The sequence below is a fragment of the Alexandromys fortis genome, unplaced genomic scaffold (assembly GCF_014885135.2).
Source record: "Alexandromys fortis isolate MF-2015 unplaced genomic scaffold, M_Fortis_MF-2015_v1.1 scaffold_251, whole genome shotgun sequence".
NCBI lineage: Eukaryota > Metazoa > Chordata > Mammalia > Rodentia > Cricetidae > Alexandromys > Alexandromys fortis.
Window position 1 is genome coordinate 283,741 of NW_026068176.1, and position 58,310 is coordinate 342,050.

The following is a 58,310-nucleotide window of genomic DNA, read 5'->3' on the forward strand; positions in this document are numbered from 1 at the left end:
AAAAGAGAGCATCTTCAACAAATTGTGCTGGCAAAACTGGATGTCAATCTGTAGAAGAATGAAAATAGATCCATATCTATCACCATGTACAAAACTCAAGTGCAAGTGGATTAAAGACCTCAATATCAGTCTGAACACATTGAACCTGATAGAAGAGAAAGTGGGAAGTACTCTACAAGTGGGCACAGGAGACCACTTCCTAAGTATAACCCCAGCAGCACAGACAGTAAGGGCCTCATTGAATAAATGGGACCTCCTGAGACTGAGAAGCTTCTGTAAAGCAAAGGACACTGTTGCTGAGACAGAAAGGCAACCCACTGACTGGGAGAAAATCTTCACCAACCCCGCAACTAAGATTTTTTAAAAATGTATTTATATAAAAGTCTTAATGCAATTAGAGTCATATGGATCATCATTGATTATTACACACTAAAGTGTTGACAAAGAAGTGCTCAAAATTGGAGAAGAGTTCAGAGTTTAGTAAGTACTTCACATCATGATATGTGTATATAATGACAATAGGCTTCAAAGGACATGTTGAGGCAAATTCATAGGATTTTTCAAGTCAACAGAGAGATCTGGTCTCAAGAGTTTGCTCGTCTCACCTCTAATGCTCTGGTCACTTACGATGCTGGTATGCTTTTGTGAGTGCTGAGATAACGCAGTTCAGCACAGTTGTAGCCGACTTTTACCATTTTTACTTAGAGAACTCTGCTACTTGAAAGAAGTGACTCTAATCTATACTTTCCTGTACAGAAGAAGAGAAAATTGTGAGAACATATCGTCTGGAAATTCAGATTATTAGTAAAATGCTTGCCTAGCATGTCTGGGGCCACAGGTTGAATTTTCAATAACAAAACAAAGCAAAATAAAACAACAGCAGCAACACAATAAAAAAAAACATGTTTCCAGACATCCTGGGGTACAAGATAATTTATCTTTTTTTAAAAAAAAATCTATCAAGACAATATAACTACAACCGTAACAACAGACTTCTAACATATGTGAAATCAAAACTAATCAAAATGAAGAGAGAAGTAGACATCAGAGCATAATAGTCAAACATTTCAATACCTTCTTTTCAGGATTAGATGAAACAAGTAAGTGAAAGATTATTAAAACATACTCCTAAAACTTTCAGTGGCTTAAAAGGAAATCACAGTGGAAATTAAAAGCTTTCTAATATTAGTGAAAGATAAAGGAACAAAGCAAATCTTCTCAGATTCAGTTAACTGTAATTAGAAATACACACCTGTAAATGTCTACATTGATGAGAAGGCTAAAGTCGCAACTTCTTGTTAGACTGCATGGGTAGCCTATTCCTGGCCTTACTTTAAGCCCCCCTAACACCAAAATAAAGGATGTTGGGATGTCAGTTCGATAATTTGAATTCAGAAACTAGAAAACTAAGAGCATATAAAACACATAAGAAACAAAAATAATAAAAGACCAGAGCTCCCAATAGATCAGCCCTACTGTCTCAGTGGGTGGGTGCACCCCTCGTGGTCCTGACTTACTTGCTCATGTTCTCCCTCCTTCTGCTCCTCATTGGGACCTTGGGAGCTCAGTCCGATGTGGGTCTCTGTCTCTATCTCCATCCATCGCCAGATGAAGTTTCTATGGTGATATGCAAGATATTCATCAGTATGGCTATAGGATAAGGTCATTTCAGGTTCCCTATCCTCAGCTGCCCAAGGAACTAACTGGGGACATCGCCTTGGGCTCCTGGGAGCCACTCTAGGTTCAAGTCTCTTGCCAACCCTAAGGTGGCTCCCTTAACTAAGAATTGTGCTTCCTTGCTCCCCTATCCAACCTTCCTTTCTCCCAATCATCCCGTTTCCCCAAGTTCCCCCATTCTCCCCTTCTTACTTTTCTCTCCCCATCTGCCCTTACCCCCGTCCCACCCCACCCCCAAGTTCCCAATTTTTTGCCCGGCAATCTTGTCTACTTCCGATATCCAGGATAATAACTATATGTTTTTTTTTTTTTTGGGTTCACCTTCTTATTTAGCTTCTTTAGGATCACAGATTATAGACTCAATGACCATTATTTGTGGCTAGAAACCAATTATGAGTGAGTACATCCCATATTCCTCTTTTTGGGTCTGGAATACCTCACTCAGGATAGTGTTTTCTATTTCCATCCATTTGCATGCAAAATTTGAGAAGTCATTGTTTTTTTACCGCTGAGTAGTACTCTAATGTGTATATATTCCACACTTTCTTCATCCATTCTTCTATTGAAGGACATCTAGGTTGTTTCCAGGTTCTGGCTATAACAAATAATGCTGCTATGAACATAGTTGAACAAATGCTTTTGAGCTGGACTGTGACTGAAAAAGCATGGGGTAAAACCGGACTCTTTGAACATGGCAGACAATGAGGGCTGATGAGAAGCCAAAGACAATGGCACTGGGTTTTGATCCTACTTCATGTTCTGGCTTTGTGGGAGCCTAGCCAGTTTGGATGTTCACCTTCCTAGACCTGGATGGAGGTGGGAGGACCTTGGATTTCCACAGGGCAGGGAACCCTGACTGCTCTTCGGACTGGAGAGGGAGGGGGAGAGGAGTGGGGGGAGATGGAGAAGATTGGGAAGTGGGGGAGGGAAAAGGGAGGCTGGGAGGAGGCGGGAATCTCTTTTTTTTTTTTTTCAATAAAAAAAGGCTAGAAAAATACCACCGAAATAAATGAAATAAAAACAATAACAAGAAACAATTAAACTTAAGTTGTTTCTTAGAAAAGATAGATGAATAAAACTGATGCTACTTTCAGTAGCTAAGACAAAAAGAAAAGGTATAATTATATTAACTATAATTATATAGTTATATAATTAGATAATTATAGTATCTAGCATGAACACAACATTGCTACAAACCTTGGAAAAATAAGACACTATGAAAAACTACTGTAAAAATTTAGAAAAAAAACAAAAACAGATAAAGTGGGGGAAAGTTCTAGAAAATAAAAATCATAAAAAGTTAATGAATTAGTAGGAAATAATAATGTAAGAAGTGATAAAATAACATACACACAAAAGCTTAGATTTAAGTGTTTTAAATTGAATTTTTCTTCAAATATTTAAAAAGAAATAACATTCTTAACTAATAATATATAATAGGAGGAACATTTTCCAACTCACTCTGTGAAGGCTGCATAATTATAATATAATGTATGTAATATAATAAAATGTCACAGCCAACAGAGTAAGATACAAGTCAGTGCCCATCATAAATTCAGATAAAAATTAATAAAAACTTTCTCATAAAATCTGCTAATAAAATAACATATCACCATTTACAAGGTATAATACATGTGGTATTACTTGAGAAATGGAATAGAAGATCATATTAAGCTATGAAAATAAGTCAATGTAGCATCTCACATTAGAATAAAAGAAAAAACTTTGTCATATGAAAAGTCATGTAAAAAGGGTTTAACAACCCTTTCAAGCTTTGTAAGTAATTGTAATCAAGAATCAATTTGTAGAAAGAACTTCTTTAATCCAAAACAGGTGGTCTATGAAATATAATTCTTACAGGCAGAAGAAGGAAGCCACCAACCTTCATGACTTCTCACCAATATTTTAGTCAGGTAAAGAAAGCCCAGCAATCCTGACTTTAACTTAAATCATCTACAAAGTAATTATGTGCTCAGGGCTTGGAAAGCTTTATAATGCTAGAAAATTGGAATGCTTAGGAAGTTGATCATGTACAGAACTCTTTCCAAATATCCATATGATTTTGTCATAAATTGATATGTTGTTAATCAAGTTAATGTGTAAATTCAAGTTATGCTATAACTATACAGTCATTAAAATATTCTCAGCATCATTAGTCATTAGGAAAATGTTAATGACAGGTGTAATGTGATACTTTAATATGGCATTCCAATCAGAATGATCGAACTAAACAAGATGGGCAAAACCAACTGCTGACAAGGATTGAAGAAATTGAAATTTATGTAATTTGCATGTACTGGAAGGCAATGAAATTAGTGTGGTCATTTTGAAAACTACTTTATTGTTTCTCAAATGGTCAAGAATACACTTCTTGTGCTACTCGGAAATAATATCCCTAGATATATATCCAAGACAATTGACAGATATATTAACAAAATAACTTGTACATGAATATTTTCAACAACATTATTCACAGTAGCTGAAAAGTAGAAAACCATCTATACATTTACTACTGAATAAGGAAATAGATGTAATATATCCATATAATAGAGCACTTTACAGCCATAACAACAATATACTGGCATGGTACAGAATCTAGTCACAGCATAATGGACTGCATCATCCCGCTTATAATGTACAAACTTATTAAATCCATAGGAAAAAAGAATTGGTAGTTTGAGTGATGATTGGTACTTGATTCCTACATGGGCAATGAAATGTCATTATAACCTAGTGACAGCTGAGTAGTACTCCATTGTGTGAAAGTATCACATTTTCTTTGTCTATTCTTCAGTTGAGGGGCATCAAGGATGTTTCTAGGTTCTGGCTATTATAAATAATGCTGCTATGAACATAGTTGAATAGATGTCCTTGTGGTATGGATCTGCATCTTTTGGGTATAGACCCAGCAGTGATATTGCTGGGTCTTGAGGAAGGTTGATTCCAAATTTTCTGATAAATGCCATACTGATGTCCAAAGTGGCTGTACAAGTTTGCACTCCCCCCAGCAATGGAGGAGTGTTCCCCTTACTCCACATCCTCTCCAGCATATGCTGTCACCAGTGTTTTTGATCTTAGCCATTCTGACAGGTGTAAGATGGTATCTCAGAGTCATTTTGATTTGCATTTCCCTGATGGCGAAGGATGTTAGGTAGTTCCTTAAGTGCCTTTCAGTCATTAGAGATTCATCTGTTGAGAATTCTCTGTTTCGATCTTCACTCTCTCCACTAGATTCTTAGCTGGGATCATCCTTGTGGTTTCCTGGGAGTTTCCTTAAGGCCTGTTTTCCCGGGAAAACAGTGGTTCCCTAAATTCATAAATGGAATTAAAGCTACTTAAGGTAGGTGGTAGTCATCATGACTGTGAGTAAAACTGGACTGAGGATCACCTAGGAGATGCACTTCTAGGTGTTTTAGATGAGAGTGTTTTCAGTGAGGTTTAACTAAGGCAGAGAGATGGATGGAAACAGCCCATTGGCTGGACACTGTACTGAATAAAAAGAGCAAGGCAAACTGAGCATCAGCATTAATCTCTCTCTGAAATCTGACTTTTGATGCAAAAGACCAGCAAGCTCACTCTTCAGCTGCCAGGCATTCCTCACATGATGAACTGTATTCTCTTTTAACTTCACCCAAAATGAACTGTTACCCTCTCATGTTGGTTCATTTTAAATATTTTGATGACAGCAACAATAAAACCAACTATTTTAAGGTATATAACTTTATAGATGTATTTTGTGATATGCTACTTTTAATTTAATGATCTAAAATTGAAGAATAGTTCTCAAAAATATATACATACGTTTTTATTGATAAATACTACCAAGTGTCTAAAAAATCAACATAAATTTTAATTTTAAAACCATTTCTTCTACTTTTATTGAAAATGGATATTTTCATTAAATATATTGATTATGATTTTCACTTCCCCAACTCCTCTGAGATCCTTCCCATCTCTTCTCCCAGGAAAAACCATACCCTTTCTGTCTCTCCTTAGAAAACAAACAGGCATGTAAAGAACAATAATAAAATGAAATAAAAGATAAAACAAATACAAGCCAAATAGGACAAAATAACAAATGGGAAAAAAGAGCCAAAGAAGAAGCACAAGAAACATATATAGACACAGAGACATATGCACAACATACACACATTCATACATACAGGAATCCCATGAAAACACAAAGCCAGAAGCCAGATTACGTATGCAAAGTACCTTTAAGATAAAAAAATATGTCCTGATAAAATATCATGAGACCAAGAACCTGCAAAGATGCCACTGAGTTTTTTTTATTTGTGTGTGTGTGTGTGTGTGTGTGTGTGTGTGTGTTGGCCATCTACTCCTAGATATGGAGCCTACCCTTAAGAGTGTCCACACAAATTTTCTACAGTTTGCCACAAGACAGAAGATGAATATTTCTCAATTCACTTCATAAAGGTAGATTTTTCCTGATACTAAAACAAGACAATGATAATACAAACAATTTGAACTATATGACTTGATATTATTTGTTTAAAGTCACAAGGAAATGATATAAATCATATCAATTTTATACAAAATTAATAAGTGAGATAATGTGGACTTTATTCCACATAGGATAGGCCAGCTCAAAATTTCAAAATCAACTAACATATCTATGCATACAAAAAAGTGAAGAAGAGAAACCATCTGATCATAAGGATTGACACAGAAAAACTGTTTCAAAATCTAAAATAATTTTATAAGTTTTCATAAATTTTGAAAGAGTGACTCTAATATTGGAAAAATAAAATATCTACAAAAGAACCAGGAAGTAAACAACATAGAAATACCAATACTTTAGGAGTTAATAGTTTGAATTTAAGCAGGTTAAATTAGCCAATTGAAATACACAATTAGAGAATAGTTTGAAGACTTTTAGAACATAAAAAAATATATTTGAAAAGATGAATCTAAAAATATAGTGTTAGTTGCTCTGGTTTGATCATTTGACATCCCAAATATGCATCAAAAAAGAATATTGTGCACTATATATGAAAACAAATGCTACATAGTAACAATTTTGAAAAATATATGGCTGAATAAGCAAAATAAGATTCAAGTATATGCTACCTACAAGGAACTCACTTCACCAAATTAGACATGAATAGATTGAAATGGATGGATGGGAAAAGATAGTCCTTACAAATAAAAGCAAAAAGAAAGCAGAACTATTTAGGAATAAAATATATTTTAAGTTAATATATATTATATACATATATGTGTGTATATGTATATATATATATTAGAGAGAGAGAGAAAGAGAGACAAATAGACAGACAGACGAGCAGGCAGACAGACAAACAGAGAGAGACAATGCCACTATGTAAGTGGGATCAATATAACAAAACTTTAAGTCATAAATGCATATCTCCCATCCCCAGAGCCTCTACATACATATAGTAGACATCAACAAATCTAGATGGAGAGAGAAACAAAAACAGTTCTAGTAAGTGACTTTACCATCCTACTTTCAGCAACGGATACTTCAAACAGAAAAACCACATAAAAAACATTATATTTAAAGTAAATTTAAAATTAGATCAAATAGAAACTTACATTCTGCCTGACAGTTAAAAAATTGTATTCTTCTTTTTTATGTTCAATAATTTTATGGAAGTTCATTAAGTTCCATAATTCACAATTTTCCTGTCATGGGAAATTATGTCCCTGGAAAACCTGTTATTTTATGCAAAAGATTAGATTCAGCTATAAAAAAAGAAAAATTTTATGGATGAGTATTAAAGGCTTAGAACATATGCTTAAGAAGATGAAAGGGACCATAGACAGATGGTGGTAGTATTTGCTTCTGGGTAATTGTTTTCTTTTATTGAAAATAGGGTTTTTTTTTCCCATGTAATATATCCTAATTGCAGTTTCCCCTCCCTCTACTCCTCCCAGTTTCTCACTGCTTCTTCTCCCATCTGGATCCACCCCTTCTTGTTTCATTGGAAAACAGGCAGTGGCTGCACAAGCCTTTAATCCCAGTACTTGAGAGGCAGAGGCAGGTGGATCTTTGTGCGTTCAAGGCCAGCCTGGTCTTCTGAGCGAGGTCCAGGACAGCCAGGACTGTTACGCAGAGAAATCCTGTCTCGAAAAACAAACAAACAAAAAATAAAAAAAAATAAAAAAACAGGCCTCTAAAGACTAATGATAAAACAAAACATAAGATAAAACTAAAACAAACTGAAATAGGACAAAACAAACAGAAGGAAAAGAACCCATGAAAAGACACAAGGAACAGACGCAGAGACCCCTTGTTTTTCACACTCAGGAATCCCATTAAAAACACAAAATTAGAAGCCATAATATATATGCAAAGGACATGTAGGGTAAATAGAAAAGAGAGGAGATAAAGTTAAAATTAAAAATTAAAAAAATTAAAATAAAAAAAGAAGAAAAACAGCAAAAGCCCTGACATGACCTCATGACACAATGTCCAAAGATTCTGTCGAGTTTCTTTTCTGTGGGCCATCTACTGCTGGCACATTCTTCTTAACAGCAAGTCACGACATTATTTAAGACAGATAATACATCAAGTTCAAAAATAATTTTTCAAAACTGTTTGTGTATGAGCATGTGTGTACATGTGTGTGTATGTGTGTGATACTAGCTGTCTCCCTCCATCCCTCTCTATCACACACGTGATAGAGAAAGAGGATCTCAGTGAATCTGGAGCTTCTTGATTGGTTTGGTTGCCTGACTAGTTAGACATTGGGATCTCCTTGCCTCTGTCTTCCCTGCACTGGGACTGCAGGTGTATGTTGTTGTGCCTAGCTTTTCTAAAGTGGGTGCTGCCGTGGATCCAAACTCAAGTAATTTTGCTTACTTGGTGGATACTTTACTGACTGAGCCACATCCCTTGCCTCCCATAATGTTTAAACATAACACCAACTCACTCACAAATTCTTCAGTCTACATTGGTGATCTGCCTGCGAGGTGCGCTAGTGCAGAAGAGGCACAACGCTTGTGGGACTAACCAACCAAGCAGAATCTGATTGGATTTAAGCCCCCTCTGTGAAATGGAACCCTTTCTCAACACTGCTTAGGTAGCCACAACCAGAGACTAGATGGGCCCTGGACCTGGGGGGAAACCAAATACTACAGTTCTTGTAGCAACATTCTTCAACACTCATAGATGAGCGTCTTGCTCAGCCATCATCAGAGAAGCTTCCTCCTACAGTGAATAAGAATAAATACAGAGACCCACAGCAGTACAATTCGGAGAGAGAGAGAGAGAGAGAGAGAGAGAGAGAGAGAGAGAGAGAGAGAGAGAGAGATCTTCGAACACTCAGCCCTAAATGGGTTGCCCCCATCAAATCCCTCCCCTCAGGATTCAGGGAATTCTGTGAAAGAAGAGGCACAAAGGTTCTAAGTGTAAAAGGGAATGGAATTCCCCAAGAAAACAAGGCCTTCTAAGCACATCTGAACCTATGCAAGTATTAACTCACAGAGACTACGACAGCATGCACAGGGCCTACATGGGTCAGTGCCAGATAAAGTCACAGCCCTGAGACAAGTAGACCCAAACCCCATCCCTAAACCAGAAACTATCTCAGAAGTTACAAACCACTCTTGAGGTCAGGTCCCATGCCCAGCAGTAGAAGGCCAATACAAAACAAACTCAATTGCTTCTTCGGAGGTTCTTTGTCTTATAATATTTTGTCAGAACACTTTGTGTGTATGCTATGGCTTCTGTTTGGGGTTTTATGAGATTCCCATGTGTATGAACAAGTGCGATTTTCTGTGTCTATATGTGTTTCTTGTGCTTTTTCTTTAGCTTTTATCTTGTTTGTTTATTTTATTCTATTTGGTTTGTTTTGTCTTATCCTTCTAATTTTATTATTATTTTATATGCCTGTTTGTTTTCTAAGGAGAGACAGAAAGGGTATGGATTTGGGTGGAAGGGTAGGTAGGGATGATCTCAGAGGAGTTAGGGGAGGGGAAACAGTAATCAGAATATATTGTATGAAAAGGTGTATTTTCAATAAAAGAAAAATCAATAAAAAACAAAAATTATAATGAGAAACTTATAGCTCAACTATAATTGTTGAAAATTTATAATAAAATGAATAAAATCCTATGTATATACATACCAACAAGACTTACTCAAGAAATATTTGAAAATATACCAACACTAATAATGAGATTAAAGCAGCTTTTAAACATTCTTTCATCAAAGAAAAGCCCAGAAATGGCAGCCACACTGTTGAATTCTACAAAAAATTAAGAATAATTAATATTTCTTTTTAAGCTACGGAAACAAATCTAAACTAAACTAAAGAACATGTAAAGGAAGTGAATCTTTCAAATCCAAAGTAAGACCAGCCAGCAACCCACATACCTAAGTCAGAAAAGCAACAAATAGAAAAGGAAAAGTGCAAATCAGTATGTGTGTGTGTGTGCACGTGTGTGTGCATGTGTATGTGCAAAACCTTCCATGAAAACACTAGTATATCATTTCAAGAAGAATATTAAAAGAATCTGCTGGCATAATCTAGTAGAATTCATCCTATAGATGTGAGTGCAGTTTAACATACTTAAATCAATAAACAAAATAGGTCAAATTAACAAAAGGAAGGAAAGGGAGTTCTTGATAGAATGACTTTCAGCAACTCGATATCTCTATGACAAAGACTCAATGAATCAGAAAAAAATCAACATCATAACGGGAGTGAATTTCATACTAAATGTGGGGAAAGATAAAAGATTTTCATTTAAGATAGGGACAAATCCAGGGTACTTAATTTATCACAGCCATTTAACATATAACCAAAATTCTTAGTCAGAATTATGACAAAAGAAATTTAAACTATTTAAATTGGAAAATAAAAAGTCAAATTTGTCACAGTCCAGGTTCATGAAGATTAATGCAATGCCTCTTGAAATTCTAATTATTTTTAGGATAAATAGTATTCTTTTCTGTGTACATATACCCTATCATCTCTAGAAATTCATCTGTTGATGAACAATTTGATTTCATATTTGTCTAACTGTGCGCAGTGCTGAATAACTGAGAAGTTGCAGATGTTGATCAATATTAACTTAGTAGTCTTACACAGAGAAAATCCTAAAAACCACCTAAAAATCTGTAAGAACTTAGGAACATATACTGTGAAGTTGAAAGATACAAAAACCATGTATGCACATAGCTTTCCATGTGTCAATGAGAAACTTTGCGAACTAAATCATAAACTCATTTTCATTTACAATAACTACAGAGCCAGTAAGATGCCTTATGTGTTCAGTCTCAGCACTTAAAAGACTGAGGTATGACCAGTTCAAGACCAGACTGAGCTACATAATGAGTTTCAGGCAGCCTAGGCTAAAGAGTGAGACCTTGTCTGGAAAAAGGCCAAAAAAAGGCTTAGAAAAAGCTTTACCAAAGAAATGAAAGACTTCTTTAATGAAAACAATAAAACATTGATGGGATAAAATTGAAGATGATACAAACAAATAGAAAATATCCCCTGAGCATGGATTGTTAGAGTTAATATCACTAAAATGTCTATACTGCCTGGAAAATATTAAATGAGAGAATACATGCAAATAAAGAAAAATAATATGTTAGAGTTTTAAAAGTTATTCTCATAATATGAAGAATGAAAATACACTTACCAGTGACTGGTAAGTCAGGAGGTTTCAAAGGACCAGGACAGGGGTGTCAATGTATACAAAGCTTCGCTTAGGTAGACTAAGTCTTGATGCTCTCTATAATGAACCATGACTCCAATTAACAATAATGAACCACACCCAAAATAGATAGGAGAGATTTGAAATCTTCTTTCTCCCCAAGAAATGGAGAAATATTTAAGGTGATAGATAGGGAAATTAACCCGATGTGGTATACAACCATCATAACAGCACAGTGCCTTAAACAAGTCCAGTTACATGCATCAAAAGCAGAACAAAAAATCAAAAAAGGGAAAAAACAAAATATACTTTCCAATGAATTAGGAAAATATTGGTAAAAGTCATATAAAACCTCTTAGAAAGGCCAGAACTAACCAAATCAGGTAGTTACAGTGAGAGAGGTTTACCAGATTTTGGTATTTACTCCTAGTTTGGGGGACCTTATGTGTGAGAATCATCATTAACATTGTATGACCTCACCTACATAAAACTGTCTAGCATGTGAAGATGCTCACAGTCTGTAAGTCAAACTACAAACTATTTGTGATTCTTCACCATTTTGCTTTTGTCTTTTGTGGTTTTTCAAGTTTCAGTATATAGAATTATGTGTGTGTGTAGTTGAAAAAATAAATTCTACTAAAAACCATCCCATTTCTCCTTCATTCATGGTTTAGTAGGAAAGGTACGTATAGTAATAAACTGAAGTTGTGTGTGTGTGTGCGCGCACGCGCATGTGTGTGTGGTCTCAGGCACTTGTTAGCATAAGTTGGGGTGACTATTCTCACTACCCCTGTAAAACTCAGGGCTCACGGCAACTGCTTTGCTTCCTCACACCTGTTGAAATTGATTGCAACATTTGTGTGCAAATACCAGATTAATCTCCCTTTTATTCTTATACGTATGGAACTTGGGCCCACAGATCCTCTTCTGATGTGACTGCATCCAATTTTTCCTCACTAGTTACAGAGAGAGAAACACTGTGACAGGTCACAAAGTGGTGACCATTTGGCCAAACAGTTCTCTCTCTGTCTACTATAAGGAATTAAAGACAAGTCAGCCCTGATTTGCAAAATGCAACTCTTAGTCATATGAACACTCTTTGGCCTGTGCATGACTTCCTTTAATTAAATGAAAATACCATTTGTGTGATTGCAATGCAAAGTTTTTTAATTTCAACATTGATTTTTGTTGCTTTTTTAAAAGCAAGATCTATAAGTAGCATTGTGTGTGTGTTGTTGCTATGACAACATTCTCTCCAAAAATTTATAAAATTCAGCAAGAAAGAAGACTAGCGAGTTTAATTGGTTAGAAGGTCACAAAATCTTTGTTATAAATGAAATATGAAAATTCCAGGTAAAATATAAATAAAAGTTAAGTACTAAAGCACTACCTTAACAAATGACCATAAGAAGGAAAGACTAAATTATATATCTAATAAAAACATAGACATCAAATTTTATCTAACACAAACTCATAATTTTATTTCTTTTCATATCAGTAAGTTGTTAATTACACATTTTATAACTAAAATATTACATTATATCACCATGTGCATAAGAATGTGATATAAATCAAAGTCAAAATTCTTTTATGTTTAACAATAACAACAAAATAATATTTGACTACAGTGTTTAATGGTATACATTTTATTATATTTTCAGAATTTTCTATTATGTTTAACTTTAATGATTGTAGCTCTTTTAAGCAGTTACAAATTAGCCAATAAACATGTGTAGGCATTTGAACTTAATACAAAGACACTATAACATTTTCCTGTACATCTGCTCACTGTAATGCATGTTTACATATTAATGTGCAGGACAAATTTGTAAACATGAACATTTGAAACCTTGAGAGGAAATGATACTCGCTTGTTTACTCTCAATATTTTATTGAAACAACATGTCAAATTTGGCCAGTTCCACATGTGTAAATAGTTTTAATATGGGATATGTTTCAAATGTTCTGTGTTACCTATTCATTCTGTTTTATGTTGTCATTTAAACCATGTTTATTTATATAAATGTAACACAAAATAACATTTAATCGCAGATCAAATCTAAAGAGATTAAATGTATATCAAGGTAGTTATATCAAAGCAACTACCACCAGTGCCCAAACTATCTATACAATTGCTTTGTTTTTAACTGTTCCAATAGTCATGTTAAGTTCAAATGAAATACACTGGTAAACTGTTGCTGTATACTAGGAGTTATTGATTGTTATTTTGGCTGGTTGAATATTTTTCACCACAAAGTCAACATAACTTTAAATTAAAATAAGAAATTGTGCATATGCCCTGTCAATTCAATTATCAAAGTGTAGCATATGCAATTAAACATTTCTAAATATATTTAAATATATCTCCACTTAAGCATACATAATTAATAACATATGTAAGTATCTAATGAGTAGATTTTCTATACAGCATCTCTTTAAGACTGAGAGAAAAAACACAGTGTAAATCATTTTAAGGAAAGCTAAATATCTCATTGGAGATTATACACATACACACACATGGGTTAAGTGCATAAATACACATACTAGAGTGACATCTTTAATTTATAAAACCATATCCATACAATAAAAACTTGTTAGTGAGATTAAATAAGGAGGCAAAAATGTAAAAAATGCTCCTACTTTATACGTATATATATATATATATATATATTTACAGTTCTATTACTTGAAACGTACTAAATTAGTTATTAGCATGCATATGAACTTTCACAAAATAGATTTTAGTATTTAAACAACACATTTATTTCAGCTACATTCTGGCTACCTGCTTTGTGTGCCTTCATTTTCCCTAAGGTGCAAGAATAGAAATGGTTAGGAGGACTTAAAGAAAAGCTTCCATCATGTCCAGTGCAGATGCTTGTCGTCATGCATTGTTGGCACCCTTATGCTGTCAGCACATGAGATGCTGATGGGTCAAAGACTGATTCTTCCTTGAGTCATCACTTGCCGAGACTAATAGTTGGTTTCTTTGCCTCACAGGAGAATGAAATCATGTTCATTCCCAGACCATATGGAGAACTCATGCCTTGAAAGCAGTGTGAAACATCTCTTGATACAGCTTGGGAGTTTTGAAGAAGCCTCTTCATTCTCAAAGCACACTAAATAGAAGTAATGGCATTAGTTAACTTGAAGATTCTAAAAGAATGTCACTTAAAATGCTATAAAGTTAAAGTTACAAAAGTATAATATCCATAGAGTTTAGGCACCCAACAGTGAAAAGAAATAGTAAAGATATTGATGTTATAAATCATGTTAACTAAAGTTTTCTATTAATATTTAAAAGATAATAGTTAATATAATATAGCAAACTGTCACTTAGAACTTCAACCAAGTTCCACTTTTGTCATTGATTTAAGCTTGACTATTCCACAAAATATTCTCCTGACCAGGGAATGTGACTACAGGTTTAAGCTTGACAGAGGATACTAGGATAAAATAGCATTCCATTATTTCCTGACTCAATGTGCAAATTTTACAAAATTGATGCAAGGATTATTTTCTCTAGATTTAGTTGGGAAAGTTACATACCAGGTCAAGTTAAAATCAGATATTGAAATATAATCTGTTGTTTTCTTTTAAAAGAGGAGAGGGGTGCATAATGTGTGTATGTGTATGTATGTATGTATGTATGCATGCATGTTCAAACCAGGTGGAGACAGAAGTTTTAATTACTAGAAGTTGGAACTTATGCAGTATCATGTGACCACTTTTATTTGCTAACAGCTTCTCACTCTGTCTATCCAGATGCTTTTGAAAGTTTTTAAAAGCAAGGCAGTTAAATGTGAACAGATAGATTTTTGTTGTTGTTCTGTAACTATAGTTACAATATATCAACTTTCATAAATTCTGTATCATCCATTTAGGAGCTGATAGCAAGGGCATTAAGCATTAAACATTAAACATTTATATGCAGAAGCTTGACACATTAACAGATTTCTGTAGATGAACAGTTTATTTCAAGGGAAAGGGCTACTTGATGGAGCTTTCTTCCAAGTCAAATTTTCTATGAAGACTTTCCCTCATTTACTATAAGTAAAAGTGTGAAGGCACAATTTATGAATTTTTAATGAAATAACATAAGATAAATACCAAACACTAGCATTTAAAATTTTCCCTCTATTAAGTATTGATGGTGTAATTGCATATGCTTATATTTATGACTGCAACACATAAAAAGTCTGACATTTAAAGAATTCGTATATATACCCTGGAATAGTTATTAAATTATTGTATTCCCTTATATAGTAATTAAAGAACAACTCAGAGATTGTCAGTTAAATAACGTTTTGTTGTCACTTAATGAAGAAACCACATATAAGCTATCAAATAGTATCATTATAATTTGATAAATCAGTTACATTAAATCCATAATTTATTTTACTAAAGTTTGCCTACAGAGTTCCTATTGTAGATTAAGCATAAAGGTGTACTTGTTTCTTTAATCCCTTCCTTAATAAACTTGTATAGGACATGTTTCATGCCTCAGAGACTTTTACAATAGATACCCCATTACAGTAAATTGCAAATAATATGTTCTCTTCATTAGACTTTGCAACCATATACTGTTCTATCTATATTTCTGGAAGCCAGGGGCAAATACTATATAGGAAGGTATATTTATAAGGAATATTTAGGAGGGAATAAATATTTTGGTCAATATGATAATAAGTATATCATATTCCTGCTGTGTTTTAGAAAAACAAGGAAAGGTGTTGGCAGGTTGGTTAGTTATAGGAAAAGTCAAGTCATATTGCTGTAATTAAAGGACCTTGGCTTAATAAAATGAATGCAACTATTGCTGTAAATGCTAACATCTCATTGATTTTCGAAAGCTAAAATGAAGTTTTCTTTTTACTTTTATCCATCTCATTTACCATGGCTAGCACACAAGATGTGAAAATGAGAAATAATTCTACCAATGTAATGCTACTTTCATATCTATGGACAAATCTGTTCCCTCACCTTTTTTTTGAGGACAAAAAATTTTTGTTTTAATATGTAGAATAAATAGACTTTTTAGAGGAATACATTACCATACTTCATATGTAAAACATCCAAAAATAAAAGAAAACAAGGATTGAAGTTATTTGGAATGCTTTACGTATCATTTGATCTTTGCATCCCCTTCAGCATTAAATATTATTCAGGCTACACAGATTAGTTGAAAACAATACTTGGAAACTTGTGGTCCCTGTCTACACCTTAAGACTGCAATTATGATTTCTTTCATCAACAAAATACAAATCAAACAAATGATTCAGTTGTTTACCACAATATCTTGGTATATATTTATAGTGTAGCCAGCCTTCATAGATAAGACGGAAATACTTTTATTGTTTTTACACAAATTATATCCATCTTGATTTTGTTTTCGTTAATAGGTAAAACACAGATGAATGGCGTGTTCACAATGTTGTGACTGGAGATAATCTCCTGTCATTAATTATCACTGATGGCTTATCTCATCAAATAATATTTATTAAGTAACTTACTTGAGAACCAAGGCTATTATAATGTCATATTCTTACAGGTCATAGATGGCGTTATAGAAAGATTCTTGTAAACATTTGTTAAGTTACTTCAAATGCAAAATAAACAAGGCTGTTCATTTAGGAAGTTTTAAGAGACATTGCCCTTTCTTTAATTAAAAATAAAGAAAATAGGTGCTTACATGTGAATGTCTTAAAATGAAATCGTTGTCCCATTAAAGGCATTGGTTGACTGCTGGATACCAATGTGAATGATCACATCTGCCTTCTGCAAAAGAAATCTGGCTGTTGTCATTTTCACTGAGATGTTTGGTAGCATTTTCGAGTCTAGATGTCATGGATAAGTTGTACCTATAACAACCATGGGAAGGATGGAAAGGGCAACTGAGTGTTTCTTGGGCAATGAGGTTTGGTTGGAAAATGTTTCCAGGATTCTGTAATCCATATAACATTAGATTGGCAGAATGAGATGCTTGTAGACACTGCCCATTGCCGTCTTCATGTAAGCCATTGTTTGAATTGATGATGCCCCTGGAGGATACCATGGGCACTTCCATCATGAATCGGGGTAAAGACTGAGAACTGTTGAAGCTTGGTAGCCTTTCAGGAGTAGGTAAGGCGAAAGGTTGTGGTCGCCAAAAATTAGTTGAACAAATCTTGTAGCAGAAGGGGAGGTTTATATTTTGCAGGTATGTGTCTGAATAGGTCATTCCAAAGGAGCTCGGGGGTATGTGAAGTGAAGGTGTAGGTGGAGAACAAGAAGGAGAAAGTAAGGTGTTCAAAGGAGAGGGAGCTCCTCCACTAGAGGTCACTGGAGATGAGCCACTGCTTCCACCTGTGAAAGACAAGTCAGTCAGTGAATAATGAACCTGATTTTCCTGATGAACCAGTAATCATATCTATTTATTGCCCTCTCTGCTCCATTCTTGGAGTGGTTTTCTTTGCATGTTCATGGTTCTTTCAGCTTGGGAAAAATATTTTTGTTCCTTCGACTGACTCTGAATACGGTTGCTCCATTGCTGGCAGTCCTGCTACTGCAACATACTACAATGCATCACACACTGAGCATTGGCTCTGCTCCAGGCCTTGACATTTTACCCAACAGTTAAAGAAGCCCCATATGTAACTCAACCAATAACATATTATGAACAAAAATTATCCTTTTGTTTTTTAAAACTGCAAATTAAACAAAATAATTTGTTGTTTGGGATTTTGCAGATCTTTTCCGTGTAAAAATCAAGTAAATATGAAAATAATTTTATTGATAAAAAATTAATGATCATTAACACTTTGTCTTATGTGAAAATCATAGATTTTGAGATTTCCCTGTTTCTTTTCTATCAAGAATTGAAGGCGGTGTTTCAAATTTAGAAACATCAAGGTGAGAAGGAAAATGTTTACTCTATGACATCCAAAGTCTTTTATTGTTTAACACAGTGGTCCTCAAGCTGTGAGTAGTGCCCATTTGGTAGAAACTTATCAGATATTTACATTATGATTCACAGCAGTCACAGAGTTACAGTGATGAAGTGGCAATGAAATAATTTTATGGTTGGGGGGGGTCACCACAGCATGAGGAACTGTATTAAAGGATTGAACATTAGGAAGGTTAAGAACCACTGGTTTAACAGATAATAAAATTAGGAGTACAAGACAACCTAGCCTTTGAGCTTTATTTTTATAAATGTTTTAATTCAATCAATTATGTTTGACCATACTTGATGAATTTGGGAGATTTTATTGATAATTTTGATATTTTTCTTGGGTGTATATAAAGATAAATACACACTAATATTTTATCAGCAGAGTGACAAATATCTGTAATAAAACAATCAGAAGTTATTTTTTAAATGATTGTTCTTCTCCCATATGAATGCACTCTTCACACTGTAAATGATGAAATTAACTATTTTAAGTGATCAATGAATGGTCACTTTTGTCCTTTTTCAAATTAGGTTATTTGGATATTTTAAATGCATGTCGCCTATTGTTGTCAGTTGAATTATTCTAGTAAAACAACTGTTCATAATCTTCTATAATGCCTTAAAGCACATCATTTCAACAAATGATTATACTTCATTTCTTCACATTGCAATTACTTGTTATGGCACCATGTAAAACTTAAGTGTAATGTTGATGTCTTGCTCCATAAAAGTAATGATAAGGAAGTGTCCAAAGACAAGCACCTTTAAAGGGGTAAAGAAGAATGGAAAAAGTTTTATGTTGTTCATAAATAAAATATTCTATTTATAGTTCGATATTTCAGAAATAAAGGTATGGATTATTTCACTGAAGCACATGCATAATGCAACTATGATGATGATGATGCATTCATCAGGCAATGTACTACCTGAGAAGAAACACATTACAAATATTTTTAATGACTTATGGCAATTAAATAGGTTGTGATGCACAAGGGCAAGAGCTGTATGGTTTCACTCATATGTGAACTATAAAAGGTGGCCTTAGGACAACTGAGAACATAATAATGGCTACCAGATACTGAAAGAAATGGGGGTTGACTAGGGCTGGAGAAATGCCAAATCAGTGGCTTCCAAGTTATAGTGAGACACAAGCAAGAAGTTCATCTGTAGTACTGTAGGGAGACTATAGTTACCAATAATATGTTATACTTTTGAAAACACTACAGTAGACTTTGAAAGTTTTCATATATAAAGGTAACAAACGCTTGAGGAGATAAACGCAACTGAGTGAGTGTAAACTTTTTTAATGCATACATGAATAAAAACATCACATGGTACATTATGGATACACTCAATTTTATGTATAAGTAAAAGAGTATTTAAAAATATTTTTAAAAGTAGACAAATTGCCCCACATCCATGCTATATTTAGTTCATTTTGTGGTTTTGCATGCTGACAGTTCCTTTCTTGGTTTATTAATCATAATTTCTTAATTACTACTTTCTGTTTGTAGTATTCATCTTTTAATTTCTGTTTCCCTTCAAGTAGTACTATACCACACCCTGTATAAGAATTTGTAATCTTATACTTGCATTTATTTCTTCCCAGCGCCTCTACCATGCTCATTATCACTTTACATTACACTCTATAAATTCTACAATATGATGTTACCTTGTATTGTATGTTCAGTGACTTTTTAAATAATGTGAAAATAAGAGGAACGCATACATGACAATAAAGTAGATGTGAGAATTTAGGGTTCTCTTTCATACTTTTTTATATTTACTTCTCATGCAATAAGAAGGTAAACTAGAACTAAAAAAAGGTTAAAAATGAAATCATTCAGTATATGATAAAGATAAACAAAAAATAACCTATACAGCTAATATATTTTTAAATTAGGCCACAAATGGGCCGGAGGCACAATAGATTCTTTACATAAAAGAATGAGATACTGTGAAATCCATGCATGACATCATGATAAGAGAGGAAGATAATTCAATAAGCTGATAAGCAATATATCCAAGAGCAACATAACTTTATTATCTCCTGTAGGTGTCAGTTTTTCTGTTTGTCCTTCTTACTTCCCCACAGAGTAAATACATATTGGTTGTGAACACATATATTTTTAGCATACACATATCTCTTTGTGTAGTATTCGGTACAAGAATTTGACTGCTATTACTGCATTAATATGTAAAAATAAAGCCAAAAGTTAACGGTTTCCTTACTTTGTGTGTCTGCAACAAAGGATTTAAAATCCACAGTGAAAGAAGGCCTCCATGGGTAAGTCTCTAAAAACCCATCCAGTACACCCCTAAAAAAAAGATAGTTATTTTCAACAACTCCAGAAAACACTTAGTGAATATAATGATTCATATAAACCTGTCCTTTTTTGTGAGCAATCATCTGAACTATTATTTTCACTCATAGCTAGGATCTGAGTACATTTCTGTAAATTCCACAAGTCTATACTACACAATATCTTAACCCTGGCCAGGAGGTACAGTAGAAAAAGTCATGGCTTGGGATCTACACACACAGTTTCTTTTCCTCCCACCTACTATCCATAAAGGTGGAAGCTTCTGAGTGTCTCCTCCACGGTTATCTTATCTATAATACTCAACACTCATCCACAGTTATATTATCTATAATACTCATTAAAGAGCTACTCTGTATGACTGCAATTCTACTTACCTATGATTTCTAGTAGTTATTTAAGAGGCTACACAATTATTAAATTAGAATGCTGTTTTACATACCTGTTTCTCCCAGGATCTCTAAATCCTTTGGCAAAAGGATTCCTGTCTATTTTCAGTTTGGTAATCTATGAATTCAAAAGAAAGACATAGAGAAAAGTCCAGTCTATGTTCGCAACAACAATGCTGCCATTATAATGTGGAAATAAATGCGAGCAGACAGCTAAGTCAAATTTAAGATGATTGTCTCCTTTGCCTACTGGTTCCTTCTGCTATGATCTCCCCTTTAACAAAAGAACCATACAACTTTCTATCAAATGTCACTTGATAATGAAGTAAAACCACGACTTTTTCCCCCTCTACTGTTTAAAACATAAACCATACGATGCTGTCCCATATTCTATCCCAATATACCACTGGGGCCACTCCCACTTCCCGGATTCTCGACTGCTTTACCTGCTGGTTTTGGTAAGCTGTCACAGTAGTGAATTCAGTTTCTCTAAAGGAGAATGTTTTGACTCTTTCAGTAGGAAGGGACTGAATCAAGGACAGGTCAATCCCGCTGTCCTGCTCCATCACATGCACACGGGGTTTGTACTTATGCATGGACTGCAAAATAATCTAAGAAAGAAATGGTTAGGTGCCATCTGAAACACCCACTTCTCCCCAACATCACCCCCTGTTTATGATAACCCCCAATGAAGACATACCAGCCAAAAAACCTAGATGACAGTATTCAGGAAGGCTCAGATCACCACAAATCAGGACTTTGTTGAGAGTTTTGATCCCCTCCTGGCTGAAGGCTTTCCAGAGGAAGGCACCACAGCAATACTGACACCATGTAGCCAATTTCATAGCCAGATTGGGGCCTTTCCTGCTTCCAAATGCGGATGACCATGTGATTTGGACATGTCATGAGGACCTGATCATCTGATATAAATTCTCTGGGCAGTAACTGATGGTCCCAAATGTGCCCAGAAACCTGTTATTTTCCACCTCCTAATCCTGGTAGTTTCCTTCTCTCCTTTTGTGACTGGCACAAGACTAGGTTGGCAGGGCCCAGGCAGAAGTGTACCTAGGGAGAAGCCTCAAGATCCAGGAAACCTGAAAATAAGCAGGAACTGACTCCCATGGCAGCAAGTTGTGGACATTTACAGTCTGGATTCTCATTTGCTGCCTTGCATCCTCCCACCAAACCATATCAAAGACACCCCTGAAACCAATGTTTGAACTCCAGGAAAGGCGAAAGACCTCAGTGTTGCTGGGGAAGGGATGACTGACAGTCCTATGAAGTGTTCCCTCCCTCTCTCAACTATAGGACACTCTCTGTAGCTTAAACTGGTCTCTTCTTTGGGTTGTTTGGGCCCTGGAGCTCCCTGCAGTCATTTCCAGAGTCCAGCACTCTTTGGTGGCAGAGCTTCATGAGCCCTTTGTGATCTCTGACATTTAAATCCAGGAGCTTGGTTCCCAAAACATTCAACACTTACAAAGAAGAATGACCTTTAGAGTACTACCTCTGGCCAGAGGCTTGGCACCTACCTCCTCCAGGAGAAAGATTGTGCTCACTTACATGGCCCTTGTCATCCGTCTCATTGTTGGTAAGTTTCACTCGATCAAAGGAGATGATTTGCCGCATCCAGGTTTCGCCGGAGCAAGGGGAGTCCGGGTGGATGTAGAATCTGGGAGTGATGCCCGAATGGTCTGTATTCCCAGCTACCATCCACTGTGAGCTGTGATACACGTACCTGAGGGAATAAAAAACAGCAGGGTGTGGCTTCAGGCTCAGCCAGCACAAAGTCAAGGGATTAGAGGCTTCACCAAAGATTAAAACGTTTATTCCAAAGACTAGCAATTAAACAGAAGATCCAACTTCATCTTCAAAGGCAACAAACAAACAAACAGTAAACAAGCATCTGCCACCAAATGCAATGAAGTGTCCGGGTGAGCATGGGATATCTGAGTCTGCTATTTCCTCACAGAAAGTGGAACAGAAATCAGTTTGATTCATTTTCCCCACTGCAGCGATGCCTAAAAAAAATCCACAAATGACAAGCAAGAACTACGGTGAACAAAACAGAGCTTAATAGTTTCAGTGAAAGCCCTTTCTTGCTAGGAACGACTGCACACCAGAAAATTCCAAAGGAACTCCTCCCCGCGCTGCCTCCCGGCTGGCTGGTTTTCCAAACTGTTTCCGATTTCAAACCGACGTTTTACTCATCATCACCCCCCCCCCCCCAAACAGCCTCAGTGCAACGAAAAAAGCAAGCAGCTGCGTCTCTGTCTAGCCCGGTTGAAGAGGTTCCAACCACTAGTGAGCTGTACTTTCTTGCCTTGGGAAGCAGCTATAGGACTTGATCTGTTCTTTCCTAGCAGGCACCATAGACACCCCAGGGTTGCCTGCACTCGCTGGCTTAGGACTGCTTTCTCAGCACCCTCCCCTTAACTTCCAGAGCTCCCAGTAAAAGCAGGGCAGTGCTTCTGGGCTTCTAGCTCAAAAGATTCTTATCTTAAGAATAATTTGTGCGCCTTTAGCACAGCCTTCTCCAGGTCTTTTAGGGAAAAGAAAGAATAAAAGAATCCTGACACTGTCTGAATCTGGCTATTCCTTCAGGCATACATCTTAAAAAGGGACACCATATGGGCAAAACAACAGCCCTGACCCTAAGACCCTGCCACTAGATTTGGGCAAATCATGACATCATTTGTGAACCTGCCCAGATTACAGCCTATTCCCAGAGACCACCTGAAGCCTAAGGCATGTCTCTCTAATTTTTTTCAAACTTCTTGCCTGAGGATGCCAAGCACCCACACTTTACTCATCTAAGGCACAAACAGTGGGTAGGCTTAGGGTGAAATAAGGAGTCCTTTGACACCAACTTCCATGAAGAGGGAGTAGGAAAGACCTACTCTTCCTTCACCTGAACTCAGATTCAAATGAGAAAATCCAGCTCTCTGAGTCCAAGGATGAGCAATCCTATCTCCTCACCAGGCATACTTTTGTTCAATTCCTGCTGTCAGGTGTCAGGCTGAAGTACTGATGTTTTGAACCTGTGTCTTCATCCTGTTTGGACCATATCTACCAAGTTACCTATATCGTTTGGAATCCACTGGTACCACATCCAAAATCACATAGTATTGCTTGGCTGGATCCATCCCTTTCACCTTGATCCGAACAGAAGGAAACATACGCCTGTGGGGGAAAAATATAGGGGTCTGAATGGGAAATAGAACCTGATGTAGGAGATATTAGAGATACTTTGAAGGAAGATGCTGTGCCCTTTCCATGACATGTTCAGAAAGTAGCATTTGTTACATAAGAGAAAGATGGTTGATTTAAAAGTCCAAGATTTCCCAGTGATGCAGACTGTCTTAATGAAAAGCCCTCATCTATGACCTCCCACGTGGCATTTAAAATCATAAGAGAGCAAGTAGGACAGGGAAAGCTTCTCTCCTTTCCTGTACTTTTAGTAGAAGAAGGATATGTGAGGTAGATTTGCAAGTGTTGAAACTGGGAAGACTAGTTAGGAGACTGTCCCACACCAGATGGAAAGGGCACTTTCCAGTGATCTGAGCCAGGGATGGTGTGCTGGAGGACAGTGGATGGGGAACTGTCTGCTGCTATTTGCTCGGCTTGAACTGAGCGGCTCTGAGCGGCTGGCTACAGCGGTAAGAAGTTGGAGACATATCTGACCCTTGCCTGTCTGTGCAAGTCTAGATTTTTGCATACAGTGCAAAGGCAGGAGTTGAAAGAGTGAGTCCTTGGAGTAAGGATGTATCAGAAAATATGAATAGAGGATTTAATGCAACTAGGTACTTCCCAGAGCAACAGACTGAGTAGTCTGTGGCTTTCTAAAGTCTGCCAAAGAGTGGGGAGAGGGAGGAGTTTCACGTTACAAAACTGGATTCTCCTCCTTAAGTGCCTACTGTGTGTGATTCGGCAAAATCATTGCCCCAGGCGAACCTGCCGGCCTTGGTAATGATCATCTCAGTCCCGATGTCGTGGAATCTTTTCCATAGATCAGATCCCTGAAGCTCCACTTGGATAATATTTTTTTCTTGCACACTTTCCTGGCCGTTGCCCTCGCCACCAGAGCAGTCGGATAAAGCAGATTTTGAAGATTCCGCCTTGCGTCGCTTTTCTGCCAGACAAGGAGTTTGAGAGTTTGGCAGGCTGCACACATCCTTTTGTTAGGAGACTATCATTGAACTGATAGACCTTGTCCTTCCCCCCAGAAACTCCAGAGTCTGATGCATAAGTTTCCCCCTCAAAGCCCTTTGTGGTTTCTGAATAGAGAGGGGGCCCAATTTCCATCCCACGAAAAGTGGGACCCTTAAAATTCTCTCACCCCTAACCTTCCATGAGCTGAATCCTAAGCTAGATATTTTTGGGAATTTGGGGAACACCCTGCTTCCTACTGAGAGGAACAGCCAGGTCTGGCTCTTAGGATGTTGTAAGGGTGTGTGACTCATTCCTCTAAAAGTAAGCAGGGACCCTCCTTTTCATTGCAAACAAACCAGGGCATTTCCAGTGCGATTTAGACGCTCTAAAATTTGTACTCAAGTCCGGTGGCTAACGGTGTTCCGCAATCCACAACCTGACCTGCAGGGCTGACCCACGACATCCTTGCCACAGCGCAGTGAACCAAACGAAGAAGATCCAATCCAGCCAGCGCGGGTGAAGCGCTCCGGTGAAGCGCACGGGGTGACCGGGCTGCTTCAGTGTACTCACCCGGCTGCTCACAGTCCCCAGAAGCGGTGCTGGGTACCTCCTCCTCTTTCTGTACGCACTGTTCATTCCGCAGCTCAGGCTGCATCTCCTCTCTTGAGTCTTGAGATTTTCTTTTGCTGGGTCTCCCCATCAAGGCCTCCACCGAGAAGGCGTGCGCTCGAGAGCTCAGAGCCATCCCTGGAGGGGAAGAAGTGATTGTGCGCTGCAAAGTTTCAACCTGAGCTGGGGAAGGAGGGAGGGGGAGAGGGAGGGCGTAGAAGAGAGGCAAGGGAGGAAAAGCTCACAGAAAAGAAGTCTTACATCTGAAAACCAATTTTTGGATCCGCACTATAACAGAAAAAAAAATCCCCCTCTGTTATGAATATATTTTTATTTAATTAGACAAAATAAAAGAGAAGGAAGATTAAATGAGTCAAAATCCTACGAGGTGTCGTCTTTCTTCCTTTTTAGTTTCCCTCCCTCTCAGTGGACGTGTGTGTACCATCAGTCCTCAAATCCTTGATTTTGGGACCTGCCAGATCCCAGAATTTGGCAAATGCTGACCCATTAGGGAACAGACCTGCCACCAATGGCGGCTCAAGCGATTGGGAGATACTGTTGCATCCAACTGAGTGAATACCCAGCCGGTCACAACCTCCACTGTTTGTTTTGGAAGCTGTTGAAACGTTAAAAAAAAAAAAAAAAGCGCTGTGAGTGACACTTTAGAGTCTGGTAGGGGGGAGAGACTGGGGGTTGGTCAGAATGGGGCTCCATATAGGCGGGAGGAAAGAAGAGAAGGAGACACAAGGTTACTGTTTTACATTAAATTGTAAAATGCTAAGACATGTGAAATAATTGCCCACGAGGGGCCACTTTTCCAAGAAAGAGCAAATATTACTTAACCAGACTCAGATAAATATATCTAGGATTTTTTTTTTTTTTTTTTTTTTTTTTTTTGCCCTCCTGTGACACCACTGGAAACACAGAAGAGAGTGCAAGCTTTCTTAGCTATGTAGTTAGAGCCTTCAACTGGCAGTGTAGGTAGATGTGCCCACAGAACCTCTTTTTATTAGTGTGGGGGGAGGGGCTCAAGAATATCCCAAACACCACAATCAAAGATTAGAGCCAATCTGTGTCTTCTAGTCCTACCTCTGTAGGACCTACATACCCTCCCCCCACACTCTCTTCAATTTCTCACAATCTGGAAACAGTGTAAGGACTAGAGAGTTACCATCAGCACATGGAGTCTTTGCTCCCAACAATGTGGTGAAAAATAAAGTGCTGAACTATTAAGAAATTGGTTTTAGTGCCTTCTGAAATATCTTCCTGAGTTGGGTTTTGCTTTTCCTTAAAGTGAATAACAACACTGTTTGTGTCCAGAAGAGACTATCAGTATCATTTCCAAGGAATACTTTTGCCTACAAATGTGACATGTTTGCTTTTGTGGCTGTCACTTGGTCACACACTCACTTTTCAACAGAAGTAGGAAATGAGGCACTCTTGGAAACTTGCAAACCAAATTTAATCTGGTGACATTTGTACATTTTAGGAAATTTTCTTCTGTTCTCCTTTGATATATTTAGTCGAAAGTCTTTCAAAGTCAACTTAAATCTAGTAACAATAGGATGGAATTAGAATTAACTTATAATATCCCAATAATCAATTTAAGAATGAAAGGCCTTCACAGAATTTCAATTTCTTTTTTTTAATTTTATTTATTTATTTTATTATTATTATTAATTATTTATTAAAGATTTCTGCCTCCTCCCCGCCACCGCCTCCCCTTTCCCTTCCCCTCCCCCAGTCAAGTCCCCCTCCCTCGTCAGCCCAAAGAGCAATCAGGATTTCAATTTCAACTGTTGAACTGCAAGCGTAGATTTTCCATGAAATAATTGTTAAAGTATTGGTGGGTTATTCAGTCACGGGGAGGACAGCTTTAGGTTAAAGTATTTTTAATAATGTTGGATGTCATGGAAAAGACTTTTTTGTAGTTTGAATGCTGCTGAATGGTGTGATCCAATATAGAGCTTGGAAGATGTTACCTTTATCCTAAGGATACAGAGTAAAGTTGATAAGGCAAGGAGAATTTCAGTGTACAAAGCACTTAGATTGAAAAGATACAGGGTTGGATATAATCTTTGCCACAACTCATGGACATTTCTTTCATCTATCAAAATTCAGAAGTAGACTATTTGTTATTCATTCTTCCTCATATGTACCATTATATGTTCTTATCTAAAAGGCACAGTTCAGAAACAGAAAAGTCAAGAGTTTATTGATTTATTGGTTAATATAAGTCTACTAACAACCGCATAGCATTTGTATTATAGTCTCCCCTTCTGAGAATTTTCCTGCTTTGGAACCTGACTCATTTTATTCACATTGCCTTGTATAGCAAGGGGAAACTTTGCTTAGCAGAGGTTTTGAAGAGATCTCTATAAAAGTTAGGTAAAGGATGTTTGTTACAATGTCACCTCTAGTATTTCACACTGTCTACCATGATATGATTTTCTTTAACCAAGGAAATAGCATATCTTGGCATATAAATTCCTATATTACAAGAAATGTCTTCCTTAATATTTATTATACGCATGCAGTTTAGTCATCCAGAACTTTCTTATTCATGTAACCTATACCCTTCCTATTCCCATTTTAGTAATTATCTGATGATATTACACTGAGGGAAAAAATGTAGCTCCTTTCTTGCTCAAGTTTGCTGGGCTAAAGTGCAAGTAATTCTTGTTACCTTGTATTTACAAAGATCATGCATGTCAGGACCAGCTTTGCAATCTGCTCAGTTGCTCACGATCAGAGCTGCTGGGTACTGGAGGGCATGAAGGAAAATTCATTATGTATGCCCTATCTATACCCAGAAGTCTCCTTTCTGTAGACTCGAGGTTTAATTCGGAAACACATAAGGGTTCTGCAGTACTTACTAAAACTTTGATACCAAGCTTACATATGGAGATATTTTAACTTCCACTCTCCACTTGGAGATAATTATTTCAAATATATGTGCAATATATATGTCTGTCTGTGTATTTTCATACAAATACTATATAATAAAATTAGAAATTGGAGCCTGACTGGACACCCAATGCTATTCATTAGGAGGAGCAGAAGTAACTTCATGATGGAGATTGTTTCCTTCAATTCTTTCTCTCCCTTGATTTCCACTCCACAAGATTATGATGTTTTTATTAAAGCATTGCAGAATAAGAATCAGAAACAAGTTCTTCATGATTTTTTTTAGATCTAGAATAAGCTCTAATGAAAGAACAGCTAAGAAGTGTCAGATATGGGCTGCATCCTCAGATCATTTGAGTACCCAAATTTAACATTTCTTGAACTTGCTCAGGTACATGAAACAGGAAATGATCCCTGTTTGCTTAAGTGAGTTTCGGAATGAATTTTCATTACTTATAGACAGAAGAAATCCTGAAGAAAATACATTCACGTTGACAAGGTTTTGGGAAGACCACCTTGCTACCTTCCTTTTTCTTCTTCTACAAAAAAAAAAAAAAAACTGTTTTATGGATAAGGAAATCTTGAGCTATTGACTCTCTGGTGCAGTAGGAAGTCTTACAGCCAATGGTTACCTGCCCACTGGGGCGTGGCCTCTTAAACTATATAAACTGATGTAGAGCATGCATCTGCTCTCTTTCCAGTTGCTGGATTCGGTTTCTGTTCTCCGTTCAAGCAGAGGATTCTGATTTGTGAGTTTACCCCTATAAATAACCATCTACTTCTCAATTCTGAGATAGTGTGGGATTTCTTTTAAGTGTCCATCCACATTCTGAGGATTGCAAACCTCCAGTACAAACTAGAATCGTAGATGAGTAATCTGAGTTCCTACATTATCTCCCAGGCACACGATAATGAACAGGGGTAGAGCTAAAGCATTAAGAAGACAGACTTTGGGTTCACATTGATTTAATTCAAATCCTGACTGTATTACCTTTTGAATGGCATTCAGAAATCGTTTTGTTGGCATTAAACTAATTTCCCCTTATTATTTCTACCTATAATATTGTCATCATAGACCATGATTCTATAAGGGAATAGATCTATCAAAACATCAAGTAAAATAATTTCTACAAGCAATTTAGCACAATGCCTAAATCAGGGTTCATAGCTGTGTTCACAGTTAAAGAGATAAGAAAATTTAATTTCAAGAACGTGTTAATAGTTGTATCAGCTATACATCTGTAAATTGAGTCCACATCTTAGAAGAACATTCAGGCCAATGTTAAAACCCCAACTTTTGTTTAAATCTTACATCAGATTCAAAAGGTCAAATTGTTAGGACTAATTGCTCTTAAATTGTGAACTTTTAAAATAATTAAAATCAATGAACGAAACCAAAATGTTGCATTTGGGTTTCAAAAATCCATGAAAATATGTCCAGTAGAACACATAATTTGACTTTATTAGCTTTGCTTTTATAACAATATTTTTGGTATTGTATCAGTGCAATGAAAGTGTATATTCTCACATAATTAGATGGATTTGTAAATGATAAGCCAGTAACATAGAACTGTGTTCTTACTCCAGGGAGCTGAGGAAATTGCCCTAACAAATATTAAATAAATTCTCACAGTGGATCCTTCAGTCTCTGGTTTGCATTAATTTGGTATGATCTCTCAAGAACTTCTGTGAGCATATTATCTAACAATTGATTTAGGCTAGGTTATGAGTTATGCATGGAAAACATTGTCACCATTGTTCCTAGAGAGAGTTAGAGAAAAAAGAGAGAAGAGATAAATTCTTATCTTTACTAGTTGTGTTCTTCTCAAGGAAACTTAACTGAAGGAAAAGTTATTTTGCTAAATGTAATTATGTTTATTACTTCAGTATCAAATACTGAGGGTCTTCTTATGATAACAGAACATCAGTCTTAGGCTCATTATATTTCTTATTCTCAAAGTCATATAAATCTTTTTACACTTACCTCAGGACTCAAACTTACTAGATTTGTCTGTTTCTTGTTAGCAATTTTGGCCTCAGAACTCTAAGGATAATTTTGTCCTTGAATAATTTCGGACAAAGTCAATGGATAAGAGAAAAGAAGAAAAGGAGTGCAAGGTGGTCCTATGATATAGTGACGTGAGTAGTGGCAAGAATATGTATCAACTTCTTCAGGAGTAGGCATGGTGTACATAATTAATATTGCTGTGTCTTACATCTTTCAATCTTCACTCATGAAAACATCAAGCTTCAATAAAACCTACACTTTTTAAAAAAGTTACCACTCTGTTGCTCTATTGGCACTATTACAGTAATATGTACTGATGGTGTATATGTTTCAAAACATCATTTTGTATTCCACAAATATATAAAACTATTTTATTATTACAATATTAAAGTGTGAAGTGAAAGCTCAGTTCTTAATATGTGCAGGGCCCTGTGTTCAATCCACATTTCCTAAGTAAACAAACCAACAAACAAAATTACAAGAGTACAATAAGTATGACCAGCATAGGTCACTTGACAAGCAATATACCAAGTTTATTCCATTAATAAATTATTGGAAAATACTTTGAAGAATCATTTCATTTCTCTAAAGCTATGGGAAAATGTGCTTTTATAATTCTGATCCACGTACCTTTTCAACATTTTTTTGTTGAAATGTTTTCATATAAAACATGATTTTATATGCAAGCAACAGCGCCCAAACCCTGACTCTAAGTCAGTGGCTCATGTTCCTCTAACTTTGTCTAATCTAAACATCCATGAACCTGACCTGCCCCAAAGAAGAAAAGCTTCACACCATAGGCTGTAGTCCACCAAATCTTAGGCCTTTGTCATCTCTACAACTCTCCTTGGGCATTCTAGTATATTCTCACTCCTTAATTTATTACTCTGCTTCACCATGCTCAGGGCAAGTGAATAAATTGTAAATGGATTGCCTCTGTATCTCAATGATGATCTTTATTATATCAGGGATCAGCAGTATCTAGCACCTACAAAGGATGAAGTGTTTCGTCTAAGTCTTTCAAAATATTAAATATAGGTAGACATCTACAGTGGCTATGCTTAACGCCAGAGTTATGCTTACTTTTATCTGTTGTCTTTCTTTACTAGGATTTTACCCAACTAGAAAAAAAGTTGTTCCTGCTTGAAGTAAATGTTCATCAAGTCAGAAAATCCTAGGTACCAAAAATACCAATAATAAAGTAATAAAGGGAAATATGGAGACCTGTATTAGAGGAACCGCTGAAATGAGCATGAACATACTCTTTGGACTTACCATATTTAAATTCCTACATAAGAAGAGGAAGGAAGAACAAAACTGATAGCTATGTGTGCTAGCAAATAGAATGCAGCATTGAGATCTTTGTGCTACAATATATGCCCTGAAAACACTCAGATTATTGCTGACTTAGAACAGTTTTTAAAAATTACATTAGTAAATCATCTCAGTAAAACGACTGCCACTTCTCCAATCTCTGCCTTTGTGTCTCCAGCCTTTGTGACTCACATTGCCAAAAAGGTTGATAGTTAGTTGGAACATTTGATTATTTATTTTATGATAGTGCATCCATGATTGTTTAAATCATGTTTGCATATTGCTCATGATGATTTTTAATTTTTCAGTTCAGTAATGCAAGTGATACTTAGGTAAACAGTTGGATTACAGGATTCAAATACACTAGTATTTTAGTAAACATTAAAGCAATTGGTATCAATATTCAAAACTGAGTTCAGATAGTGCTTCTAATCTATTTTATCACATGGACACAGATTTTGAAACTGTCAATCTGAATTAATGGCTGCTCAATATTTCATATCTTGCCTGCCAAACGTCCTTTTTCCTTGTATATTTTATTTTCCCCTCTTATTGAAATTAATTCTTTTCTCTTGCAATATATCCTAATTACAGTTTCCCCGCCCTCTATTCCTCCCCATTCCTCTTCCACCCCTCCCATCCAGAGCCACTTTCTTTCTGTCTATCATTAGAAACGAATAGGTTTCTAAGATGTAAAAACAAAACATAACAAAATAAATTAGAATAAGATGAGACAAAAAAACACCACATTCAAGTGGGACAAGGCAAACCAACAGAAGGAAAAAAGTCCAAGAGAAGGCACAAGAATCAGAGACCTAGGAGTCCCATAAAATACTAAACTGAAAATTATAAATATACCTTGGAACAAACAACTCTAAATGGGATATCTCTATCAAATCCCTCCCTTCAGAGCTCAGGGAATCCCATATAGCAGGAAGCAGAAAGAGTGTAAGAGCCAGAGGGAATGGAGGAAGCCAGGAGATCAAGTATACCTAAGTCAACTGAACAAAACTCTTATGTTTTCACAGAGACTGAAGCAGCAAGCACAAGACTCACATGAGTCTGCACCAGGTCCTCTGTGTATATATCATGGCTGTTAAATTTTCAGTAATTTTCATTGACAAGCATATATATTTTCATTTCCTCCTTGTTTAATAGCCATCTTTTTGACATCCCCCATTGTCTCTTTAACTAGAGGTTTTTTTTTAAAAAAAAAAGATTTAGTAATGTTGTTTTTAGCTATATGAACGTGTGTATATCTGTGTGTGGATACCTGCACGTGAGTGCAGGTACCTGTGATGTCCAGAAGAGGAGGATGAATCCCATAGGGCTGGAGTCTCAGGCGATTGGGCGGTGCCTCAGGTGGCTGTGGGGGAATAGAATTCAGGCCCCTGGAAGAACAATAGTTGCTCTTAACTGCTGAGCCACTCCTCTAGCCCTGACTAGAGTATTTCTTTATGTACTCATTCACCTTTACTTGTTTTGACAGAAGGCAAAATTCTGAATAGTTATTTGAGTTTGTGTCTGTGTATTCTGTGAAAATTCTGTGAAAATCTGTAAGAAGATTTTTAGCCATAATTATGAGGACATCTATAAAGTGATACAAACATTTTCTACAGGAATGATTTTTTTCTTGACAGAAGTTCTATCTACCTTTCATCATTATTTTGTTTTGGATTTATAAAAATTTTAAAGTCACTTTATAATAAAAATTTTAAATTGTATTTATTTATGCCTTTTATGTATGGGTGTTCTGCCTGCATGTATGCTTACAGGCCAGAAGAGGGCACCAGATCTCATTATTGATGGTTGTGAACCACCTTGTGGTTGCTGGGAATTGAACTCAGAATCTCTGGAAGAACAGTTAGTGCTCTTAATTACTGAGTCATCTCTCTAGGCTCTAAATGAAACTTTTGTTTTAGTGTGATGTGTTTATCTGATGCACATTTGCTATCTTTTGTGGGAAATGTACTGATGAATTCAAGTCGCTACAGTAGAGGGAACATGAGGTACTGTCACAGGCTTGAGAGAAATGTTTGAAGACTTACAGTTTATCTCAAGTCTTCCAGAAGCAAGAAAGCAACCTTAAGGATGCAGTATCTGCTGACAGAAAGCTCAGTGGGCCTCTACTTCCCTTCTTTGTCCCTCATCTACCTCTTGTGCTTCTGTATCTTTGCTTTTCTTTATCTCACTCTTGTGTTCCTTCCTAAAGGTTTCTGCTTCATGTTTCTTTATGTCTCTTCATTTCTGGCTTTCGCTTTCTTCTTTTTCCTTTGTATTGTCCTCTTTTTATCTCTCTCTCCCTTCTAGTATATTTTATTTTTCATTTTTCCACATTCTTTTTTTTCTGTCATTTCTATGCAACCTTTGCTCTTTCAGTAACAAGCAGAAGATCTGAGAATGAAGGAATGCATTATGTCCGATCTACAATAACCTCTGTAATGTCCTTTCACTATCAAGTATTTTCTATATTGTCTTTTACTAATCTAAATAAAAATGTATATGACATGTATTCTTGTGTAGGGAAGATGGATATGTATGTGTGGCTGTGTGTGTTACAACTGCTGTATCTGAACTCAAAGTCTCTTGAGAGAAAACACGAACAAATAAAAGATGCTTTGACAAACACTGACGAACTCTGCTGCCCTCTGTGGACACAAGTGAGTCTAAAGGGGCTCAGGGAAAAAAAAAAACCTGCAACCTTCTGGTTCAGCGAGCCAGGGCTCCTCAGCTTGTGAAGAAGGAATAACTGCACACAAACTTCAGCCAGGGTCACCTCTCAGTATCAAGTATTCAGATAACAGTCTTTCATGTTAGCCATAGTTCTCACTCTTCAGTCAGGTACAAGAATCCCTTCTTACACCCAGGCTCCCAAAACTTACCTTGGCATTCCTAACTTAAGGGAAGCATAACCTCCTCTGCTCCAGCGCCTTCTGTCTCAGCCCAGAGGTAGAATTTTGCTGGTCCTTTGAAGATTCCCTCAACAGACAAGCTACTTCTAGTCTTCATTCATTTCGAGGAGCACTCATTCCACTTCAAAAGACAGGCCAGTTGTTCTCAACCTTTCCAGTGCTGTGACACTTTATACAGTTCCTCATGTGCTGACCCCCCACCATAAGATTATTTCGTTCTTACTTCATAACTGTAATTTTGCTCCTGTTGTGAATCACAGTGTAATATTTTTAAAGGTACAATGTTACCAAAGGGCTGGTGACCCACAGACTGAGAACCACTGCTGTAGGAGGTAGTGATTTCAGGATCTCTATGACACCATCAAGTCTGACTGTAGACGAATCCTCCTAATCTGAAAGACTTGACTAATGATATCTAAGAGGGATGATGGAGCCTATAAAGAAAACTTTCAGAAGATACCCAAAGAAAAGCAACAGCCTAGCGAGAAAGGCGAGGGAATTTACCTGGCAGGCAAGAAGCAGTGGTATGTCTCTGGGTGCCCATGGTGGTGATGCCAGACGAGTCTCAGGCTGAGTTCTTCCACTTCAAAGATACCCAGGCTAGCTCTTCTGTGAGCCCAGTGGTCACTCTGCCTAGGGTCCAGGCACAAGTGAACTGCACAAGAGAACTTGCAGATATTTCCAGAAGTGGGAGGAGCAAAACTTGTTACTTCCTAGAACTGACCCTGCTGGCACCTTCGTTCACGCAATTTCAACCGGCTTTGACTCAAGGTCAGTCATGAAAGAACAATGATATGATTTCAGCCTTCAGGGCCACGAGGGTTCTGGGAGGACACGTCTCTCTGTGTCTGCCCTTGCATCTTTGCCTGGCTGCATCCTTCTCTCAGCTTTAGGCCGGCATACTTAGAGGGGAATGCAAGGGGGAGTGGGAGTAGTGCCTCCCAAGGACTGAACAACAAGAATAAGATGTGGCTTAGCTTTAAAGTGCAATGCTTTCCTTTTTATCCTAAACATGTGCAGTTACAGTTGAAAATCTCTTTCAAGCCCCTATAACTGCGGTTTAGCAGGTTGGTAGGTGAGACCCCACTCCAGACATACTCTCTTCCTTGTTGTTTAGCAAGCTAGCAACTTAATCACAGTGAGCCAAAGGTGACCTGGTGGGGCCTGTGACCTGGAAAGTGTGTTTGCTCTTAATGTCTGTTCCATCTTCCGGTCCCCAGAACCCACACATCTAAACCTTAAGTCTCTCTTTCAATATATCTCAGCATGTTTCATTTTATTCCCGGTCAGATTTATCACCTCAGGACAGCTAAGAGAGAATCGTAAAGGACTATGGCTTGCAACTGAGTGACCCAAAGTGACTTCAAATATTTATCCTTTAGTTGGAAAGGCTCCCCAAGAAATCAGATTCTTGCTTAGTGTAGGCTAATGGGAACACACTTGAGTTCTCTTCTATGTTTTATACTACTAAAGCAGCACATTTTCAAGGAAGGAGGACAATTTCTGTCATTGGTCATTTGGCTGCAGCACAGTTGCATCCCCGACAGAGTAAAAGGAAGGAGCAAGTGACCAAAGAGGGCTATTCGTAGCTTCACCAAAATTAGACACCGAACTGTTAGGGTGAGAGGCATGAAAGGTCTGTAAATGGATGCCTGAATTCTTGACATTTCCAATTCGGTAAGTATCCATCAAATCTAAGATGTGTCTGAGCTCTTTCCTCTGACAATAGTCAATATCTAAAGAGGAATATAACACCTTTTAAAGTAGTTTTTTCTGATATCTATTTCTCTTTTCCTCAAGGAGAGTATAAGGGGAACTTTGCTTCCTGTTTGACTTCTGTAAGGTTTTTTTTTTCAGTTTTAAGATAAAACATCACTGTAATAAAGAAGTTTCAGCCATATTTATAGGGAACTCAGAAACAAGATTTTTGAGTACTTCGACAATTCCTAAAATGATGTGTGTGTGTGTTGTGGAGTGGAGTTTGTGAGTATGTAAGAGCAAGAGCTAGAGGGTGCAATGGATAAAGGAATAACACACCTACCTATCCTAGAGATGACGTGCATTTTGAGATATGGACAAATCTGTTTCTGGTCCTTGTTTCATGTCGGGAAATGTGTTTCCTGTCGTAATTGGAGCTATTCGCTTTTGGTGATATTTAAAACGAGACCAGCTGAGTGGAGCCAATGTTTGGTTAACCATGAAGGAAATGGCTCTTGATCAGGCAGGCAATTATCAACCAGATCTGATCACTTCCCAAGCAAAATAAAGAAAATTTTAACTATTTTTCTGCGAGATTGCACATGAAAATTATTATGAATGAAACAGTCTCTCTTTCTCTTCCTTTCTCTGTCTCTGTCTCTTTCTCTCTCTCTCTTCCTCTCTCTCTGTCTCTGTCTCTTTCTCTTTTCCTCTCTCTGTCTCTCTCTCTTTTCCTCTCTCTGTCTCTGTCTCTCTTCCTCTGTCTCTGTCTCTGTTTGTCAGTTTGTCTGTCTGTCTGTCTGTCTCTCTCTGTCTCTCTCTGTCTCTGTCTGTCTGTCTCTCTCTCTCTCTCTCTCTCTCTCTCTCTGTCTCTCTCGTGTGTGTGTGTGTGTGTGTGTGTGTGTGTGTGTGTGTGTGTGTGTGAGCAACAAGCACTGGGGAAAGGATGAGAGTGAGTCTCATCACAGAGTAAAGGCCCATTCTGGGAGCTTTTAAATGTCTCTTCAGTGGGCATTCAGGAGGATGGCTTTGAACAAATAGGTGCTGGTGGTGGATGACCCCCACCCCGCTCAATGGAGCTGAAGAGGCTAATGTCTACACTGGAGTAACACAAAAGAACTGGGACTTCTTCCCTCTGATATCCTTTTGAGTTCAAAGTCCTCCTTTTCAGTTCTTCACAGTCAGGTAGTGGCAGATTATTCACCTTTGGCCTTTAGGGTGTCGTGTTCGGAGTGAGCTGTGATGTACAACAGAATGTGGTGGGTGAAAAGCTTGCCAGACCCTGCTTCAGCACACCTCTGGGCACATAAAGCACTAGGTATATGTGATGAGAGTAGGCAATGCCAGGAAGGTACAACCGACTCCTGATGGCTCCTACCAAAAGTATTTGGAAAAGACGTTCAAACTGTGAGAAGAGCTTGGTTTTCCACACAAAATCTAGGTCACTTTGATAGCATTCTGAAAAGACATCAGGCTCAGATGTGTGACTCCCAGCAATAACCAACAAGTAGTGTATCTGAAGCTTGGAACAAGTTGCTTTTTATATGCACTGTGCTAAATCTCATAGTGGCAAGGATGATTTAAGGAACTTCATGCCCCATTATGCAGATAACATAATCAAGGCTCACAGATAGCATATTAATGGTAGTGAGCTAGCAATATCTAGACTTACATGACCTTTGGGAAAATTAGAAAACAAAGGATTAGAAAACTTAGAGATTAAAAAGTGTGGAATTTGTCCTCATTCTAGAGCTCCCTTCGGCCTTATGTCCTTGCAGGGACTCATAGAAAAAGAAACTGGGCAGGATTTGTGCCTTCAGAGCTGAAACCTCGCTTAGCAGGCAGGAAACAAGTTGGTTTCCATGATCTGCTGGCCTTGCCTTTCTGCTATTAACTCCTAGAAGCAAACCTGTGCAGCAGCAGAATAGGTAGCTAGGCGATGGAGCGAATACTCTGCTGAGAGCCTAATTCGATTCTTCGGCTCTATAAAACCCGGGTCTTAATTCAGTGGATCAGGTCTGGAGGGGTTCCTATGTGCTTCAGCTCCCTCTCCAAGGTGCTCTTGTAGATCTTCACAGAGACTGATGTCATTCATCAGGACTTCTAACTGCTCCCCACTCCCCACTCCATGGAATAGTAAAGTTCTATCAAGGGCAACGGAGCCTTTTCTTTTCTTTCCTTTTTTAACATTTTCAATTGAAATATTTTTATCACACAATAGATTTTAATGTTTTCCCCTCCCAAATTCTACCCAGAAACCCTCAGATTCCTACTCACCCAACTTTATGGTCTCTTGTTCTCTCTAAAATACAAAGAAAATGAACCAACAACAAGCAAACAAAGAAGAAACACACACACCAACTCTACAAAACAACAAAATTGAAAATAAAAATAAAAAAGCCAAAGACAAGTAACACAAAAAAATGCACTGAAAGAGCAAAATGAGACAAGTTCAGTTTAATTTGCACTGGCCAACTACTCCCGGGCCTGAGGCCTGTCCTGATGTGTTGTCAGTATACCATGAGACTGCACGGGAGAAAACTTTTTTTTTCCTTTGCAAGCAGGTGCCAGTTGTAGCTCCTTGATTAGGGATGGGTGCCCATGTCCACCTCCCCCTCTCAGTACTGGGACCCCATCTGGCTTGAACTTGTGCAGGTCGTATGCGCGCTGCCACAATCTCTGTGAATTCGTATGTGCTGCACCAGCCCTGTTGTTTCCGGAAGACACTTTTCTCTTGGGTTTATGTTATCTCTACCTCTTAGACTCTTTCTGCCTCCTTTCCCACATAGCCTTGAGGAAAGAAGGGCTTTAATGAAGACATCCCATTTAGAACTGAGTGCTCTGAAGTCTCACACTTTCCACACATTGTCTAGTTATGGGGGGGGCACTCTGTAGCAGTTGGCATTTACTGCAAGAAAAAGCTGCTCTGATGAAGACTGAGTGAGGCACTGATCTATGAGTATAGAAGAATGCTATAAGGTGTCATTTTATTGCTGTGATCCTTAGCATAATAAAAGTGTTAGGGTTTCCCTTAGGCTCACGACATATCTTGCCTAACATTCTTGGTCATTTTCCCATTGTCAAGTATGGATTGCATTCTATCTCATGGAGTAGGTCTTCAATCCAATCAGAAAGTGGTTAGCTACTCCCTTAATATTAGTGCCACTGTTGCATCAGGACACACACACACACACACACACACACACATTTAAGGTAGTCTACTGTTGTAGGATTCAAGATTGTAGCTGAAAGATATTGGAGATTACCTTTCCTGTCTGATAATATGTAGTGTACTTTCCGGTATCACAAACAGTGGTCAGTAGGGGTGAAACTTTTGGTTAGACAGTAGCTAAACTTCTTTATGTCGGTGACATGTGTAAATGTTGTTCAGCAAGAGGGCCTTACCATCAGGTTGTGGAGAGTAACAAATAATTTTGGCAATACCTCTCGGGATTTCTTTCTCTGGGGCTCCTCTGGACAACAACTCAACATGATGTAACCCATTCCTGCCACTGGAGGTTTTGTTTGATGGTATAAAAGTTCTAGTTGAGCCACTGTCTCTATTTAATTTTGTGTGTGTGTGTGTGTGTGTGTGTGTGTGTGTGTGTATGAGTCTACAGTGGTAGACTTCCATATGGTTTTGAAATGACCTTTAATATTAGTTCCTCCCATAGTTTACCCTTTGTCCCTCTCTTCCATCTTCTTCACTATTTAACTATCTTATTCTAGTTTCCAACAGGACTTTCTCCCAGACTCCTTAGGAAGTCACATCACAGGAGTCCTCTGTGTCTGTGTACTGACTTAGGGCTTATGACTTACTGCTCACTTTCCTAGCAAATCCAGGCAAAACCTTTGACATGAACCATGAGATAACTGCTTTGTTAAGAATTTTATTTAATGAGAAACCAACAGCTTTTCAGATGCTTTCCCCTTGTATATAAAGTAAGAAAATGCCAATCATACTTTTAAAGTGCAATAAATTAGGCAGCTTAGTTTTACATTCTTAAAAGAGAATGATAGAACAGATGATTGCTGGTAAAACACAAACTATATTTTCAGACAGCTTTATTTTTCACTTAGTACAATTGCTTAATTATGTAATTTCAGTACTTGCTTCTATTTTCAATAATATAAGTGCCTAGTTCCTGGAGAAATGAACACATCAGTCCAAAGAGATAAATGATAATCAGGATGTATTTTGTACTTTTATTGTATTTTAATATATATTAGCATATATATTCAAATACACACACATATATATATATATATAATACATCACTATATTAAAATGTTTCATTTAAAAATTCAACCCAGGGCATATAATTTACAATTGTAAAAAAATGCTTAAACANACCCACTACTGTAGAGCATTAATATATACATACACATATATATTAATACATTATCTTTATATATTTATCTTTAAAGTGGAATTCTTTTAAATACCATTGAATATTTGCTGAGGTTCCTTTGACATTGAAAGCAGTCATGAAACATTTTTTCATTGTAGTAAACTCTCAGCAAGCACCTCTTTGAGGAGACACAATATACTTTTCCACTTCAGATCTTGAATGACATTGCCAACTGTTTAACTTCAATGTTAATGTGATGATAAATACAAGGTCTAATAATATGTGAGCTTTTATGGTACATTAAGCATATATTATTTCTAAGATTAAGTTTGTAAAAAAATAATATTTCCATTTCTTTTCATCATTTTTCTTTTTTGAACCTAAAAATTGAGTTGATTCAAATATTTGAAATTTAATAAATTTTAGGCATTATTTTTTTACAATTGTAAAACATATATCCTGAGTTGAATTTGTAAAAGAAAAAATTTAATACAGTGATGGAAGTATATCTTTTACATTAGTAAGCTTATTTTTAATATTTCAAAGCTATGTCTACTTGATGAAAAACATGAATTGAAAAACGACTGATCTCCTGCTTAGGGTCACCCCAGTAACTGAAGCAGACTAAACAGCACATCTAATTGATTGAGGAGAGTTTGGTTGCAAGGACAGTTGCCACAAATGACCTTAAAAATTAAAGGACCGTTTATTGTAAACAAAGAAGGATTGTGGGAATTCAAAAATTCCAACAAATTAAATTGGAAGTTATTCTCAGGCTCATGAAAGCTAGCTGTATGAGGAAAGCTTTATTTTGGTGCATGCATTGAAATTTCCTTTAAAGTATAAGGACTTCCTTAACAGGAGATATTCTATGATCACGTAAAGTGTAGGGTTCTGAAATAGTATGATATTTAAGATTTTGATTGTTATTTTTTAAATGTCTTTCAATACTTAGTTTTCTGTATTGCTGACATTTAATCCCGTTGTAATTTGCTTGTTCCCATGGCATATTCGTGTTCACTAAAACAACAATAAAGAAAATTTATTATCACAATGTCAATGTTATACTTTGGTTACTTCTAAATTATTTAAGATTCTTGCTCCCCAAAGGCATAATTAAAACATACATAGAAGATAAGGTTATTAGCACAGTGACATTTAATTAAACATCTAATACTTACAAGAGCTCTAGGATTTTTTTTTTTTGCTTCACTCATGAATTGATTTTTTTCATTGGCTTTGAAAGAACACAGATGAGGTACCTTTATCTCTAATCAGATGACATATTATTTTAAACCATGTCAAATGGTGTTTTATTTCCTTATTACAACATATTTCAAAAACTTGGATAAATATAAATCAAATAATTTTAATTTTCTATGGGGGAAAATTGAAAGCAACTAAAAAAGGCAAATAGGAATCACATAATTGGAAAAAGTTTTTGAAGTGGGTACACATTATTTGGTATGCTGAAGAACGCTTTATACTGAGTTTGGGGAAAGTGTAGCAGTTGTAGATTGTTATTTGTACCTATTCGGAATCTCACAAAGTTAGTTTTAAACTATGTATTAATTCTCAAGAATAATTAATTTTATTAGAGATTGATGCATATTTCCTCAAGGGAAATCATCTCATTTTCATATGTAAGTTAACAATATTTTGTTTTCTTTAGTAATGTTTTATTTTTAAAAGCCCAAAGGTTAAGTACTAAGTAAGCACTATAGCTTAAATTCAGTTGTCAGGTGATTAGACAATTCTGTGGTAGTGTTAATAATTTAATTCTCCCACTAACAAAAAGCAGTGTCTAGTTTTTAGGTAAGATTTATGTTTGGCAATCACTCTTGTTAAATTTTGTAGCTGACATTGCTATATTTTTTGCTTTATAATCTTATGACTTTGTGCATTGTTTTAAAGTAAATTTGATGTTGGATATTTCCTATTATAAATATGCTACAATAAACACACTCTCCATTTGAATAATTGTAAGCTAGAGTACAAAACATATGAACATCTGATAAATTCTTAATTATTCCTCTAGTGAATATCAGTGCTAGAGTTTTATAACAAATTACAAAACCATGTGGTGGTCTTCCTCAGTCCTTCAGTAGGCAACGGCTCGCACTAACGTTAAAGCATGCTAGTTAAAAGAACTGGATTTAGAATGGGTCAAAAGTGTGAATTTACTACTCATTACCAGATACAGTTGGAAATTTTCTTCAGGTTCTCAGAGCCTCGATTTCCTTATCTATTAAATATAGAAAAGAGTACTTCTTAACATATAGGTATCCTGTGGGAATGAGATGATGTATACCTGGCACTTAAGTAGCGTTTACTGAATGCTCACTCATAGCCACTCCCATAATAATACTTCTTATTGAAATACAATTAATAATCTAAAGACAATTATTGAGCTAAACCAGTTTGAAGTAACTGTTGTTTTCAAACTTAAGTTTGGATTTCTGACTGTCAACTTAGTACAAACATATCCTGGTTGAAAATGAAAAGAAATGTTTTAAGTTCGAATGAATCTACCTTAATTAAAAATGAAACTGAATATTATTGCGAACTCTGGTTTCCTTTCTCATACTTGTTAAAAGTTTTTAGTTTGAGATACTTACAGAGATGTTATAGAGATCCTGATATTCTTCACATATTTTCTCCCAAAGTTAACGCCTTACAAAATAACCAAGAACAGAAGCTACATTTTCACATTGGTATGATTTACTTATTTTCTTTTAGTTTTACTGTTTTTCTCTATTCCTTTATAGGTATATCCCCACCCATGTACTCAGGTCAATGCAACTTTGTCTTACATGTATGATTGTATGGTCATCACAATAGTCGAGATATATAACAGATACATCAAAGGTCCTTCATGGTACTTTTCATAACTATAACCCCCTCCATACCAAAATACCTCATTTGTGGAAAATACAGAATATAATCTGAAGTCGTGATTTATTTTATTCGATGTAATTTCCTAGAGCTTCATCCAAGTTGTGTGGGAATTCCAAACTTGTTTTTATAACGGAACCTGTTGACCCACAGTGCTGGTCAGTTTTTATTGTTGTTTGGTTGGTTTTTGTTTTGTTTTCTGTCAGTTTGACACAAGATAGAATCACTTGGGAAGAAGGAACTCCAACTGAGAAAATGCATGTAGAAAAATCTATAGGGACATTCTCTTGACTAATGTTTGAGGTGAGAGGACCCAGGTCACACTGTAGGTGGTGCCAGTCCTGGGCAGATTGTTGTGAGTTCCATTTCTTTTGAAAGCATGGTGGGCAAGCCCCTGAGGAACAAGCCAGAAAACTGCATTTTTCCATGCTCTCTGCTTCAGTTCCTGCCTCTGGGTTTTTACCTTGAGTTTCTGCCTTGCGTTTCCCCAGTGATAGGCTGTGATCAAGACTTGAAATTTGCAATAAACACTTTCCTCCGCACATTGCTTTTGGTTGTGGTGTTTTTCACATTATTAGAAAAGCAAACTAGGAAAGTAATCATCTACTCAGAAACCAGATTAGTTCAAATGTTTAGTGACCACAGCATTATAGTGATTTTGTAGAGATAGCCACCATTACCTACAGTTGCCTCCACTTTCTCCCTATGACCACCACCCTTGTGAATTTTTCTTAAAAGATTCAACTTTGGTTTTGTCACTGCTTAACTAGTCAATTTCACATTAAAGTTAATGGGAGACATGACAAAAGGATCAAATTCCATTGATAAGTTCTGATTCATCTAGTCAATATAACAGGAAGGAAATTCTCTGATTACTAATTATAATTCAAACATTCCCAGTTTCCTGGCAGGGAATTTTCTTCCCGTAGTAATTCTTTTATGTTGTTTTGTTTGAAATTTCTGGCAGGGAAGAACTAAACATCCACTTAAGAACAAGCAGAATCACATCACAAGTGGGTTGCTGATAAAGATCACTTTTATAGAAGTACATTGTAGTCCTATATAATTTTGAAGCTTAAATTTTTTGAATTATAATAGTTTATAATTTAGGGACATTCTATTACTAAAAATTGAGGTTTTATTTTCATTTTTTGCATGCTCAAGAGAGGTTAATAAAATATTAAAATGTAAGGTATTTATCAATTTTAATACTTAACACAGTCAATTTTAAAAATTTAGATAGGAGATGTTAAAAATACATTTACCAAGATGGTTTTTTTTCCCAGAAGGGTCAGTAACTGATTTTAATTTATCTTTGAAGGAAAAATCTCAGAACTATATTAATTTTTTGTACATTCTTTATTTATTTGGATAATGTTTGGGATCTGTAATCTTCCAATTTTCTTCATATAGCACACAGTCAGGTCCTACATACTTTGATTTGTTTTTTTAGATTACTGAGTGACTCTCATGAAGATGTGGCTTGGCAGTGGTTAATCACTTTTCATTTTAGTATTTATGTAGCAAATTGTCATATAACCATATCAATAAACACGGTGATTGTGGATCTGGATGTTAGAAATATTTTTCTAAAACTAGATTTAAATACAATGGTACCGTAACAACGTTTTATTAACTTAGTAATTTATTCATATTTTCAAACTCATTACAGTTGATTTAGCCCTTGTAGGTGTAGATAAATTAAATTCCTTGAAGCTTGATTTCTTGAAGGATTTTCATTTGCCATTATAGCCACTTAGGTCCTGCATTTTGTCCGTTTCATGTAAGCAGAGGGGAAGTATCTCAGTTTCAGAGGGCAAAAACTTCCTTCCTTCCACAGGAATGTGGGCTGCTGTGCTCCATCTGTATACCTTGAAAAATATGCATCTATTTTTCATACAAAGTATATTTTGTCTCCTGGTAAGCATATAACAATAATTATAATGAAATTGTCATCATTAGAAAATAAAAATCTTGAAATTCAACAAAAAGTCATTGTTACAAGTAGAACTAAGATGTTTTTAGTGCATGCTTTCAAACTGTGTGCAAATTAAAACAAATAAATTCCATGCCATTAGAATCCATATGGAGATGTGCTAAAATTAAGTAATTATAAAGAATTAAAATACAGATTACTGAAAATTAGACAAAATCCTATGAATTTAATAAATTACATATGTATGAAGTTATATATAACCAAACTTTCAATTTCTATATTATCTGAAATATTTGTTACTAAAAGCCAACTTTGTTTACAAAAAGTAGTCTTCTACTTAATATTTTGTTTACAAGTTTAGATAAAACCTCTTGCAAGGGTGCCACTCTTCATTAAAACTTAGATCACGTTTTTGGAATACAGATACAATGTTGAAGGATCTGGTCATAATTCACTAGCATGCAATATTATTTAAACCTCTGTCATTTACAAAAGCATACTTAAAATGCTTCACCAAAGACAGTTTTGGCCATTTAGATTCAATTAGTGAATGTTATCAAATTAAATTATTAAAACATTTTTTTAAAAAGCCCATCTTTCATTTCAAAATATCTCAAAGAGTAAGTAAACACTGACAAAATATCTAGTAGCTTATTCTGATTATTGGGAGATAATTTTTCTCTCTGTTCTCAAATATCACATGCTTAAGCACAGCTTTCATTTCATCTTTGAGTTGACTTTTCTTCTAATGAACTTTTATGAACTTCGGACCTCTTATTTATATAAAAGGTTTGCGTAAGTACAGAACTCTGACTCCTACAGAGTCAGATTAAATCTGAAATGAACTCTACCGTGAAAGCCAAGGAAAACTGTGTGTTAATATACATAAAATAAAAATAAAATTTTGAATATTTCCAGTCTTTCTTTTATGTTTTGGTTAATCTCTTTTAACTGTGGCGTATTGAGGAGGAAATCCTTCCAGTCTTTGCATGTTACACTATGACTCTTTTCTAAACTTTTTTTTATCTTGTTGAGCTCTATATTTTTCTCTGCTCCCCTCCCTGCCTCCCTCCTCCTCCTTGCCTTCAACCCTTTCCCATGTTCCTCATGCTCCCAATTTACTCAGGATATCTTGTCTTCTACTACTTCCCATGTAGATTAGATCCATGAGATTTTACTTAATATTGCTTTTGTTATTTCCAACATTATTTGCATCTCTTTTTGATTGATTATGATTTGAATACAAATTTTGTACTTATTTACTATATTTTATTTCTTAAAATATATGGAGAACTGGTGAATATGTTAACGCATTGTTCTCATTTTAGGTAATTTTACAGAGTTGAACTCTGTCAATTGTTGGAATGCTATGACTTAACATGGCTTCTAGTCATCAAATTTATTTCTTGTGATAGATATGAAAATAAAGGCCTATATATCTTTTCCTACTAACAAAATTTATACAAACGTAGAATCAAAAATTTCACCTTTAAATCTTGGAGGTGGAAAAGAGAATATTCAAAATTGATAGAGATTAACTTTTAGGAGTAAATGTTAGGCATTATGGAATGTCTCTGAATAGTCCTCATCTTTTACCTGGCTATTGTGATGCTTATTTTAAAGTAGAGACAAATAATAGCCTTGTAAACATTACACTAAGGAGGAAAGCATGTAACTAGGACTTAAGTAAAACACTGAAAAATAAGGAGCTAGTCATGCAAGAATTTCAATAAGAACAATTCCAGAGAGAAAGCAGGTGGAAGGTCCTTACTGAGGATGCAATTAGATACAATAACAGAAAATGGCATCTTGGACTGTAATGCACTACAGTGGATGATAAGAAGTAAGATTTAAATATTTGTTTTTTGATTGAGTACATTGGAAGTTTAAAAGAAAAGTGCATATGATTATTAAATTTGAAAACATACCAAATCATAATTTTAGAACAGTAGAAGTTAATGGGTTTTTTTTTTTTTTAAGTAGTAACTAATTGACTCCATTTTGCGCTGACCATAATACTGAATATAGGGGCATCCATTGGAGCATGATCAACCTAGCAAGAGTCACAACCTTATAAAAAAAAAAACTGACTCTTTTTTCCTCTAGAAAGCCATGAACTGCCTATAATTCCTCAGTAACAGGTTAAGGCTCATAAATTGCTTCCCACTCGATGCTAGAATATAAACTTTAATCTTGTAAAAACCTTGGAAAGGCAGCCAGGGGTGCTTTGAATTCATTATTGCAGCAATCGTGTTACATCTAGAAGACACCATTTTGCTCTTGTCCTTTATGATCTCTGGCTCTTACAATTTTTCTCTCTTATTCCAAGATGGACCCTGAGCCGTGGCGAGGAGGTATGATATAGATGTCCCATATATGGCTAAGAACTCAACAATCAGTTATTCTCCACATTTACCTTTGACCAGTTGTGAGTTTCTACGTTAATTCTCCTTGACTGCACAAATAAATTTCTAGTGAGGTTTCAGAATTATTCTAAGCTAGGTGTAGAGAGATGTGAATTTGAAGGACAGTTTGATACCACATTCATAGTAGGTTCACTTTAGGATCTGGGATCTCAGCAATTGTGGTGGGTTTATGGCCATATTTTCAATAGACATGTTCTTTCCCTAGAATAGGCCTTGAATCCAATCAGAAAGTGGATAGTTACCACGGCAACATTTGTGTCTCTCTTGTACTCATTGTTATCATTATTGCATTCCCCAAGGTTCACAGATAGGTAAGACTATCAATGGCATACCTGTGCCCCAACAGTAGTATGCAAGCCCATCAGCAATAAGAAAGCTTATTGATCAGTACCAACTTGATTTTCATTTTTATGGTCCATTGCCCATGTAAAGTGAGCTCCATGTATACTGTGACCTATATCAATCAGTTTTGCAATCTAACACAATGAATTTTAATGAAACAAAAATGTCTAGTTTATTACCAGATCAGAGGGGTGCTTAAAATATCAAATAAAAAGAGATTTTTGTTTGCCTATAAAGTTTAGCTTTTAATTATAACAGTTATATCTATGTTCAGGTGTATCCTCCTTGAAGACTTGTATGTATGCAAGCTACTTTCAATGCTTTATATATTCCATATGGTTGTACATGTGTTTTTTTCTTACATGTGTGTAGGGCCCTGATCTGCCCTTATTCCTGGGGTGCATTTGCAGGGACAGTTTATGGTCAGCTAACTAAGCTTCCTGTGTGTTTTTGTTCTCTCCCTGCCCCCCTGGTGATTAGCTGCAGGGCATTGTCTCCATTGTTAATATGGTAATTTCCCACCTGCCTGGGCAGAGATCCATGTGCAGCATTTAGGTAGATAAGGACTCCCCAATTCTGAATAAACTGGCATTTGGCTGATCTCCTTTCAAATGACCCTGGTCTCTCTGTGTGTTCTTTCAATCTCCAGGCTCTTGCCCGACTCGCATACGGTACAGTGGCTCGCGAACTATACTGAGGGTGTAACACAAAACTGGGTGTTACACATGTGTGTATATGAATTTGTATATTTACACACATAATTGTTTTCATTTTTATCTTTATATATGTGTGTATGCGGTAAAATCAGTAAATGGCCTCTGTTATCCATTTGTATAAAATCAAGTGTGAAGTTACTGTTCTTTATACTTCCTAGATAATATTTTCTGATACATTAATTAAAACCTAATATTTTCTGAGACATTAATTAAAACCAGATATGATATAATCATGTATGTAATTGTATAGGCTTACATTTTTTCTTCTATTCAGTTGATTCATGTCTGCTTTTGTGCCAGTACTATGGTGACTTTATTACTATGGCTCTGGAGTATAACTTGAGATCATGTATGGCCATGCAGGATTTCTTTTTATTTTTTGCAATTTTCAAAGAATACATTTTTTAAAGTGAGAATTAGCAAAACATTTGTTAACTAAAGGAGTACTCAGTAAAACCAACATGGAAAAGAAGGCTGCAAATAAATATTAACCTCAATTTAGAAAGGTGATTCCTTCCATAGACAATATACTCTTAGATCTACTTAGAGAAGACCTCATTACCTAGGCCTGGCATCTTAAGAAACAGCCATATCAGAATATAATACAATAGCATGTGCCACATACAATATATGCAAAAGAGAGAGCAGGAGTCATTGGGAAGGAAAGTCAACATGAAAGAGAAAGCAATCTTACAGCCTTTTGGCCATTGCATCTTACACCTGCTGTGCCAACTCACTTCTCTATACTCTATCCACTGTTAAAATTCTAGTTTGTGGTGATGCCATTGTATTGTATTTTGCATTTTTAAAGTTTTTTCCCCTGGTCATCTCCATTGAATTGTTGTAGTCATTTATTTTCATAATAATCATATTTAACCGAGGGGGAAGTTAACCTAGGCTGTACCATACAATGGGAGTAGTGCCTTGGGCAGGTTACATAACTCATCTGAGACTCAGTTTTCTCTTCTGAGAATGTACATCTGAACAAGCCATTTATGAGTGAGTATATATTATATTTTCTTTCTGGGTCTGGGTTACCTCACTCAATAGAATGCTGTTCTAGGTCTTCCATGTTTTTATAAGAATGTTAAGATTGTGATATTTCTGTGATGAAAGGTGAAGGAATTTTAATTAAGATTGCCTTGAATCTATTAGTTGCTTTTTGTAGAACAGTCATTTCCACAAAACTAACAATTCATGAGCATGGGAAGTTGTTCCATCTTCTTAATCTCTTTCTTTACAGATTTCAAGTTTTCATTGTAAAATTTGTTTTCTTGATGAGATTTATTGCAAGTTTTTTGTTGTTTTGTTTTTGAGGCTAGTTATTTCCCTGGTTTCTTTCTTGACGAGTTTTTCCTTGGTATATATGAAGGCTATTGACTTTGACTCCTGCACGTTAATTTTGTATTATGCCACTTTGATGACATTATTGTTTAGTTCTAGAGGATTTCTGATGGAGTCTTTATGGTCTCTTATGAAAGAACTCATAGGATTAGTTTTACTCATTCTTTCCCTATTTGTATCTCTTTTATTTCCTTCCCTTGTTTTAGCTTTAGCTATGACTGCAAGCATTATANTCATAACGAGTAGACAACCTTGTCTTCTTCCTGATTTGAATGTAATTGCTTGGAGTTTTCTCTTTGTAACATGATGCTGGATATGAGTTTGTCTCTTTCACCAATATATTTGTTTCATTTTCTATTGGTTCCCACCCTTAGAATTTATTCTTTGACTCTTCATTTAGATTCAACATTTATTTTTTATTTAATTCTTTTTAAATGTATATTTATGGAAGCATGCTTTTTTCATGTTTCAAAGACTGTGTGTTTTATTTTGCTACTGTTCCTTCAGGTTTTATTGTGCTAAGTAGTTATTTATAAATTTTCTTCTGTGAAGTATATAATGAGATATCTGCTTTATTTTAATAGATTTCAGTGTCATATTTTAGGAGCTATGTATAAATTGTTTTATAGTCTTTTTATGACATGTGCATTGTGAGTATAATGCTACAGTTTTAAATTTAAGAAACAAAATACTTTGATGACCAGAACTTTTAATTTTGTTGAAATGACATCTGTTACTAGTGTAGGATGTGTTGCTTTCATTGGTTGAACAAAGAGACTGCCTTGGACTTTTGATAGGGCAGAAAGTTAGGTAGGTGGAAAAGACAGAACTGGATGCGGGGAAGAAGAACAGAGTCAGGCAGACACCATGAAGCTCTGGCCCGAGATGGACATAGGTTAAAATCTTTCCCCGTAAGCCACAACCTCATGGTTTTATACAGATTATTAAAAATGGGTTAAATCAAAATGTGAGATTTGGCTAAGAGACTAGATATAATGGGCCAGACAGTAATTAAATTAATACAATTTCCATGTGGTTATTTCTGGGGTAAGCTAGCCAGGCGGTGGGACACAGCCTGCCAATCCTTTTACTACAGTTACTTTTATTTATGGTAGGTGCACTTTTGTAAACTCATCAAAAAACAGCTGAAATTGTGAAATATTTTTTAATGTTTTATTCTAGAAGTATGATAGTTTTAGTTTTTATTATTATCTGTCTTGAATCAACTTTAAAACATTTTTAGATCTATTTATTTTATAATATGTGTATGGATGCTTTGGTTTAATTTGTCTATGTGCAACACGTGAGTGTTTAATGCCTCCAGAGATCAAAAGAGAACTAAAACTAGCTCACCAGGAACTAGAATTACACATGGTTATGAGCCACTGTGTGGGTGCTGGGAACGGAAAATCTGTCCTCTGGAAGAGCAAATTACAACTGCAGATAATGAAAAGATTAATATTTAGTTATTAAATGATTTTAAATGAATTCCAAATGAGATTTGATCACACCTTTATCAGAATTACTAAAATCAATAATAACACAGTGTATATGAGGACCAGAGAAACTAGTTAAATAACACATTATAGTGAAAATGGAAGATGGACTAGGCAGGCTTTAAAATACTTTTAAAATAAAATTTTAAGCAAAACTTTAAAATGAAATCAAGTTTAGGAAAACAACAATACTAAGTCTTTTCTTTATTTTTTTAAAAAGAAAACAAACTATCTTTTTCATTTTACATAATAATCCAAGTTCTCACTCCCACCCCTCTTCCTATTCCCTCCACCTTTCCTCCCACCCCACCCCATCCACTCCTCAGAGAGGGTCAGGCACGTTGCTTTGGGGAAGGTCCAAGGCCCTCCCTACTATATAAAGGCTGGGCAAGGTATCCATCCAAAGAGAATAGGTTCCCCAAAGCCAATACAAGCAATAGGGATAAATTGCGGTACAACTGCCAGTGGCCCCTCAGTCTGGCCCAGCCATACCACTGTTACTCTCATTCAGAGGGACTAGCTTGGTCCTATGCGGTTTCCTTCCCTGTCCAGATGGAGTTGGTGAGCTCCCATTAGCTCAGGTAAACTGCTTCAGTGGGTGAACCAAATATGGTCTTGACCTCTTTGCTCATATTCTCACTCTTTTCACTCTTCAAATGAACTTTGGGAGCTCAGCCCAGTGATCCAATGCGGGTCTCTGCCTCTGTTTCCATTAGTTGCTGGATGAAGGTTCTATAGTGACATTTAAGATAGTAATCAATCTGACTATAGGGCAAGGCCAGTTTGGGCACCTTCTCCACAATTGCTTAGGCTCTTAGCTGGGGTCATCCTTGTGGATTCCTGGGAATGTCTCTAGTGCCAGGTTTCTTGCTAACCCCATAATAGTTCCCTCAATCAAAATACCGCTTTCCTTGCTCTCTCTCTCTCTCTCTCTCTCTCTCTCTCTCTCTCTCTCTCTCTCTCTCTCTCCCTCTCTGTCTCCCTCTCCCTCCTTTCACCATCTCAACTATCCCTATCCCATTCCCTTAAATTCTCCTCCCCCCTCCCCTTCTTCCTCCTCCCCACCTTCCATCCTCCCTTCTCTCCCCATCCACATGCTCCCAATTTTGTCACGAGATCTTGTCTATTTCCCCTTCCCAGGGGAATCTATATATGTTTCTCTTATGGTTCATCCTTGTTACTTAGCTTTTTTTTTTAGAAATGTGGACTGTAGGCTCATTATCTTTTGCTTTACAGCTAGTACCCACTTATGAGTGAGTACATAACATGTTCATCTTTCTGGGTCTGAGTTACCTCACTCAGGATGGTTTTTTTCTACTTCCATCTGTTTGCATGCAAATTTGAGAATGTCATTCTGGTAAATATGTGATCATGACTCCTTTGGATTTTATATTTCATTCATTCAATAACTAGGTATAGGTTAAGTGTTCATCTATTCATTATGAACAGTTATTATTTGTATGTTTTCTTCAATGAAGTGTAACTTCTTTCTTCCATGTTAAATATTCTATAATCTAGATACTACCCAATGTCTAATAGTTGAATTACAAATAGCATCCCAAGTCTGTATTTTATTCTCTTAACAAAAACTTTCAGGGAACAAGTTTAAATATTGTTGAAGTCTAAATTTATTTATTTCAATTACTGATAGTACTAGTGCTTTTGGTGTAACATACACCATTTCCTTTTCTGCACCTAGTTTCTAAAGTTTTTTCCCTTTTTTCAACAACTTTGGCAGTTTTATGTTTTACATTTCATTCTATCACTCATTCTAACTTAAGATTTGCATAGAGTGTAAAGTGTAGATTTAAATTTATTTATTTTTCTTTATTATATTTTTCCACTCACCCTATTGACATGTGTTGAAATATTTTCTCCATTTCATTGCTTCCATTAGAGTCAATTAGGCATGTAGTTTAACATGAGTCTAATCTGCTCCATTAATTTAATGGTCCATTCCCTTTCTAATACCACACTGTTGTTGACTGCTCTAATGATACAGTGATCTGTAAGATAGGATAGGGTAATTTCTTTAGTTTATCATATACTATTTCTTCTTATTTGTAAGTCTAGTTTACCTAATTTTATATATAATAGGCTCTTGACCAATGATGAAATTGAATCATAATAAACTTATCAAACACGAAATTTACTGAGTAGATTGTTGGGGAGGATCTGAGAGAACTTGAGAAAGGAGAACGAATATGATCAAATGTGTTGTGCAAAAATTTAGAAATTGAAATATCTCAAATTCAAACTACGTAACCTACTCTACATCCTATTTAGCAATATATCATAGATTGTTTACACTTCTGATCACATGGCTGACTACTGCCCAAGACTGTATGTGCTGCATTCCTAATCCCGAGAAAGGAAATTTGAAAATACAAAATAACATTTCTCTAAATATGTATCACTTTGGCATCTTTTCAGAATAAAACTATAACAAGTTGAATCATCATAATTTTGAAACCATCTCCATGTAAATAAAAAAACTGGATACTTTTCTATGAGCAATATGAAAATTATTTATCAGTTTATAAACCTTGGCATCATTATTGTGTTGAATATTTAAGTTCATGAACATATTGGCTTTATATATTCTTTTATTTATCTCATTACCATTTTGTGGGTTACAGTTCACTGAGCTCATACAAATTTTATTATTAAGTTTATATTTAATGTTCAATATTCTCAGAGTAATAGAAAATCTTTTTCCCATTTATTGAAAATAGATTTTTTTCAACGCACACAATATATCCTGATTACAATTTTTCCCTCTCCTCTCCCAGTTCCTCCTCATCTCCCTTTCTATCCAGATTCACTCCCTTTCTGTCTCTCATTAGAAAAAATGGGCTTCTAAGGATTAATAATAAAGCAAAATATAATATAACAAATGTAATAAGATGAAACAAAATCAATGCTTCAAAATTGGACAAAACAAACAAACTGAAGAAAAAGAGTCCAGGAGAAGGCACGAGAAACAGAAATCCATTCATTTACACACTTAGGCGTTCCATAAGAACAATAAACTGAAGCCATAATATATACTCAGAGGATGCAGCACAGATCCACGCAGGCCTTGCAAACACATCCTTTATCTCTGTGAGTTCATATAAGTTTAGATCCTGGTGATTTGGAGTCCCTTGTTTTCTTAGTGTCCCTCATTCTTTGACTCTTACATTCTTTCTGCCTCCTCTTCTACAGGGTTTCCTGAGCCCTGAGGGGAGAAATTTGGTGGAGCTGAGTGTTTCAGTCTGTTATTCTCTGCATAATATCTGCCAGTGGATGTTTGTATTTGTTCCCCTCTACTGAAGGAGGAAGATTCCCTGATGATGGATGAGAAAGAGACTTATCTATGACTGCAGCAGAAAGTCATTAGGAGGCATTTTATTGCTATGTCATTTTAGTAGAATAATAGTATTTGGTTTAACCTTAGGTCCCTGGGAGATCTTGTTTCTGGTTCTTAGCCACTCAAGCAGTGTTAGGCATGGGTTCCATCTCATGGAGTGTGCTTTATGTCAAATCAGATATGTGTTGGGTACTTCCCCTAGCTTTGTTCCAGAAGAGGTACATCAACACAAAGCCTGCCACAGACCCTTTCAATAGTGTGCAGAGTACCTTCCTGTACCAAAGATGCTAAAACATAGGGGAGAATCCTCTATATATGCACCAGTTCAACTTCTCCATGTTCAATAAGTTGTGTAGGTGTTTTCTTCAGCAGTGGGGCCTTGCTGTCAATTTGTGGAGAGCAACCTATAATTTTGGCAACAGCCTGGGTTGTTTGGGAATACTCATGGAACACCTCTGACCAACAACCCAATTAGGTGTAAACCAATCTGGAAGCTTTATTTGGTAACAAGATATGGCCAGTTGGCACTCAATCTTTTCCAACTGTTGTGAAATACTACTTTAAGTATGAAAGACATGTTTCATTTATTTTACCTTGCCTGCCTAAGGCACCTGATTGGTCTAATAAAAAGCTGAAAGGCCAATAGCTAGGCAGTAAAGGGATAGGAGGCCTTGCAGGCAAAGAGAATAAGTATCAGAAGGAATCTAGGCTCAAGAAAAGAGAACAAAGGAGGAAGAGAGGGAGACACTTGGGACCAGTCAGCTAGACATGGAGGAAGCAGAAAGAACATACAGAATGAAAGAAAGGTAAAAGCCCAGAGGCAAAACACAGATGAAGAGAAACAGGTTAAAGTAAGATATAAGAGCAAGTGGGACAAACTTAAGATAAGGCTGAGCATTCATAATTTATAATAAATCTTTGTGTCATGATTTGGGGGCTCGTAGTCGGAGAAAGCCTGCAATATCCAATATTTGGTTGTCTCATTTAGACTGCCTTCATAAATATTTATATTTTAGGAAGTTTCTACTGTATAAAATTTCCATACTGTCCCTCAAATGCTCCTTAAATTTAGCTGTCTCTCTCCATATTCTCTCCCTCATGTCCCTCTACATGTCCTCTCCCCACTTGATCTTCCCATTCCAGCCCCCCCATCCATTCATATCTATATAGGTTTTTTCCTTTTCTAATGAGATCTATCTGTAACCATAATTCCTTACTTTATACCTAACCTCTGGGGTTCTAGGNTGTGTGTATATATATATGCCATCTGCAGATGTCTTTATTTGGTGTTCTAAAATTAAGAAAAAAATCATTTTCAGTATGGTTATAAGGCTGTTTAGGTTATATATTCACCTTATTTGATCCTTGAAAGTTTGTCATTTTTGAGGCAAAGGCACATTTATATTATGTTTTCAAATTGATAAAGTTTTTCATACTATGAGATCTTATTATCTGCAGATTCTACAAGTATATGTCCTTTTCATTTCTGATATAGATGATTCCTCTCTTGTCTTTTCTGTTTTGTCAGTCTTGCTTGTGGTTTTGTTGTGTCATCATTTCTAGAAATGACTTTTGATTTTATTGATTTCTAGGTTATCTTCATATATCCAAATTTCCTGGTTTTAGTTGTTTTTATATTTTCCTTGCTTTTTATTTATTGTATTCTCTTTTTTCGTCTAGAATAAAAATTAGGTAATTGATTTGAGAGTTTCTATAATTTTATTTTAGAACAATATTTATTGTAGCTTTATGGTATAAACATAACAAGGTTTGTACACACGGATATATACTTACTATATGGAAGCAAATGAGTATCTGCATTATTGTGCAAAGCTAAGCATTTATTTCTTCCGTGGCAACAGTAACTATAATCTAACCATTAAGAAAAAATATGGAAAATAATACATTATCTTTAATTACATTTGTCATTTTATATCAGATACTTAATCTTGTTCATCATACACAGACGTATATTTCTATATATGTAAAGGTAACTTTAGGTTTCACATATGAGATCAAGGAATATGTTTTTGTCTTATTTTATTCAACACAGTATCTTCCAAATTCATCTATGGCACGAACAACAGCAACACCTCCTTTTCAAAATTTTTATCCAATAATCTGTCAGCGGATGTTGAGACTGTGACTTGCTATGTAGCCCAGGCTGTTCTTGAATTCTTAATCTTCATTCCACTGCTTATGAAATACTAGAAGTGATTATAGGAGTTACAGATATCATTATGGGGCAGCAATTTTATTCCATTTGTGTTTAGATTTACAAGAAGATTTGCTAAGTGATATGTCAACTCTGTTTTTACTTTTTTTAAGGTTGTACTAGTAACACATCTATTTTTCTTCTTTTTTTTATTGAAAGAAAAAAATTTCCGCCTCCTCCCAGCCTCCCATATCCTTCCCCCTCCTCCCACTTCTCTTCCCCTCCCCCAACTCCTCTCCCCTTCCCTCTCCAGTCTGAAGGGCAGTCAGGGTTCCCTGCCCTGTAGAAATTATTTTAATAAGCCATATTTCAGAACCACATCTCGCTCAGCTCTTTGAAGTATTCATCCAGGCCCCTGTGGCTTTTGTTGATTATTGATTGTGTCCTAGAACTTAAATTGAAAGGATTGATGTTAAAGGTAACATCCCTCAATATCCTTGGCTTTTACTAGCCATACTCTTTCCAGTACTCAGTATATGAGTACTCAGATAACTAAACAACTGGATTCATTACATGTGTATAGATTTTGGTAGTGATGTGTTCATAACTTTTTTTTAATTTTTTTTTTAATTGAAAAAAAAAATTTCTGCCTCCTCCCCGCCTCCCATTTCCCTCCCCATCTCCCTTTTCCCTTCCCCTCCTTCCACTCTTCTCTCCCTCCCCCCAC

General features: G+C 36.2%; 1 protein-coding gene across 1 annotated transcript; it reads right to left on the reverse strand.

The window, feature by feature from the left end:
• Nucleotides 1-14,101: 14,101 nt before the first annotated feature.
• On the reverse strand, nt 14,102-35,505 carry Tbx22 (T-box transcription factor 22). The gene is made up of 10 exons (XM_050128955.1): nt 35,376-35,505; nt 25,692-25,868; nt 24,924-25,101; nt 24,051-24,152; nt 22,533-22,707; nt 21,419-21,583; nt 21,026-21,090; nt 20,495-20,580; nt 17,021-17,673; nt 14,102-14,447 (listed from the first exon to the last, which is right to left on the reverse strand). The coding sequence occupies exons 1-9, from the start codon at nt 35,413-35,415 to the stop codon at nt 17,054-17,056; spliced, it is 1,608 nt and encodes a 535-aa protein (XP_049984912.1). The 5' UTR covers nt 35,416-35,505; the 3' UTR covers nt 14,102-14,447; nt 17,021-17,053.
• Between the last annotated feature and the right edge of the window lie 22,805 nt (nt 35,506-58,310).

Coding starts and splice junctions, on each gene's coding strand:
- Tbx22 (XM_050128955.1), bottom strand. CDS start 35,415: ATGGGCACCCAGAGACATACCACTGCTTCTTGCCTGCCAG. Junction 24,153..24,923: donor ATCATTACCAAGGCCGGCAG/GTTCGCCTGGGG, acceptor TTTCCCCCACAG/GCGTATGTTTCCTTCTGTTC. Junction 20,581..21,025: donor AGAGATCCTGGGAGAAACAG/GTATGTAAAACA, acceptor TCTTTTTTTTAG/GGGTGTACTGGATGGGTTTT.